General features: G+C 34.5%; 2 protein-coding genes and 1 long non-coding RNA gene across 6 annotated transcripts; 1 reads left to right on the top strand and 2 right to left on the bottom strand.

Annotated features, from left to right (window-relative positions):
• Positions 1–19,695: 19,695 nt before the first annotated feature.
• SAG101 (senescence-associated gene 101) lies at positions 19,696–22,981 on the bottom strand. Its single transcript, XM_022294379.2, has 4 exons — positions 22,737–22,981; positions 22,295–22,652; positions 20,745–21,293; positions 19,696–20,575 (listed from the first exon to the last, which is right to left on the bottom strand). The coding sequence occupies exons 1-4, from the start codon at positions 22,757–22,759 to the stop codon at positions 19,754–19,756; spliced, it is 1,752 nt and encodes a 583-aa protein (XP_022150071.1). The 5' UTR covers positions 22,760–22,981; the 3' UTR covers positions 19,696–19,753.
• An 11,250-nt stretch (positions 22,982–34,231) lies between these two features.
• Positions 34,232–44,104, top strand: LOC111018379 (uncharacterized). 3 transcript variants are annotated; one of them, XR_015792918.1, is made up of 4 exons: positions 34,232–34,571; positions 35,376–35,458; positions 36,196–36,320; positions 39,254–39,528. It is a non-coding gene; the product is annotated as an uncharacterized LOC111018379 (long non-coding RNA). The 3 variants fall into 3 exon arrangements; XR_002602395.2 differs by lacking the exon at positions 39,254–39,528 and adding an exon at positions 43,602–44,104 and having other exon boundaries at positions 34,233–34,571; XR_002602394.2 differs by lacking the exon at positions 39,254–39,528 and adding an exon at positions 36,922–37,148 and having other exon boundaries at positions 34,240–34,571.
• LOC111018378 (Gibberellin-regulated family protein) lies at positions 41,228–43,072 on the bottom strand. Of its 2 annotated transcripts, XM_088127839.1 has the most exons (5): positions 42,860–43,072; positions 42,712–42,765; positions 42,365–42,551; positions 42,095–42,334; positions 41,228–41,570 (listed from the first exon to the last, which is right to left on the bottom strand). In XM_088127839.1, exons 1-5 carry the CDS (start codon positions 42,950–42,952, stop codon positions 41,386–41,388), a joined length of 759 nt encoding a protein of 252 aa, XP_087983965.1. In that variant the 5' UTR covers positions 42,953–43,072; the 3' UTR covers positions 41,228–41,385. The 2 variants fall into 2 exon arrangements, with proteins under 2 accessions (XP_087983965.1, XP_022150124.1); XM_022294432.2 differs by having other exon boundaries at positions 42,095–42,551; positions 42,860–43,067.
• Positions 44,105–72,089: the final 27,985 nt, after the last annotated feature.

Below are 72,089 nucleotides of genomic sequence, written 5' to 3'. Positions count from 1 at the left end.
ATGACGGAAGTGCCCTCGAGAGGATGGGGAGGCGCGTAGAGGATAAAAATTGAGGAGTGGTTGAGTTGGAGATTTTAATGGGGGCACGAATATATGGAAATGAGTGAGTGAATTATTTAAAAAAGGGAGATATAAATTTATAGTATTGTTTTTAATTTAATTATTTGGGAAATATAAGCTGGCCTGGCGGGCCCGCGTTTTATGTGGAGAAAAGTTGTGAAAATTAAGCAATTTGTGTATTTAAATGAATTATTTCAGTTTTCTATAAGTTGTCTGCTCGATTTTAATTGGTTTTACTTACAGACAGGCAGTTGTTTTTAATCTTTCGATGTCAATTTCCTTTTCCATTTGACGTCGGTTTTGTAAAAGAGAGAAAAACTGCATTTAAAAGAGTTTTCTAATATATATTTAAATTTTATTGTGTCTAATAATAACTCAATAAAATATTAGATATTTTTTATATATATATATTTTTTAAATTTATGAATATGTTAAATTTAAATAGAGCTTATCAAAGTAGCAAAAAATTAATAGGAATTTGCAAAGTAGAAGGGAAATCCCGAGTAACGATCAAATCCACGGCAAAAAATGAGCATAAGTTTTATAATTTTTAAAAATTGCCAACATTTCCTTTGCAAAAATATGCCAGATATAATTTTCTATTTTTTACCCATCCACATCTGTCATCATTAGGTTTACTTGTCGACATCATTTAATAATTTTATCCAACTATGGAATAATTCTTTTATATTCACAGAGATAGGAGACATAATTCACATGTATATGGTAAGTCTTGATTGAGCGACTTTAATGGTAGTTTTTACATTTTCCCTTTCACTCGTAGTATGGGAAAGAAGTGGACTCTAGAAGTACTACTAATCCAAGAATCAAACTGTATCGATTGTTTTTGTTTTATTTTATAGATCGTTCTGTTTTTCTTTGATTTTTTTTTTGTTTTGAACAGTGAAAAATAATAAAAGCAATTCAAGAGATAGACATTCTATTTCAAACTCAAAACTAAATTCCTAAAATCTCTACCTAAAAAATAAAATTCAAACTAATTTAGATTATATTTCAAAATTAAATCAATCTCCTGCCTTATTTTGTGACATCCTCGTTGATGTAATAACTCATTATTGCAATTTCCATGGAAAATAAGATTGATGCACGAGATGTTATTAAGGGGACCCCAAAATTCAGGCTTTCGTGCCTAAGGTACCATGCAATAGAAGATTAGCGAGACAACGATGGTGATGAAGGGAGTGACACTGAGTAAGGTGGTTTGGCCTTCCCTTGAGTTACAAAATGCCTCATGAGAGTGAATATGATGGCGGTGAGTGAGAATGAGTATAGGAAGGATAATGTCGGGCGTGGATCAGTCCTTTCGACCACTACATATTACCGATAAATAACAGTGTTTGACACCATGTAGAAAACAAAGAGTGTACCAATGATCTTTAATTTCTAGGCTACACTCTGATGAAAAAGTAGTCCATTCTTTTTCAAAAGCAAGGGATTCTTCACAATTGAAAACTGTTACCTTCCATTCTTCAAGAATAACCTTTTTATAAGCCAAAATCACTTCCATAGCAACAAATATGGGTGGGAAGTATTGCAAAAGCAAAACTACCTCTAATCTTTTTCTTGATATACAAATGGTATACTAGATATATCTCTTTCTTTTATAACCTAAATGTTGTATTCTAATACTTGATAGAAAAATTGATATATTATAAATATACCTAATTTGTTATATTACTAAAATAATGAATAACACAGATAGACCAACAATATACCTGATATACCAATGCGGTATCTGATGTATATAGGTGATTTGATAGACCATTGATATATCTGAAATCTAGAAACATGAAATTAGAATAACAAAAAATAAAAAATAAAAAATTGGATTTCAAATATTTTACCATATTTACAAAACTCAAATGTTGTTGCTATATTTGCAAACATGACAAATATTTTAGCTACCCATTACAAATTCTTAAATTAAACTTCGTCTAAATAGATCCTTAGTGTTTCAATTTTGTGACCCAGTTAAATCCAAATTTGAAATTTCGAATACTTATTTGAAAATTTTCAAGTTCCATAATAGGTACGGTGTAGAAAGTTTATACATCTATTAAATATTTTTAAAAATTTTGGGATGTATTATATTCAACAAAATGTTTTGAAATGTAAGTACTTTTTCTATAAGCATTTATTTTTAACAAAAACATTAATTAGTACTTCTTCAAAGCTTGTAGAAATTCAATTTTACTTTTTATTATTTAACCAAATGTTATGAAAATTTGAAAAGTATATACTTTTACCTTTTCAAAAAGAATTTCAACTGACCCTTATATTCTTAAACTTCAAAGAAAATAAAAATTTTAGTTCAGTTTAAAATTTTTTTCCTAATTCATTTAAATGTACAAAATAAATAAACAACATAACATAAATATTATTTTAAATATAACATAAAATTTAAAATGTTATAAAAATAGCATAATTCAAATAAAATGTCTAACTTAAATGGGACTTAAAATATATCAAGAAAGGTAAAAAATTATGTATTTGAAAAGAAAAATGAAAAATTTTGACATTTTTAAAAATACATATTAGACGTTTTGTTTTAGTCTCTGGATTATTAATTTTGTAGATATTATATGGAAGAAAAAGGACCTCATCAGAAAACTTGAATTTCACGATCAACAATCAAAATTGTAACATAAGATCGGAGCGTAAAATCGCTCTAGATATTATACCTTTGAACTCGATCGTCATCGCCATGGTATTCATCTCCTCTCTATAAGTTTATAAATGGAATGAAAAAACATTGAGAAACTTAATATAAACCTAAAAAACTAAAAATGAATTTTCCAAAAAATTATTTTAATTTTCAAGAGTTTTAAGAAATTTTACATTCAATCATTACCATAAAATTTAGCTGGTCAAGCATGTGATATGGAGAGAACATGAGCAGTTTAAAGGAAAATATAATAATGAGGTTACTCAAATTCGAAATAGAAAATGGGGCCATATGACAACTAACAAAATTACTAGTAATAGTTTTCTTTTTTTTTCTTTTTTTTTTTTGGAAAAAAAAATTATTCTTCCTTCTATGAGAAGTACTAAAAACCCATGTGATCATACAGAAAAATTTCTTTGAAAAGTATTTTTAATTTTTTTATTCATTTTAATCTTTATATTTTTAAAACAAATATAGGCATATAAAAATATCTATACGATCAGATGAAATTTATCCACATCATTTTATCAATAAATTATACTTAAGAAATGAAAATGAAAATTTTAAAGGATTAGAAATGGGATTGAAAAATGTTTTCAACACTAGCATCTAAAATATATATTTAGACTTTTTTTTTTCCTTTTTACGGTTAAAGAAAGAAATATAAATAAATATTTTGTTGGCGGTGGAGGGCAGCCGTACCGTGTGGTTTCGTTTAGCGCGTTAAATCACGTGACGGATCGTGCGGTGATGCAAAAATTGTCAACATCTACTACACGGCTTACACGATTATTACGCCTCATTTTTTTTTTTTATAAAAATGAGAAAAAAAGTGGTGTCGGTTCCCTTAATTCCACGGTTCAAACCAAACCGGTCCGGTGTAGCGATCTAAAGAGAGTGCCTCAATGCTCGCATACAATGTCACGACACAATTAGAAGATTGTTGCCTAGTCAAGAATTGATGTTAACTTAGAGCTTGAAGCAAGACGATATTTTGCAAAGTTGGCGATTAGTAAATTTGTATGGATTCACTCTTAAAACTTAGTAGATGCAAAGTTGAAGATATGATGTGACGATTTAGAGACTTATTTTTAGGAGTGGTTAATTAAAAGAAGTAGTGGCAAGGTATTAATGATTGGAATTGAACAACGATAATAGTTTCATAATCGGCAAAGAGGAAGGCTTCGTGCCCAGGAGAGATAGGAGAGATTAATGTGGTCTCTTGGATGATATAATCCTTAATTTTTTGGTAATTTTTGCTTAGACAAAGAACCAAATCAATGATTTTTTTTTTTTTTTTTTTTTTGGAGTAAGAAGTAACCTAAAATATCGAAGAATAAAAAAATAAAAAGTGAGTGTCGGGTCGAGAGCCTCCCACTAAGTATGATTGGGCTTGAAAGAAGTAGCTCGTTGTCCTTCCATTGAAGGGAGAGTCAGTAAGTCTTCTTTCAAGACCCGACCAAGTAAGAAGGACCAATCTCCAACCACTTTCATGCCCCTACTTGGGTTATAAGCCTTCGTTACAAGGCTCGGCGATTACTTGCTCCCCTCGTGTGTGTATAAAAAAATATTTAGTTTTAGTGGGACAAAATGAAGTTAAAAATGGAAGTCTATTTGTTAACATTGACACATGAAGTTAGAAATAATTGAATAAATAGATATATAATACCATTGATTGAGGGCTGGATTTGCAAACTACATGCCCACAATTTCACACTTCCACCGCATTTAAATTGGCTAGAACTGATGTTTATGTATCTTGGTTTATGCTTGAATAATGGGTCATTTTTGGTTTTGTAAAATTGACTCACAAAATAAAAGATTTTCTAACCTATTGGTGTCGAGTACGTCTATGGCCCCCTAAATCTTGGTCTAAGACAAAAAATTTCTAGTTACAATTATAATATTCAAAACCAAGTTCCTTTGTTTAATGAATATTCCAATAGATTAGAATACAACATTTCAAATGATGTTGCATCTTGTTTATGCTGCTACTTGTTCAAACCAGAAATGGTGAACAATCGGAAGGTGATTATTTTGTTGATGAAAGATTTTGTAATTGAAAGAAAAAAAAGAAATTGCAAACTCATGTTAGTGGTTGCACATAATCAAACTTGGGTTAAACGTGAGACTTCTTTGAAACAAAAACAACATATTGAGACGCTTTTTAATAGGATGTCAAACAAAGCACCAGTTGAAATATGTAACTCGATTAGGAGCATCAATTGATTGTATTCGTTTTTATTACGACAAGCACTTCCATTTGGTGGACATGATGAGACAGATGATTCAAAAAACCAAGATAATTTTTTTGAACTTTTTATAATGACCCTGCGACCAAACAAATATATTGGAGTTGTAACTTAGAAAAATACTCTAGACAATTTAAAATTGGTTGCAGCAATCGAAGAATGAGCCAAAGAGCCTTCTTCTAACTAGTTGATGGAGTCTTATTTGAAGAGTTTTTTTTTCACATTGGGCACCGACACGATATTTATTAATCTTTAATGTCTCACATTCATTAATCCACATTTTAGAATTAATAAAACATGAATTAGTAATTATGGTGACCTAAATGACAAAAGAATGGAGCCATCGACTTGAGCATTGTACAAGTGCTTAAGGCTCCTTGGGGCCGTGGCCACAACTAGTTATTATAGTTGGCAAGGCTTGGAAGCAAGCTACCAGCGCCTATCGGCGAGAACTAGGCTTGGCTTGGTTAGTAGTGTCCGCCCCCTTGTCCTGGAGGCTCGCCGGCCCATTCATTCTTCAGAGCGAGCCGGCAGGCCGGGCGGACGGGGACCGTCGAAGAAGTGCCTTGACGCGCCGCAGCCACTACTTCTCCTCCTCCTTTTATGTAATTATGAACTCCACGGAACTTTATCAATTCCAACGCAACTTATCCTTTTGGAGCAAATGAAATGTATTATGGATTTCAAAATAATTTTCTTCACCTCAAAGAATATTAGAAAATCAAAATTTTAATATTCTAATCTCGCTCGAATTTTTGGGAGAAATTTCATGTATTGAAATTTAATAAATTCTGGGAGGAGAACACTTCTCAATCTCCTTTGTATTTTTGAAAATCTGTGAGTAGTTTTCCAAATTATTTTTAATTGTTTTATGAAAATTGTTTTGAATTATTGAAATTTATTTTAATTGGAAAGTTGATGTATTTATGAAATTTATAAGACTTTTTATGTATATGAATTTTTAAAAAATCCACAAAGAGAACACTACTCATTCTCAAATTTAGAAGGAGTGGTATAAAACAACAAAAAACCAAAATAGGTTTAGAAACACAAGATTGTTGAAGGCGAGCAAACCAACTTAGCGAGCCTAAGGCCAACAAAAGATTAACGGTTAAATCTAACCGTATAGTAGAGTCTAAGAGACTTTATTAAAAGCTAATTACGACAAAAGAATATGGAAACTGTTCTATGAAAATGGTTGGCCCATGAACAACAAACTCGCAATGGTTATTTCTACTCATCGTCGTCGTCATCCATGCCGTTAGTTGCGTTACATTTCGCCCTGAAACGCTCCATAAGGAATGAATAATCCATCCCAGTATATTCATTAGACAAAACGACGGATGGAAAGCATGTCTCTGATTCTATTTGACTTAGTGATCATCTTGTTTACTCTCGTATTATTGTTAGTTAACTTTAAACATTTAAATCACACAAACAAGATTTGTCTATGTAAGAAGAAGATGAACATTGAACTCTTCTTATTCTTTTTTCCTTTTTTTTTTTCCTAATGTCTTAATCATTTAGTGATTTTTTTTTCTTTGCTCAAAACCTAGAAGAATAAAGAAAAGAATAATCTAAAGAGACTTAAGCTCGTCGAGGAAGAAAATGAATATATTGCTCAACTCCAACGACTGATAACTTTAACGGGGTTTCCTTCCAATGAAACTCTTAATGAAAGATACGAAGAAGTGTTAGAATTTTCACCTGCCACGTTGTTAGTGTGGCAGAAAATGTAACGTCCCATAATTTTTTTAATATATTTTAGTAGTTTAAATTTAAATATTGATGGATTATAAACTTTGTTTTAAATAAAGGTGGTAAGCTTAAAATATTTTTTTTAGAAAAATTACCTAAAAAGAAATGGAAAAATATTAATAATTAAAAAAAATTAAAGAGAAATATATATATATATATATTAAATAATAATAAAAAGAAGAAGAAGAACACGTAGAGTTAAAGAAATAAAGAAAAAAAAATTAAACCAATTCAAGTCAAAATTGAGGGTTTTTTTTACAAGTTTGAAAAGTTGTTTTTTTCGTTCTTCTTCTTCCGCCTGTGCGCCACACTCCCATCTCATCTTAATTCTTACTCTTTCGTCGTTAATTCGATTATGTTTTCCTCTCAAGCACGAAGTCGATAATCGAATTTGCTCCTCGTCAATAAGCTACAACAAATTTCTGGTTTGATATTCTCTTCCAACTATTTGTCCTCTCAAATTAAAGTTCAAGATTCGAAAATTTTATTTATTTTGTTTGAATTTTCTTTTTTAGGAATTGATTTAGGTTGGGCCAAAAACTTTGGTAGATATCAGCCCATAATCATTTTTGGTTTCGCAGTTCTGCTTTCAGAATTCCTTGGGTTAGGTTGGAAACTTTATATGATGTTTGTGATGGTTGTTGTTTGTGAATGAAATTTTAAGTGAAATGGTTGTGCTACAATTACAGAATATTCAATTATAGGACCTCATGCATGATCATGAATGTGAAAATGTTTTGCAACTTACCCTATTGTAATGCATAGACTAGACTGAAATTAGAAGATCTAGGTGTGCGAGATTTGGCTCTGCTGACTTGGTGCCAACTATCGTCTTAATTGCTCACATTGGTCAAAAGGAAAGGAAAATGAAAAGAATTTGACTGATAAAGATTTAGGTCACACTTGTTCATGTTAGGTTATGTATGTGTATCCATATCTATCACGTTAGCTGGGTTATTTACGGGTATTTTTAATACTTGCCCCTTTCCCCTTATTTTTTTTAATGGATTAACAAAGATGTACAAGGGCGAGTGACGAGGATGTCTGTTGCTGGTTGTGCCATGAATTTTGTTTTCGCATTTTTGTTTTCTCGATTGTTTATTAAAAGTTAATTACTTCATTATTATGTTTTATGTAAATTTTCTATGGGATCCCAAATAAAGTTTTTTAAAAATTTTATTTTATAAAGTTATATTATGAAATTATATTTTGTTTTGTTTATTATTAGTTTTTTTTTTCTTTTTTGAAGGTTGTTTATGCAGGAATTTGCACAACGGTTCTTCACGAATCGAGCTCGAACCCGGTCTCCGGTTCCGACCTGAACACTAGGGTGGACCTGCACAAGAGGGTAAGCACTCCGACGCTCAAGTCAGTATAGATCGGATTCCGTATTCAGTTCGAGGTGAGATTCGATACCTGAGCGTGAAATGAAGTCCTCTATTTATAGGTGATGGATCCGACAGTAGACACGACCGGCGGTTATGTGTCTTTTCTCATATCAGGTCTGTCGGGTTCCGAGCAGGTCGGACCCCAGTCAGGTCGAACCTTGGTGCCCATACTTAGTCTTTTATAACGGGTGACCCGGTCTCCTCTGCGGGGCCGAGGTGGACCTAAGCAATCCTTTTTATTTGGTTTCTTCAAACACTAACAAGGGTCCTCCACGTGTCTCGGGTATGTTTACCCCCAAACATTGGCCCCCTCTCTGTCAGGTTCAATCTCGACCTGACAGAGAAGTTCATTCGAATCTATTTTGGACACGTGGCGACTTTTCATTTGTAGAGGGAATATGACCGTTGCAGAAGACGTTTCGACCTGCTAGGTTGTCGGAGCACTCAAGTGTTTCGCCGTTGCGTATCTCGAGAAGATCCTAGCCACTCGTCGATTAAACGTATACGGCGCAGCGGTTTTTCCGATCAGCTATAAATAGTCCCGAAACTTCAGGTCAAACCCTACGTTTCCTGAATTTCTGGAGTTTGATCTGAAACCAGCTCGAACCTTCTGTAGGTCAGTCATTTTCACTTTTACTTTTCGAATTATGGTGGTGTTCCTGTCTTCCCCCTCCAGTAGTGATAGCATAGGTAGTTCGGGTCGGACCATAAGTAGTTCGCCCCCCAAACCAAGTGATTCTGGGGAGGTCTTAGCTCGTAGGTTAGAGTCCGAGCTTGAAGAAATAGAGAACTTTAGGTTCTCAGATGATGGAGAGGATAGTGATACCTCCACCTCGAGCTAGGGTCTGGAGTACCCTTCTAGGATGCCCGAGCACTATCTTGGACCCTTTCGTAGGGGGTTTAAAATTCCAAACAACATCCTCCTTAGGATCCCGGAGGAAGGGGAAAGAGCTGACAATCCTCCAGAGGGATGGGTCACTCTTTACTTGAAGATATTTGAATACGGCCTCAGACTTCCCTTTCATCCCTTTGCTCAGGAGTTCTTAAACCGAACTGGACTGGCTCCTGCTCAAGTGGCCCCCAATGGGTGGGGTGTCATTTTTGCTTTAGCCATTCTTTTTTGGTTGCGAGCTCGGGACGAGGATGAGGCCGAGCTGCTAAGCGTTCACCAACTTCTTGGGTGTTTTGAGGCCAAGAGAATAGCCAAAAAACCAGGTCGGTACTATATGTGTGCGAGGAAGGGCGCGGGTGGTATAGTCAAGGGGCCGACCTTCATAAAAGGATGGGTAGGTAAGTGGTTCTTTGCCTCAGGTGAATGGCTGGCAAAGGACGAGTCAGGTCGTCCCTTGTTTGACGTGCCTGCTAGGTTTGGGAACCTAGGTATGGAGTCTTTCTTGTTTTCTTTTCTTTCTTTTGATTTCCTGACTCTCACATCTAACTCGAACTTTCGTTTGCTTTGTGCAGTATCAATTAAGCCGATTCCCGAGCTCACTCAAGCCACCTTCGACACCCTCAAATACTACAAGGACAACTTCCCAAGGGGCCGGAAGATCGGGACCTTAGTCACAGACACGCTGATGCTAGAATCAGGGCTATTGGACTACAATCCTTTAGTTCGTCCGAGTGAAGCTTCAAGGCCAAACTCCGAGCTCGGTAAGCCGTGTTTGATTTCGACTTAAATTTTAGCTTCAAGTTTTTACCTCGGACATTTCATCTTATTCGTATTGCAGCCATGGTGTGTGGATTCACGAGCAACGTGAAACGCAAGTCTAAGGGCAGTGCTCATGCCCTTAAGACAGTTCAGAGCTCTGATCCAGCTACCCCTGCTGTGGATCAGCATGCAGCTCAGGACCAGGCGGGTCCATCTTCTGAAGTTCCAACTCCAGTGATCGAGCTGGATTCTACTGGGAGCTCTCCAGGGAGAAGCGCTCGAGGAGCGAGTCCGAAGCACTGGACGTGTCACCGCTTCGTGAGGTGAGGGAGGGCTCTCCTCTGAAGAGGAGGAAGAAAAAGAATAAGACCACCTCCTCCTCGGAGGTTGGACCTCGTGGCCCCCTGCCCTCAAGCCACGCCGACCTGGTAGACGACCCTAAAGCTCGGATGGGGGGGACATTTGACGTGAAGATGCGGTTCAGAGTGGAACCGTCGAGCTCCGAGGTGAAGAACCAAGTGTCACGCATCTCGGCTGCGTGCTTGGATCGCTGTCTAAGGAGAGCGTCCAAGTTTGTAAGTGACCCGGGGTCCGTGCTGCAACGGACCATCGACCACGCTATTGAGGTAAGATCTACCCCTACGCTTTTATTTTCTCGTCTTATAGCTCGATCTGACCTGAATTTGCCTTTTGTGTATTGCAGGCGTTCACTGCCTCCATCCACTCAGCAATCATGATCAAGGCCGAGCTGGATGGAAGGGAGGCCTTGGCAGCGAAAGAGAGGGCGAACTCCTCTACTGCCTTGGAGGCTGCCACCACGCTCAAGGGCAAGCTGCTGAAGGCTCGGGGCGAGGTGGACGTACTGAGGGCCGAGGTAGAAGCCAATGCCGAACTGCTGAAAAGGGGAGATGAAAAGCATAAGGCCCACCTTCGAGCTGCCCACGCCATCACCAAAGGGCTGGAGAAGGAAAAGTTCCAACTCCTTAAGGAGAAGGACGACATGCTCCAGGCCTTCGAAGGGAATGACGCTACGATCGGGCGTCTCACTGCCGAGCTGAAGGCGGAGAAGGAGCGTCTTTCCAATGGAACTCTTCTGGAGGCAGCCTTCAGGCAACACCCAGATTTTGATGGGTTTGCCAAGGACTTCAGCGATGCAGGCTTCAAGTTTCTGATGAAGGGCATTGCTGCCGATATGCCGCACCTCCAGCTCGACCTCGGCAATCTGAAGAAGAGGTATGCTGAGAAATGGGCTTCTGGGCCTAACGGCACTCCTGGTCCCCAATCCCTGGTGGACAAGTACGTCAGGGAGCTTGACTCTGACTACTCTGATGTGGAGGAAGAGGATGCCCCAAGCCAAGAGCCTACCGAGGTCGGCACAACTCAAGAGGAGGCTCCATCACAGCAGGGTGGATCCCAGGAGGTCAACCTTCTAGGCTCCCAGGGCGAACTGTCCTCCCACCTCGGAAGTAGCTGAGGCTCTCTTTCCTTCTAACTTTATATTTCTTTTTGTAAGTCTTCGGGCAGAGATGCAAGGTATATAAGCCTTGCCTCTATCCTTATAATCAATGAAACTTCCATTTCTTCATTTCTGTCTGTTCTTTTACTGCTTTTCCCTTTAAGAATCTTTTTAAACTTGCTTGTATAAGTCGGAACTTATGAAGGAACAGATTCATCTCGCACTTCTAACTCATAACTTTTTGTAAGTTTAAAGGTTTGTGAGATAACTCTTCACATCGCACCTCTTTCCTAAGGTTTGAATTTGAGAGTTTCTTTTATTAATCTTTAATATTTCTCCTCGAACTCGGAAGTCCAAAAGATAATATCAAGCAATTTGAACTTTTTTACATCGCACCTTTAACTTGAACGTTCCAAGGTTTGATACATCGCACCTTTAACTTGAACGTTCCAAGGTTTGAATTTTGAGTTCATAATTAATACTCACATCGCACCTCGAACCCATGGGTTTAGAGGATTGAATTTCTTGAACCTTAAACATCGCACCTTTAACTTAATCGTTCCAAGGATTGAATTTCGGCTCGTAACTGATTTTGACATCGCACCTCGAACCCGTGGGTTTTGAGGTTGCCGATTTTAAGTCTTATGGGAGTCCGTGGCCCCCATTTAATTTCTAATCGAACTCGGAATTATGAAATTAAATAACCTCATTTATTGAAAGTTCCTCCCCTTGAAAATTTTTACAAGCCATTTTGGGACTATTTTGACAATTCAGGGGGAATAGCACTTCAAGTGCTCCATGTTCCATGGATGCGCAAGCATTCTTCCTTCCAGGTCGGCCAGCATATAAGTTCTAGGTCGGACTATGCCTTTGACTTCGAACGGTCCCTCCCAACTTGGGTCAAGGGTGCCGACATGACTCTGAATTTTCCTTAAGACCAAATGTCCAACTTGGAAGCTTCGAGGTCGAACTCGGGCATTGTAATGTCTGGTCATTCTGTTCTGATACTCTGTTAAGCGCAGCTAGGCCATTTCCCTTTTCCCTTTCAATAAGTCCAGGTTAAGGAGTAGCTCTTCCTCGTTCCTTGTTGGCTCGTACTGCTCTACCCTGTCTGTTGGTATGCCGATCTCGACTGGTACAACAGCTTCGAAGCCAAAGGCTAGCAAGAACGGAGTTTCGCCAGTTGACTCTCTTGGGGTGGTTCGATATGACCACAAAACTTCAGGTAGCTCCTCGGCCCACCTTCCCTTTCTGGCATCCAGTCTTAGCTTGAGGGCTCGTTTTATGATTTTGTTAATCGCTTCAACCTGCCCATTTGCTTATGGATGCGCATGGGACGAACTGAGGTGGCTCATGCTCAATTTTCTGCAAAAGTCCTTGAACTTTGCATTGTCAAACTGTTTTCCGTTGTCCGTCACTATAGCAGTGGGTATGCCAAAGCGGCACACGATGTCTGTCCATATGAACGTCGTGACCCTGGACTCTGTGATGTGGGATAGTGCCTCGGCTTCGGCCCACTTGGTGAAGTAGTCCACAGCGACAACGACGAACTTTGTTTGTCTTTTGCCCAGGGGAAAAGGACCTATGATGTCTACCCCCCATTGCGCAAATGACCATGGTGCCGAGATGGGGGTGAGCAGTTCGGGAGGTTGATGGATAATGTTTGCGAAACGCTGGCAGTTGTCACAAGCTTTCACAAACTGCTTTGCATCCTGCTCGACAGTGGGCCAATAGTACCCTTGTCGAACCACCTTGGCCGACAACGACCTGGTGCCAGAGTGGTTTCCACACATCTCTTCATGGACTTCCCTAAGAATGTAAAGGCCTTCTTCAGGAGTCACACACTTGAGCAGAGGCAAGGAGAAGTCACGCCGGTACAACATTCCTTCTTAGAGTATGAATCGAGCTGCTCTTCTAGCCATCTTCTTTTGCTCCTTCGGATTTTGCGGTGGACTTCCTTTTATGAACTCCACGATTGGGTCCATCCAAGTGGGTGATGGAGTATCAACCTCCATCACATCTGGCTCCAAGATTGAAGGAGTGTCCAAGATCTCGACCGGGACCGATCTAGCCAGGTCAGTCTCATACGCTGATGCCAATTTGGCTAAGGCATCTGCATTAGAGTTTTCAGATCTTGGAACTTGACTCACCTCGTAAGTCCCGAACTGAGCGAGGTGCGATCTGACCTTGCTTAGATATTTTTCCATTCGGGAGTCCTTCGTTTGGTACTCCTCTTTGATCTGATTTACAACTAGCTGGGAGTCACTAAAGACCTTAATGTGATTGGCCCCCAGTCCTTTGGCAACGCGTAGGCCTGCTAAGAGTGCTTCATACTCGGCCTCATTATTCGATGTCCGAAAGTTGAATCGCAGAGCATATTCGAATCGCTCACCTCCTGGTGCGAGCAAGAGGATTCTTGCCCCGCACCCCCTCTCGTTGGAAGATCCATCAACGTAGATCGTCCACGGGAGGTCGAACTTGGGCAACTGAGGTGGTGGAGTGAGCTCTGCGATAAAATCGGCCACTGCTTGCCCTTTCAACGCAATTCTGGGCTCGAACTGGATGTCGTACTCGCTCAATTCCAATGCCCATTTCGGGCTTAAGGAAGATATTTTTCAGGGGCAAGTTTGTAAGTACTACGACAGTGTGCGCTTGGAAGTACGACCTAAGTCTTCGGGCCGAAGTGACTAAAGCGAGGGCCAGCTTCTCCATTTGGGGATATCTGGTCTCGGCCTCGGTCATCGCCTTACTGGTGTAATAAACTAGACTTTGGCGTACGCCCTCCTGCCTGATTAGTGCCGAGCTGACGACACTACCAGACACTGCCAGGTACAAATTGAGCTTCTCTCCTGGCAATGGTTTTGCGAGTAGAGGTGCCGAGCAAAGATAGTTTTTTAACTGCTCTAACGCTTGCTCACACTCTTCCGTCCATTCGAACGACCCTTTCTTCCTAAGAACCTTGAAGAAAGGAAGGCACTTGTCCGTTGATCTTGACACGAACCTATTCAAGGCCGCAATCCTGTCATTGAGGCACTGAAGCTGCTTTAGAGTCTTGGGTGCCTCCATCTCGAGCACGGCCTTTATCTTCTCTGGGTTAGCCTCGATCCCACGGTTGTTTACCATGAAACCAAGGAATTTTCCCGAAGAGACTCCAAAGGCACACTTGGTCGGATTGAGCTTCATTTGGTATTTGCGAAGTACTCCAAAGGCTTCGGTCAGATCGGAAAGATGCGACTTTGACTGCTTGCTCTTGACAAGCATGTCGTCCACATACACTTCCATATTCCGACCGATCTGCTTGGCGAATATTTTGTTCACCATCCTTTGGTAGGTCGCACCCGCATTCTTTAGGCCAAAAGGCATCACCTTGTAGCAATACAGATCTTGGTCAGTTATGAACGCGGTGTGATCTTGGTCTGGCAAGTGCATCTTAATTTGGTTGTATCCGGAGTAGGCATCCATGAAAGTGAGCAGCTCGTGCCCGGCTGTTGCGTCCACGAGCTAGTCGATCCTTGGAAGGGGGAAGCAATCTTTTGGGCATGCCTTATTTAAATTTGTGAAGTCCACACACATCCTCCACTTCCCGTTGGACTTTTTAACTAATACTACATTAGAGAGCCACTCGGGATACAGAATTTCTCGTATATATTCAGCTTTTAAAAGTTTGTTTACTTCCTCAACAATTACATCACTCCTCTCCTTATTTACAGGTCTTCTTTTTTTCTTTACAAGTCGGAATGATGGGTTTATGTTGAGGCGATGCACCATGATCTTCGGGTCGATGCCAAGCATGTCCTCGTGAGACCATTCGAAGACGTCCAAGTTAGACCTGAGGAAGTTGATCAGTTCTTCCCTGTCAGTGGCCCCCAGCTTGGTTCCTATGCTTACTTGTTTTTCAGGGCTAAGTAAAGGAACAAGCTCGAGCTCCTCTGCTGGCAGAGAAAACTGGCTTTTGCTTTTCCTCGGGAGGTCGTCTTCACTGGTTTGCTCTTCCAGGGCACATACCGACGATCCTTTGAGCGAGGACGCGTAGCACTCCCTTGAAGTTTTTTGTTCACCTCGGACCGTGCCCACTCCATTAGGGGTTGAGTACTTCAAGACTTGATGCAATGTGGAGGGGACGGCCCGGAATGAATAGATGGTGGGTCTTCCGAAGATGGCGTTGTAGGCCGACCTGTCGTCGACCACCACAAACTCAGCCATCTACGTTACTTGGGTAGCATCTTGTCCAATCGTGACTGGTAGATCGATACACCCTTCAGGGGAGACCGATTCTCCAGAGAATCCAACCAAGGGCGTTGGACTTTTCTTCAACTGTGACCTGGTTCATACCAAGGCAAGATATGTTGGGAGAGACAAGATGTTGGCAGATGCGCCTCCATCAACCAGTACTCTTCGGACCAGGACGTGGTCGATGAGAGGAGCTATCACGAGCGCGTCATTATGGAGCAAATGGACCTCCTCTAGATCGGCATCGTCGAAAGTGATGGAGCAAGTGGGCTTCTGCTCCCTGATGATACATACCTCGCGTCTGGCCTCGTGAGCTAACTCTTTCCTTTTGTTTCTGGACTGGCCCCCACTCGGGCCCCCAAAAATAGTGTTGATGACCGCAGGTCGGTCATCCCGGCGAGGCGGCGTTCTTGAACGCTTCCTCTCTTCTTTCTTTTCAACCGAGTTAGACCTCGGTTCGCCCACAAATTTTTTGAAGTAGCCGTCTTGAATGAGGTCTTCAATCTGGCGCTTCAATTCCGAGCAACTTGACGTATTGTGGCCGTGATCGCGATGAAAACGGCAGTACTTGTCTTTGTTACGTTTTTCTTGGTCTCCCCGGAGCTTCTTGGGTCGCTTGAGGAGCTTTTCCATCCCAGTCTCCTCAATGTTTGTAAGTATTTCAGAGATTGGGATGGTGGTCGGGGTATAACGTTCGTAAGGTCGGCTTCGGTTGGGGCCACCGTCCAACCTACGATACTCAGTTCGGCTACTGGAGGCAGATGGTCCCTTATCCTTGGACTTGACATCTGTCCTCCTCTTCTCCTGGTTCAATTTCTTCTGGTCGATCTGCTTCTCAGGTCGGCCAGTTTTGGTTCGGAGGAGCTCATGTCCATCAACGACCTTCTTCGCCTTCTGCAGGACTTCAACGAAGGTTACTGGAGCCTCCTCTCCGAGCTTAACGGTGAGGGTCTCATCGGCCAGGCCGCTGAGGAAATAGCACATGGCCGAATCATCGGAGCAGTGCGCGACCTTCAACTGCTCCTCTTGGAACCTCGTGACATACTCTCTTAGCGTCTCTCCTTCCTTCTGTCTGATAGTGGCGAGATGAGTCGCTATCTTTCTGTCATAATGCCGAGAAGAGAACTGGCTGATAAATTCTTTTCTCAGCTGAGAGTAGGTCGAGATCGACCTAGCCGACAGCCTTCGATACCACAGGCGCGCGCTGCCGGTAAGCGCGATCTGGAAGGCAGGGCATTTAATTGCATCTGTTGCCGCTTGAAAGTCCATGAGGCCTTCGAAGACCTCAACGTAGTCTTTAGGGTCCTTAGACCCATCATAGGGCTTCATAGTGGGAGTCTTTAACTTTGGAGGGATTGGAGCCTCCATAATATCCGAAGTGAATGGCGATTCTCCCAAGTCGCCATCGTCAAACGAGCTCTCCTTCTTCTCGCACCTAGCTTTGAGTGTCTCGACCTGCTCATCGAACCTGTGCTTCATCAGGTCGAACTCTTCCCTGGTGATCACAGCTTCTGGTGTTAGGGGCTTATACTTTGACTGAGCCTTAAGGTCAGAGTTGGAGAACTCTCGGGAGTAGGACGGAGAGTCTTCCGGCTCCCGAGAGGCTTTCTTCTTCTTATCAGTGAGGTTCTTTCTAAGATCGTTGTCTCGCAAGCTGTAATCCACCCCTTCATTGTTAGGAATGGGCTCACGATTACCAGGTTGGATAGATGGAGCTCCCTTTTCACCGGGTGCGCCTAAGACCCTAGAGGGAGACGCAGTTTAGTTAGCACACGTTGCCTCGGTGTACATTTCTTCCATCGTGCGCAACCGATGTCGCATATCATCCAATTTGCGCTGGAGAGTAGACAAAGCCTTAGGGTCTACTGCCGGGTTGGCCCTTCGGGAGACCTTTCTGGAGGTCCCACCTCGACCTCGATTGGCTTTTGAGGGTTTCGGGTGGGCAGGTGGTAACTCCTAGTTCGCATGGCGGGCCGATCTCCGTGGAAGATCTCCCTCTTGCCCTACTCGAACCTGGTCCTCGACCATTACAGCGTCAAGGTCTTGCTGAGGACCATTATCAGCATTCACACCCCTCCGGGCTGTCGTATTAGCAGAGCTTGCTGGATGCACCATTTTTGCGTATATTTTCTAGATCGGGATGACTTAAGATGTCTTATCCCCACAGACGGCGCCAAATGTTTATGCAGGAATTTTCACAACGGTTCTTCACGAATCGAGCTCGAACCCGGTCTCCGGTTCCGACCTGAATACTAGGGTGGACCTGCACAAGAGGGTAAGCACTCCGACGCTCAAGTCAGTATAGATCGGATTCCGTATTCAGTTCGAGGTGAGATTTGATACCTGAGCGTGAAATGAAGTCCTCTATTTATAGGTGATGGATCCGACAGTACACACAACCGGCGGTTATATGTCTTTTCTCATATCGGGCCTGTCGGGTCCGAGCAGGTCAGACCCCAGTCAGGTCGAACCTTGGTGCTCATACTTAGTCTTTCATAACGGGCGAACCCGGTCTCCTCGGCGGGGCCGAGGTGGACCTAAGCAATCCTTTTTATTTGGTTTCTTCAAACACTAACAAGGGTCCTCCACGTGTCTCGGGTATGTTTACCCCCAAACAAAGGTTTTTAAAATATCGAGTCCCAAAAAGTCGGGTCGTTACAAAAGATGACAATGCTTCTATTAGTTCGTTTGAAGTAGTGATGAAGCTGGAAGATCTACCCACTTGATGTTTCTGATTAACATCCTAGCCTCTCAAGCAAACACATGTGCTTCATGTTGTTTGTTTATAGGCTTCACAAACAAAGACTATTGCTTGGGTCGAAGCTACATAACATACCATTATTTGTCTCGGGGTACGTTCGAGAACAAAAGGTTAGCCAAATTCTTATTGACGATGACTCAACTATCAATATAATATCCAAGTCAACCATGAAACAACTAGACATTTCGATAGAGGAGTTATCAGATAGTAAATTGGTGATTCAAGGCTTTAATCAAGTTGGACAACAAGCAATCGACATGATTCGTCTAGAACTCAACATTGAGGACTTAAAAGCTAACACTATATTTCACTTCATACATTCCAAGACCATCAATAAACTATTAGTAGGACGCCCTTGAATTCATGGAAATAGAACAACAACGTCTACATTAATGAAATAAAAGATAGAGAAAGATAATTTTTTTTTTAGCAAAAGATCTTTGGAGAAAAAGTTTTAGAGAGAGAAGGAATATGTTAAAAGAGAAAAAAAATGAGATTTGGAAAAATAACCTTTTTTATTTTTGATATTTACCAGGAGTTTCATATTCATTTGAAAAGAAAAAAAAAACTGAAATTGAAATAGTTACCAAACAAACAAGTATATTTTTCGCGCATTATCATTAATTTTTTTTTTAAATTAAGTTCCTAAGAGGTCCACATTGTCCAATGTTAAACTTTTAAATTTGATTATTCTAAATATATTACTTTCTTAAATTTCCTCTCATGCCTGCAGTGTGATTGGAACAATTATGACATCACTTGGATTTTGCTATGGAAAAAGCAAAGGAATCTGAAATCAAAGAGAGGAATGTAACTTTGGCGACTGAAGGCCCATATCCTACCATTCTTGTTATTGTTTCTAGTTTTTTTTAAGTATTTGATAATTATTTATATATTTTATTTTTCATTTTTCTCAACTACACTCCAAAACTGTATAGAAATTAGAAAAAATCTCATTCCTTATTCTTATTTTCAAAAAAATTAAATTTCTTTATTTTTTTCAATTAAATAAAATGAAACACATGAAATAGTTATGAAATACAATTATATTTTTCTTTATTAAAAAATAAGAAAAAAAAAAACGTTAACCTTAACATAGAGGCCTTATTTCTTGTTTTTATTTCAAGTTTTTCAAAACATGGAAAAAAGATATTATGTATCATTCTTTTTAAATTTTAAAATGCATAATGTACATAAAAATAAATATAACATGAACAAATTTTCAATATTTAATTTGAGAAATGAAATTTCAGGTAAAATTTTTCATTTTTTTTAACTTAAAATATGAGAGAACAAAAAATAAAAAATAGTTACTAAACATGTTTTCACGTTAAAACGTTAAAGTTAGTTGTTATTGAACCTAGTTTATTTTTCTTTATTGCAAAAAGGAAACTAGAAATAAAAAACGAAAATGAAAAATAAAAATATAAGAAACATAAACATTACCAAACGGTTTAAAAAAAAACCCGATAGAAGGAATAGATTTACAATTTAACATCAAAATTTGCATTTCAAGGGATCTCTAACCTCCCATTGGCATATTGTTCATAGTGATCTTCATTCCTCATCAACACTGAGAGGATTGAATCATGATCATCTCCCACAATCTCATCATATTGTTCCCACCATCTCATGAAACTACTCTGCGGCAAGAAAATTTCTGAAGATACAGCACTGTTTTTCATCATTCTCACCACATAATCCTCAAAATCTTTAAGCTTTCCCATTGCTTCTTCTTCCTCTTCTGCACTACAATCCACCATCTTCACCACTTGGCACGCCAGGATAGCCTCTTCCACATTAGCCCAAAAGCATGAATCTACAGTAAGGATCGAAGAAACCGATTCCTTCTGCCCTGTGCTCGGATCAGAACTCGATTCTTCGAACCACTCTTCCAACTTCTCGTAGTGCTTTGGCCTATGCGATTTGTAGTCGCGCAAGCCCTTTCTGTAGTGTTCGGCAATGTCGAGCGGTTCGACCATTCGTCGATAATTCGTCCCTCCGAACATCCACCGTATGTTGAATGGCGCCCCTTCCCTCTGCGGCCTCCGCTCCGCCTCCTCCACCATCTTCTCCCAGTAAACTCGTAGCTTTTTCTTGAACTCAGCTACACGAATGTCAGGTGGATGCCTTTGATTCTTGTAGCTATCATAGTAACCAATATCATCAGACTGGCACTTCTTCTTGTACCATTCAAGCTTTGCCATATTTATCTTTACCATATTCAAAGCCTCAGATGGATCAGAAGTTTTTGTTTCAAGTATCGTATCGTTCTCGCGCTCTATCATTTTCTTGACGAGTTTATTCACATCTACGTTCTGTTGCTGCTGTGCCTACAATGACGAATTTCAAATACACACTAATCTTAAATTAGGAAGTAAATTACATTACAGGAATTCGAACAGAACTTCCTTCTATACTCAAAAACTTAAATGGATGCACTACGACAAATTTAATCATTCGTTTAACAATCAAAAGCAGTTAAAGTCGAAAAATACATACTTGGATTTGAACAACTCCAATAGCTTCAAGTTGTGCTACGAAGCTTCCTCTCAATGACTCTGTATTTTCTGTGATCAACATTGACATAGCCTTGAGATTTGCCTGGTTTATCAAATGATCAACTGTTTCCTTATAATCAAACAACAGAGAGTGAGAGTTAGAAGTAACGTTAGGAACTGCGGTCGCCTCCAACAGTTTCGATACCGTCGCCGGGTCGCCGGAGCAAGCGCAGCCATCGGATTCGGAACAGAACAAGAAAGTACCAAAGGGATAGTAAGCTGTGTGATTGAGGAACATTCTAGGGAGAGGGTCATGGTTGGAGACAACGTGAAGGAAGCAAGAGGACCATGTGGAGAACTGTGAAATGGCGCTTTGAAGGGCCTCGTCGCCTAACAGAGGAGACCCAAAAGTAATACAGAGAGGGCGTTTGGCCTTGGTGAGATCTAGGAAGTCAAGGAGAAATAAAGTGAAGAGAGAAGCAACTGATCCTCCCAAAGCATCTCCTGTGATTATCAATTGGGTTTTTGGATTGGATTTCAGCCTCACAATCTGAACCAGACATAATCATTGTCTTAATAAATGACTCAACTCCAACTTAATCACAAATGCTAAATTAGTTTAAAATCTCAAGAAAAGAACAGGAAAAAAAAAGTTCAGAGCTGTATTAGTTTTCATCCTAAACTTTCAAGTTCAAACTCTAGATTTAGACAAGTGTGATAAAATCATTGCCTCATAAATGCCTAAACCCATCCACGAAAATTCTTGAACTTAATCAAAAATGTTAAATTAGTTACAGATCTTAAACAAAGAAAAAGGAAAAAAGAAATAAATACAAACTTTTACCACTAAATTTGATAGGATGTATTAGTTTTTATCCTAAACTTTTAAGTTCGTTGAATGAAACTATAGACTTAAATCAATGCTGCAGATTTTACGTTCGGTTTAATTTCCACTACATTGTTTTTAGAAGAAAAATTCACTACATTCAACTCATTAATTTTAGGATAAAACTTAGCACTTATCGGTAAGTGGATATCTATCATTAAAAATTTGACAATTAAGATAGACGAACGCATTAAGAAAAAGAGAAAAATAAAATAAAATAAATAATTTAAGGGTGATAAGTAGAAAGATACCGCAAAATTAAGTATGGTCAATACACAAAATCAACCATCGGAGAAAACTCTCAAAACTCACGAATTTTATTTTTTAAAAATAAAAAATAAAAAAATCTAGCATAAGCGTTGTATTTTTTTTTTTTAAAGTCTCGTGAATTTTATGCTAAGCCTATATTTTTTCCATTCATTAAATGCACATGAATATAATTATTTTTTTAATTATTGTTTAAATAAAAGTCAATCAAATGGTAAAATTGCATCACTTAAATTAATTACAACAGTAAATGAAAGCCAAGGTAATTTAATGAAACTAAATATTTAAAAACTAAAGTAAACTCATCAATATGGTTTCAGAACAAAATCTTCTATCCATGATCCATCAATGATTTTGTTTTGCCCAAAACTAAAAAAGAAAGCTCAAAAGAAGAGTACCTCTTGCTCATACACATCATAGAAATCCCAAAAGAGCTCAAGAGCAGCTCCATTAATGGCGAAATCCGAGCATTGTTTGGAGCAAAGAAACTCAAACGCAGGAAACACATCCTTGAAATCCGAAAACGAAACCAGATCTCCTCCTCTTTCTCCTTCCAGAGGATTCTCCCTGCAATTCGGCGCAGTAACAAACGCGATGATCTCACAGTTCGACCGCTCGTTGTAGCGTCCGAAAAATGCCGAAAATCTAGATCCATTTGCACTAATTTTACTCCGCTGCTTCGTAATCGCCCTCCATGAATGCTCCAGCAAATCCGAGGTCGCGATGAAACTCGCCAGTTCCAATCCGCTGCTGAATCTGCCATCGGAAGAATCAGGATCGGTCAAATTTCAGATTGAGGATTCAGATTCAGAAATCAGAAGAGAAGAACTATTTGTTTACCGGAGAGAGTTTTCGTCGTCCATTGCCTGAGAAATCGGCTCCGGTCGGCGATGGAGAAGCGTCAACGAGCAGAAATTGGAAAGAATCTGTGGTCTTCTCTGATTCGTTAGCCCTCTACGAATCGAATTTGTGCGAAGAAATTTCAGAACCGAGTTCCGATTGGCCCACCTGAGGTGAAGACCCACTACTTTTTTCTGGTTGCATTTTTAAATTAGAGGCCCTTCCGCACTATAACGAAAATATTTAGTAAAATAAGTAAAATAGCAACTAAATAAAGCATTTTTTTTAAAAAAAAAATGGAGGTCCAATTTTAAAATTGCAATTTTATCCTGCAATATATCGATATACATCTGTAAAATATGTGCAATATAATATATGTCTATGATATACCACTAATATAATAATGATATACAATCGATTTACTTCTGATATAACTATGATATTTACTGAACTTCTAATATGACTTACCACTGATATACGTATGATAACTATTGATTTACCATTTTGATACAACATTTATATATCTGTGATATATACTCGATATGTCTCTAATTACCATTGATTTTCAAATGATGTACCAATGATATAACTTCTTATATATGATTAAATGATTTACCACTGATATAACACTGATATATATTTGATATATACTTAATATGCTTCTAATTTACCATTGATATACCTCCTGATATAACAGTGATATCTACTAATATAATTATGATACTTGTGTATCAATATAATATACTATTATATTCGATATTTTTATCATGTGAAAATAATGGTGCAAAAAAAATTTAAAATATAAACTTATTGTATAAAAGGTTTATGTGGAACATGCACGTCTAAGAAAAACAAGTTAGAAATCTGATATATTTTATAAATTTAAATAGTTGGTATCCTTTATATTTAGTATCCAATTAATATTAATATAGAATAAATAGTCGTGATATAGTAATCAACATTATTGATAATATTAGTATATCAATCAACAAATTACAATGGTAAACTATAATTTAAACAGCTGTTATACCACTAAAAATTAAACATTTGAAATACCTTATATTTAGTATATTAATTGCAAATATATTTAGTATATAATAAATTTGAGGTACATTATTTATTTATTTATATATATATATATATATATATATATTTTAGAGCTATATACATTTGAAGAACAAAGTCTTTAGATAATCTAATAAAGGGGTGTTTGTTAGTGCACTTATAATAATCATTACAATTCAGGTTTGCAACCTTTCTTTATTTATTTAATTTAAATCTCAAATAATTGGATATATCATGGTCACCCAATTATTTTAATTAGGTTCACTGTCAAGATGATCTTGACTTAGCGGTAATTGATACGTGTCTGTTATAATCAAGAGGTTATGAGTTCAAAACTTCTCTCTCCCTCCCTCCCTCATTTGTTGTACATAGTCATTGGAATCTAGACTTAAATAAGTGTTACAATTTTTACCTTTCTTCGAATTTTTACTACTTCATCTATTACAAGTTCTACCTTTCTTCCAATTTTTAATACTTCATCCACTAATTTTAACCCAGTTCACTGATTTCTATTTTCATTAATATTAATCATAACCAAAGTTTTAAATGTCAATGTCGATAGAAATATCGAAATCTCAATTTCATAGAAATGTTGATGGATATTTATGAAAAATTATAAAAATAAGAAACTCAAACAAATATTTAAATTAACAAATAATTATTTCACAATTTCTAAATAAGTTTAAATTGATTAATATTAATATTATGTCTATATTTTTTTTAAGAAAAATATTATGTCTATATTTTTTTTAAGAAAAATATTATGTCTATATGAGTGAAATTTTGTTGATATTTTTCACATTTTATCGATTTTTTGTAATATTATGGAAATGTCGATTTACTTTTCATATCGATGTCTTACCTATGAATTTATGGACATTGTTTTTACTGAAAATGTTCGACAAAGAACAATAAATCTCCAAGAACACTTGGGGAGTAATCTTACAAAAATGAGTTAGCACTCGCCTGAATTAGCACAGGATCAAAGATAATTCAAGTATTTTTCAAATCACAGAGTTCGCGTACCTTTTACTTTTAACTTAAGGGTATTTTATAATATCAAGTGATAACCTTTAGTGTAAAGAATTTGAATTTATGGTTTCCTATGGATTCCAGTCAAATTGTATGCGTTAATGGAGGAAGGTAGTTGAACAGTTAATTATCCAAACGTGATAGTCAAGTTCGGATCCCATATAGCTAAGTTCGGTATTTCGTGGCTTGGTCATCCCAAACTAGTTGTCTGGCTTTCGCCTCGCGAGGTGCATACACGTAGCCTTCAGTCAAACTGCTGATGATATGTTCCTAAGGTAATTTTTTACTTTTATCAGACATATTGATGGACATGTCAATATTTTGACAGATATTTAATACCATGCATCTAACTAGTTTGATACTTGTCGCATCATTCTTCGTTTTTGCACACTGTTATTTAGAAAACAAAAATGTTGACTCTTTTTTTTTTTAAAGAAACGGTAAAGAAGTGGCTCACGTCAATATTCCTACAAACTATATATATATATATATATATATATATATATATATATATATATTGGATCGGTATGACAACCCTAGAGAAGGATGAATAGGGTTTAATGAAACTTTATAAAGTTTTTAACACGGTAGGCCCAATTTAAACAACCATCTAAATTTTTTACAAATAAATAATTTTAACACAAAATTAATCAATAAATTATAAATAACATTTCAACCACCCAAATTAATTTCAATGTAAATATTGCACATAAAACATGAATAACAAATTGTAGCAATTAAATTCAAGTCATTTATGATAATAAAAATTAATTGCAAAATTAAATAGGAGAGGGTTAGAAAAATGACACCGAAAGTTTATAGTTTTTTGGCAACACCAGCCTACTCCACTTTACAAGCTCCTCTTGGGTGTTCAATTGAAGAACTCGACTCTTTCCATGGCTTAGAGTCCAATCGGTACGATATTCTTTTTTCGAGAGCAAGAACAAACCTAATTCTTTCCGCGATTCAAGATCAAACAATTACAAACGCTCTTTTTTGGGCTCAAGAGCAACCCTTATAAAGAATTGAAAATTTGAACACAATCTTATAAACTCTTTCAAATAGTGGATATACAAAATTTCGCTCACAAATTTGTAAGAAAAGTTTTTACAAATAAAAAAATAAAACCTCTGAAATGGCTAAGAGAAAATAAAATTACAAGCTCAAGGATCTCTCAAAATGAAGAGTGTGTTTGGTTGCTAATCAGAAAACATAAATTTGAAACAAGGGATTCAATGAAAACCCGAGTTGTGTTATTTGTTTTTAGTGTTTTCAGATATGTGTTTGGTAGCAGATTTGGTAATTGAATCTCAATTTAAAAAATTATTCAATGTGTATTTCGTAATATATTTGTAAACTGGGATTAGTTACAAACTAAATATTTAATTTAATCCAAACTTATATTAATTAATTTTTTAACATTTTTTTAATCAATTTTGTATAATTATTATTTTACAATGTTATATAATTTAGAATACATTATATTTTACCTGTTTTAATTTTAACAAACATAAAATGAGTTTATAATATGAAGTAATATATTTATCAAAGTTTTATCGTTTTTGATGTAATTCTGCATCTTAAAAATTTCAAATTATGAATCTAGAAACACTAAAAACGTTAAGAAGTCATTTTCAGAATTTCCTGCCAAAAATACTGACAAACGTGTATTTCCTGAATCCATTTGATTCAGTGAATCTGAAAACAAAAAATAGAATACGAGTTTTTAACCAAATAAACCATAAATCTCTCATAGGAATTGAAACATAAATTGAAGCTTTAGAGGGATGGCTTACGGAGGAATTGGAGAGAAGATTGGGGATAAAGTTTGAAGAATTGATTGTAAATTTGAGATAAAAAAAATGTTTAAATAGGGGTTTTTGAGTTAAATAGTCATTTTTCCAAGGCAATATTGTTTTTTACCCACTTTTTGAAAATATATGTTTTCTAATCGTTTGCTGATGTCAGCAATATTGCCAAATGACCATCCATGCCCTTCCTTTCCATCTTTTTAGATTTTTTTCCCTCCCATACTGTCTCTACCTGTCTATTTTTAACTTTTCCCTCCCATCGTGTCTTTCTGCCCAAAATCTCCGTTTTAATCATCTTTTGCGAAAACCCAATCCCATCCACACTTAGTCGTGCCTGAAATTCGATACTTCTCATACCTCTCTGTTTACGATTAGATACGGGTTAGATATCTTGCTTCGGTTTCATCTGTCGTTCTTTGTTCGTTATATTGGATTTCATTATCTGTTGTCATCTGTTCATTATATGTGGTTGCTAAAGCAGGTTTGAATTCGTAACATAGCAGGTGCACAAGCAAGAAGAAGAGAAGTTGAGCAAGATCGAGATAATGGGAGCTCGAGATCGAGAAAAATTGCGATGGCAAGCGAGGGAGGGGCAAATGCACGCGGAAGTAAGGTACTAGTTCGTCCAAGAAGTTACCTGACACAATCGTTGTAGCATAGCTTTGATGTGACTTAGGTCGGATTTCATGGTCGGGATGTCTTCAACGTGTACGTTCATTTCCCTAACGTCCGATGCTAAACGTTCCAACATTGATTCAATATTCCCAAATCTATCGTTATATCCATGAGTGTCATCCCACCATTCAGTATCAACATCACGTGACGACATTTGAGGTGCTCGACTCGTGGTTCGTCGGGAACTATTGCGAATGGAAACAGTCGGATGTTGACCGGCTGCACGCTGGCCTAGTTCTGAAAGGGGTTCTGTACATGTCACGTCGACCGATTCAATGTCCACTACTGTGGTCGAGGTCAGTTCCACCGTGTGCGAATCGAGCATATTGTCGACTGGGGGATACTCTCCACCTCCAACATTCCTTGTGGTGGGTGAAGATGCATGTACATGTTCGGTGTCCGAAGTAGAACCTCTAACAGTTGTTATGTCCACAACATCTCTTCCTTCCAACAGAGACATCCGGTAAGCCCTCTCCAGTTCCGTCTCCATCAATGGATAAGAGATGTTTAGCTACACATAGATTGCAAGTGTGGATGTCAAAATCAATTCAATCAAGTTCTATAGCAATAAATATGTTATACATTAGGTGTATATGAGACTTAATTTAACTTTCCTTACCTCAACGGCATTCAGCACCTCGTCACCTAATCCTCTCGTACCACCAACTCTATTGTAAGAATATCCAAGTATCCGGAGAACGATTGTATCACTCAACTGCATAACACCAGGACTAATCAGAGATGGGATGACCTCATATATCCACATCTAACACACAATATGATACCACAGTTCAATTGCACTCATGTAGACGTTATAACAAACTAATAGACGATAGTGTGGTAGTAGTACAAACGTATTTATTACTTGGAATGCAAAAGGAAATTCGAGTAGGTTGTACTTCACTTGGTATTTCTTGTTCCCCCTAACATTCTTCTTGTACAAGTCAACTTTACCATTCATCGCACGCTTAAGTCCGTCTCGTGTCCTACTCCAAACATCGGAAGCCTAATCCATATGGTTGAAGTAGTCCAAGTCCTCAACTTTGTTGTACAACTAGATGTCAACTTTCGTCTTGCCCTTGTTCTTCCCCATCATTACAAGCTTAGTGTACAACATTAATGTTAACCTCACACCATCCTCATCGTCCTTAAAGACAATCTACTCGTAAACCACTGCAAATGTTTTCAGTGTGATGGAGATTTCATCATTGAAGTACTTCCTCTGCAGCCTATTCTTTTGAATCTTCTTCTACGTGACCTACCGAACATTCGCCACAAGCCCCTGATAAGTAGGAATTGGTCCCGTGAGAACGTCAACATATTACCAGTAATGTTGAAAGTCATGTTATCTTCACTATTGTCGACCACCTCCCTTAGCAAGAAGTTATGAACTATACCACTACAGAACATCATATCTAGGTCAACGAAACGATCAAAGATTGTTCTTCTGCAAAACATATCAAGCTGTGCTTCTGTGAGCTTATTCTTGATCAACTTGTTCACATTGCTCAAGTGAGATAAGCTGGTAGCTTGAGCAGGAAAATGGTCATGCTCACTTATCCTCATCTCATGACCCATTATAAACCTGCAAAAAATTCAAAAAAACACAAACGAAGCAGTTTAATAGAACTTAGCAAGATACAGTTATAACCCATTGAGATATATCTTGTTCTCGATTTCTCTCACTCTCGATATGTCTCGCCCCCATTTCTCTCTCCTTCCAGAATTCTCTCGCTCTCAATTTTCATCGCTCTTGATTTCTCTCGCTTTCTATATGTGTCGATACAGTTATAACCCACCGAAATACGTCTCGCTCTCGATTTCTCTCGCTCTCGATATGTCTCGCTCCCATTTCTCTCGCCTTCGATTTCTCTCATTCCAGAATTTTCTCCCTCTCGATTTTCATCGCTCTCGATTTCTCTCGCTTTCTATATGTGTCGATACAGTTATAACCCACTGAGATATGTCTCGCTCTAGATATGTCTCGCTTCACATTTCTCTCGCCCTCGATCTATCTTCTTCCAGATTTCTCTCGCTCTCGATTTTCATCACTCTCGATTTCTCTCGCTCTCTATATGTGTCGATACAGTTATAACCTACTAAGATATGTCTTGCTCTCGATATGTCTCATTCCCCATTTCTCTCGCCCTCGATCTATCTCCTTCCACATTTCTCTCGCTCTCGATTTCCATCCCTCTCGATTTCTCTCCTTCGCCATTTTTGTCGTCCTCTCACTCTAGATTTCTCTCGCTCTTGATTTCTCTCGTTATGGATATCTTTCACTCCCTATTTCTCTCATTCCCTATATCTCTTGCTCTCGTTGTTTCTCCATCTATGAATTAATGCATCACTCTGGTGTAGATCATGCAATGGACAGACATCAATTTCTTTCTTCAAGTTGCATGGTACAGATCCATTAACAAAAAAAAAAAAATTGCGCCGTAATGGCGTTTCCGAAAGTCCTTGATATCTATAAATCAATTTGGACTAGACAATGGAAAAACATCAATTTCGTGCGCAGAAAAGTGTAATAATGGGAATGACCTTGAAATGAACTCTGATTGAATTGAAAACAGTGGTTGACATTCACTAACCCGAAACAAATCGAGGAAAATGGCCTCCAATCGAACAACCCGCTGTACTGAGTCTTGCGAAACGGAAATGGAACTCGTTCACTGAGAATAAACGTCCGAAAACTCTACCCAATTTTGGGTAAAATTGATGTTGTACACTGAAGACGGACGAGAAGAATTGAAGTTCCATGATTGTGAGCAATGAGAGAATATGGAAAGATGGAAAAGAAGGAGGGAAGTTTGAAATTTAGAGAATTTAATCTATTCGTATTACCCAAGGAAGGAAGGGCATGGACGGTTATTTGGCAATATTCCTGACATCAACAAACGATTAGAAAACATAAATTTTGAAAAAAGTGAGTAAAAAATAATAATGCCTTGAAAAAAGGGCTGGAGGAAGAAAAAGTTTGAAATCAAAATTTAATTTGGACCGAAATAGATGAATGGTTGAGATTAATTGAAAATTTTAATGATAATTATAATAAAATATAACTCTCTACACCAACGCTAACTTCAGTTTTTTTTTAAATAGTCATGTCATAGCATTAAAGAGATTTCACTTTTCTTTTTCTTTTTATTATTATTTTATTTTTTCTAAGTTACCTCTATAACCTTTTTTTAAGTTACATCTATAACCTTTTTTTTATATTTTTTTCCCTCTTTATTTTAATTCTTTTCCTTTTCTATAGTTTCTTTTCTTTCTTTTCTTTTCATTTCTTTTTTTGTCAATAAACTTTTTACCCCATGATAGTATTTAATTAATCCACAGTGGCCACGTCATCCACCACATTTTTTAATTCTTTTCCTCGTAATTTCTTTGTTTGAGTTCCAATTTAAGTAATTCAAAAATGTTGGAATCGTTATATTGAACTCTATGCTGTAGACACATCAAACTACTAAAATTGTCAATAAATAAAATTAGATTTGTTATCATCAAAACATTAATTAATTAATTAATTAATTATAATTAATTAATCTGAGATTAAGGACAAAAAAAGCAAAATATATATATATATAGATACCCTTTATTTTAAAATATTGCTATCTTTATTTAAATTTCAATATTATTCTTTCATAAACATCTTAAAAAGTATCCTTTCAAAAACATGCATTGATATTTTGAATGGGAAGTTAACATAGCAAAATCTAAAACTTAACAAGTGATATCAGAGTCATAGTCTAAACTAACTGTGTCAGTGAATCCTCGAGTGCTGAACATAGAAGTGGTGAGTCTTAGAAGATCTAGTTATGGTGTAATTCGTGGGTGTGTTCTATTAGTCACGGCAGCCCTGGATAAGAGCAAAACTCTCGTTCATGTTCGAGAGTAGACGAATGAGTAACTACTCGAGGGGAGGCTTGATGGTACTTTGCTCGAGGGAATGATTGTTGGATTTCTAAGGTGAATGCAAACAAAGTCTCACATTGGCTAGGAAAGAGCATGATCTATGGAATATATTTATTGGAAGCTTGCTACGAACAATTAGTTAGTACTACAACAAATTTTACCTTTACATATTGTTTGTTTTTTTGGAAATGTAAATGTCTGACATCTTTAGATGGTTGCGATTTCAGATGGACGAATTTTAAATGTTTGGTATCTTTGATAATCACGTTTGTTTCGTATAAAAATTTATAAAGGTATTCAGGAATATTTAGATAGCTACGTTTGTTTGCAAGATTTATTATTTGTAATGTTTTAAGTTTATGTAACGTTCTAAAAATGTCTTTACGGTTATTCATATAATTTATACATTAATTTATTATAATTTACATTTATATAATAGATTTATTTTTATTAATTTAACATTTTATTTTTTATAATAATTATTTATATATTAATCTTTATATTTTTTTTAGAAAAATTATTTCATATTAATATGAGATTTTTATTTTTAAAAAAATAATCTTTAATCTTTTTTAAACAGGTAACTATATAATTGGTGTTATCTTTGGTGTTATCTTGAGTGAAATTTATTCATCATATTGTCAAATTATTTTTTTAAGAGAAAAATATCAAATGTACGTTCGTCATTATAAAAATGTTGCTTTAAAATTATATATTTATGATAATAAATAATAATAATAATAATTTCTTCGAAATATTAAAAATAAATAAAGATATTGTATATCTTATCTTATTTCTATTTTATATTAAATGTAATATATAAATATAATTAATTGTCATAAAGTTGTTGTCAATTTAGTACATTAATTTATTTAAATTAAAAAATTAAAAATAAAATAAAGCAATTTATGAGAATAAATATATGAAAAGAGAATGAATGAAAAAATATAAAACGGTAATGCCCACAACATGAGAATCTTGAAAACCATATTTCAAAATGGCATCTAACGTATGGGCATCCTAGGATACCAACATCTTGACATGTTCGAGTATCTTACATTTTTGCAAAACAAACCTGAGAATCAAGATACCGGTTTAGTGGGCATCATGGATTCTCAGGAAGGAAACAACCACTTAACGACAATAAAAAAAACTCACATGTAGAATAACGACAGACCCACAATTAATCATGTTAAAGGTTAACTTTATTGTAGTGCTAGTCAATTATGCTCTAAGTAAACTTCAATTAATTGTTATGTCATTTCAGATTCTGTCACATCAACTTTTAGTAAAAAATATAAACAAATGTTTGTTCAAAGAGCTTGTTTTAGGAGTATAATAAAATGTCAAAAAGTAGTATTAAAACTTTTGAAACATTATAGATATTTTTAAAACAGATGGCAAATTTCAAGATTTTTTATTTTTATTTTTTGGTAACTTATCCTTAATATTTTCTTATTTAGATTGAACATATTTTATCATTGCACTTTAAAATCGATATTGTTTTGAGAAGATATTTATTTATTTTAAAAATCAAAGGACTAAGGCATTTAATTTTAAAATATCATTTTCGGCAATTGGTTCAGCTTATAATTATTAGAGCATTCGCATAATTATATAAAGTAATATAGTCTCGAAGAATTTACCTGAATAGCATAAAATAAAATGTGTATTTTTAGCATCAAATTGAACATAACTCAGTGGTAATTATCTCTATGATTGTGAGTTTGATCCTCCATCCCCACATGTTGTACTAAAAAAAAGTGTATTTTTAGCAAATGTTTGAAGTTTTAAAAAATATCAAAATCACTAACCTTAACCTAATTCAACTGATTAAAGCACCAATTTTTGACCAAAAATTTATGAATTCGAATTATAGAGTCCAAAATAGATAAAAATAAAAGTATAGAGACCTAAACAGAATTTAAATCAAGAAGGTCTCATAACCCATGGCTAAATGTGTTGATAGTTATGTTACACAACAAGTTTTTTTTTTTTTTTTTTTTTTTTTTTTTTTTTTTTTTTACATCAACCCATAGACTTAGAAGAAAAAAGAAAGTTGTCACAAGCCCTTAAAAACAAGAAAAAAACATTTCACCTAAGAAAATTATTAACATCGTATTGGAAGATTTAATAAAATAATAGGAACCCACTTGAAACTTTTGAAATCAAAAGGATTAAAATGGTAATTATTTTTTTTTATTAAGGTTGGATTATAAGTTCGGTCCTTAAATTTTCAAAATTGTATAGGTTAAAGTCTCTACACGTTGAAAAGTTTCTTATGGACTACTCAAGCTTCAAAATTGTGTCTACCTAACCTTGTATTTTAAAAAGATTCTAATAAGTCTTTTGTAATTTTAATTTTGTGTCTCATAAGTATCTTAATCAACCTTAATTTAGGTAACGATGTCTATATTACTTACGGGTTATATGGTAAATTGATTTCAAGTAGGTCCAGATATTTGGTAGCATAAACATTATACTCACAAAGTTAACTTAGAGATTTATTATATACAAAATTAAAAGTTCCGAAGTTATTAAAAAAAAGTTAAAATACATGAATTAGATAGACACAACTTTAAAGTTTGACGTATTATAAACTTTTCAAATACATGAATTCAATAGACACAACTGACATATTTTAGAAACTCTTTGAAGTATATGGACTTAATAGACACGAGTTGAAAATTCAAATGCGAACTTATAATTTAGTATTTTATGTAAAAAAAATTTCTGTTTAAACTATAAAATGTGCTTCGAATGGTTTGTGCATGTTTTCAATTTGGTACCTATAGTGTAAAAGTTTCAATTTGATCCCTGTAATTTGAACTTAATTTCAATTTGGTCCTTAATAATTTTAAAAGTTTCAATTTTATCTTTATAATTTAATTAAACTTCACACGTCATTCATATAAATTATCTTTTATCCACCTCAAAAGTCCAGTTATTTCCTTCTGCTTCTTAGTGCCAAACTCTAATACAATCGCACAATTACCCGTCATTTGGGGAAGAGATATCGGGCTAGGTCCGACATAGTAAAACTGCGTTTAATGTCAGGCCCAGCTCGCCATTAAAATTGACCCAACTTTTTTAACCCTAACTTTAATTTTCACCACGAAAATTTGTCACTTTACAAAATTTTTGCCTCCCTCCGTCGCGCGAACAAGCTCCGTGTGAAAACCCAGCCCCATTGCATGTGATGGGGACGATTTGGCGGCCCTTGCGTGCGATGGGGACGATCTGGCGGCCGGAGCGACGAAGAACTCTGAAAGCAACCTCCATCTCTTCCAGCGACGGGGGATTGAAGCCCTAGATTCGTCCTCCTTCTTCGCTGGTACGTCTTGAATATTTCTCTTTGTTTTCATCGTTTCTTGCAAATGATTTCCTTGGTTCTTTTGGGTTGTTCTATATTACTGAATCGATAATTTCAATGGTTTGTCGATCAAGTTTGGGAAAATCACAAGCTACATTTAGGAGTGGAAAATGTTAAGCAAAGAGATGGAGTCTTGGAGATTTTCCTCATGTACACGCATAAAGAAATAGGCTATCGGCTAATTTTTCTTTTTTTCTGTACTTTTTGAAGATTAGCTTCCATAATTTCTTTGTTTTAATAAACATCTTGACATCGATTTCATGCTCTCAACGCCCATACACAAGGACAACCAAATAGGAAATTTTTTATATCTCTTGCTTTAACTTTCTTCATCCTTGGTATAGTTAGAAACTGGTTAATTAATATCTCTATCTCTAATGGCTTATTTCGATTCCACAGGGGAGCTTCCACAACTTGCAGAGGAAGCTCATTAGATTTTTGATAATTTTAAGTATTATTAACAACAATAAGCTTAAGTACTGAGTTGGGAAAGAATCCATTGTAGTTGGATTGTAGAATGAATACAGAAGAAATGATCAAAAGAAACATAGAATCTGGATTACACTTGAACTGTAAATGTTGATTTTGACCCAACTAAATCTTTTCGCCGAACAAAATTAGGGAATTGGTTTTGAATATTCTTAAAAACATTGGTTTTAACCCAAGAATTTCGAATAACATGTTTTTAATTATGGTCAAAACCATAATTAAAAACGTGTTTTTCAAAATTCATTTCAAACTGAGCGTTCATTTTTTTGTCTGCAGATAGACATTGGTTCAAGGTTGACAGTTATGTAAGTTGGGGTGGACCGAACTTTTCATTGAGTGATCTCAAGTAACTAGCTTTGGTAAGTTTTTTTCTTTTTTTTTAATCTTTCACCTTGTTTCACTAAATGTAATTTTATTTATTTAACTATATAGATTTAGTAGTTGATAGCTTCTTTAGTTTTGGATGAGAAATACATTCCTCCATTTATTATCCTAGTTCATACTGGCTATTTTTGTTAATGTGGAGAGGGCAACCAGATTGATGTAAGGGAGCACGATGACATTTTTTTAAAACGTTATTGTTTGTTGAAATCCCAATATCATGAGACTAGTTTGGTTTTGGTACAATTAAGATGGCACATGTCGCATATTTTTCTCCCACTCCATTTGATCTTGAGTATTGTAGCTTCTTTTAGTTTTGTGTCATATTATTTTGAAGTTGAATAGAATGGTCAACTTTAAAAACATTACTGTTTATTGAACGAACTACAAGGACGAAGTCCTAAAAATCAAAATGCATAATATATGATTGAAGTTGGGGGAGAGAATCAAAATGATCAACTTGGTCTTGGTACCATTGAAGACTCTCTTCTGTAGCAGAAAATCCAAGCATTTCAGGTAGCATTGTTGTTATTGATATTCCAAATGGATACTCCTGTGATGCTTCATGCTTGCTTGTGCTTTTAAATTTTTAACTTTCCAATTGAATGCATTTCAACCTTGGATAGACTAGATAAATTTTGATAATTCTTTTGTGTGGCTTGATTCTGAACTAATCTACTGGCACATATACTTTTTTTTTTATATTTTTTTCTAGTTCAAGATACTTAATTAGCTCGAAAAATATCAGCCCATAATTCATGGGAGATGCCATCCTTCAAGGCCATATCTGCAAATTTCATGAGTCAACAAAGCTCAGGAACATGCCCATCTTCTGGATAGGTATGAATCACCTCCCTCTATAGTAATTTGAACATGCATATAATTTTGATGATAAGAGACGTAGTTGTGTGGCTATCATACAGTTATGGTTGCCAGTTAATATTTCATACTTATCATATGAAGTAATTGTCTGGCTATCCTGCAGTTATAGTAACCAATTTGAGGGTAGTTTTGATTCGATAAGATTGTAGCAAAAAGTTATGATGGAAGTTTTAGAATTATGCATGAGTTTGTGTCTTATGATATAGGCATCATTGAGTTATTGACTAATGTGTTAGAATTTGCATTTTACCTTGATCGTTGGTTAGGTTATTTATGATCTTTGTTTCTTGTTGAGACTTGGAATTATGCTCATGAGGTAACTTTAGGGAGTGAGTTATGTTTAAAGTTGTTATTTTGATATATGAGTTAGATCTTGCATAGTTCTTATGTTTAATTCAAACATTGATTTTGCATGGTTAGCTTGGGGTTGGGTTAGGTTTCATGTGATTGTACTTGACCTTGTATTTTGATACATGATCTCTACTCTTTCTAATGTAAGCTTGCTGCATTTTGATTTTAGGTGTCTTTTGATTTTTAAAAACTATGCTTCATTTTTCAGGTTCTTCTAATTTGGCTACTCTAAAACTCTTCTAAGTAGAGTAGATTTCATAAAGCAAATGACATGAAGCTTTTAGCTAGTTTTATTTTGTAACTTTTGTAACATATTGTACGAAGATTATTTTGTTTAATATAAATATCATATTACATGTATACAAGTGTTGGATATGTTGTTGAATGTAGTTTGACGAGAGATGGGTGGTCCAATATATATATTATGTTTGAATATGTGTTATATGTCATCTCGTATTTCAGGCGTGGTTTTAGAATATTTTAGCAGGGGTCATGTTGAAAATTTGACATTTTTTGTTTCACTTATGCTTGAAGATAATTTAATCTTTATTGCCTATTGAGTTATGTAAATGAAGGTTGTTGTTTATAAGTACACATGTGTTGAGTAAATTCTTGTATTTTTTTTTTAACTCTTGTGATTTTTGCATGTTGAGAAAGGCGGAAATGTTTTTGGTTATTTATAAATAAGGTCTATACATATTATGTTTAAATATATGTTATATGTTATCATATCTCACTGTGGTTTATGATATTGTAGTAGAGGTCATGCTGAAATTCTAATTTTTTTTAGTTAAGTTTGATGAACGAGTATTAATCCTTATTGTTTATTGTCTTTATGTATAAAGAACAAGGTTGTTGTTTACAACTATGCATGTATAAAAAATATTATTGAGATTTGTGCTTAGATTGAGAAATTGGGAAATATGGTTGGTTAGCCTAGTGAAGCAACCAACAATTTTTTGTATTAAATTATTACCCAAACAATGACGGACATTGCCTGACATTGAAAATGAACATTCAATGACAGACATATAATGACGGACATTTAATGACGGAAATTTGATGACTGACATTGTAGGCTACAATAACACCCGAATTGATGTCGAGCCATAACCGACATCATAAGTGACCGTCATTGTAGGAAACAATGGCGGTCACCTACAATGACGGGCTACCTGTCATTGATATCCGTCCGACATCAAAAGTTACAATAACACTCGAAACGATGTCGGACGCGTGTTCGACATCGTTCCCCTCCAATGACGGCCAATGCCCGTCATTAAATCCCGATTTTGTTCTAGTGGATTGTTGGATGCCACGTCAGCATAAGTAATATGTCATCTTGATGCCACATGTTAACTTCTGAGTGGTCCACTTGTCCATGTCACCCACCATGTAGGATTTGTCCACTTGTCCACGTCACCTGCCACGTAGGATTTTTCTCTTGACTTGTTTTGACCATAACTTCTTCGTTTAAACTCCGATTTGAATGATTTAACGGGCATTGGTTTTGTCTTTTCGAGCTCTACACTGTGGATACTTTGATTACAATTCTTAAAACCACGACAATGTTTACTTATCAGAAATCGGAATAAAAATCAATCGGAATAAAAATCAATCAGAATAGAAATGTTATTCCTTTGATGTTGTTTACTAAAACTGACTAGAATCAGAATCAGAGTATATCTCGTTCTTGTTCTTGTTCTTCTTGTTCTTTTTTTTTGTACACTTCTTTCTTATTTCTAGTTAATTATAAATACATTATTGTACTATTTTTTAGTTACAATAACAATAACAATAAATTTTAATTTATTTTATTACTATACGATTGATAGTAAATATTTTTTGTTGTAACAATTTATTTAATATTTATAAAATGAATAATTAAAATAAAATTACATAAACTAAAATATTTTTATTATAATTTAATATAAAATATTATTACATTTTATTATTCTAATAATCAATAACAATAAATTCTATTTTAAAAAATCTATTAATATTAATTAATAATAACAAAGTAAAAAAAAACTAATTTTAAATTAAGTATAAATTTATAATATTTTATAATAAAATCATATCAACCAATAAAAATTGTATAAATTTTTATTAGAAGAAAAAATATTAGTAGTAGAAATTAAAAAGAAATAAATTAAAAAGTCATGAGTCTCATTAAATTAATAAATAAAAAAAAGGGTAAAAGTAGTAAAGTAATCCTAATAATATGTGGGGCTCATATGGTAAGGAATGAGAATTGAGAATGAAATTGATTAGGGTGTAGCACAGAAATGAGATTGCCCTTTTACGGAACGAGATTCCCAAATTTGAGGTGGGTCTCACAATTTGATTTCATTCCTAGCACCATCAAAATAATGGAAAAATTCATTCTCATTCTTTGATTCTGATTTCCAATAAATTTAAAATTTTACCAATACTTTTTATATACATTTTAGTTCTAAAAAATTATTTTATAAAGATATTTGTCGACATTGATATTTTATAGACATTTACATCATTATTCTAAAACAAAACAAAACTAGGTCGATATCGAAGTTTTAATTCATTGGGTAGATGAAGAGGAGGAAAATGGTCCCTCACAGCTGCAGAGTGATGGGCGTTTGGAAGCAACCTCACTTTGTTCTATATATTTGTTTCTCTTTATGAGGCCACAAAGATCTTCTTGATGTGTACACCTCACCATATCTCTTCCCCAAATTAATTGAAATGTAATATCATGATTTTAATGTCATTGAACTGACTTCTACAAATATATATATATATATATATAGCCAAAAAGGTTAGGATTGGAAATTCTTCTATAATGTTTATAATTAGAGTCCCTAATCATGAAACTTTATAATCCATACTTTTTGTATTATTTTTCTTAAAACATTTTAAATATTTTGTTGTAGTATTATGCATAAAGAATTATTTTAGTTCTTTGTTCTTGGTTCTTTTATAAATTATTTAATAAAGGTTTCACGTAGGTATCCATTCCATTCATTTTTTTGATTCATGATATATTGATGCTTATGGTAGACAAGTGAGTTTTTTTTTTTTTTTTTAAATCATGTGCGTGAAGAGATCTGAACTTTGACTTTTAGGAAATTAAGTAATGTATTAACTAGTTTTTATGATAGGTCAAATATTGTTAGAGTTTGAAATTGTTACATGATTAATGAAAAATTTAATGTCAACCATTAAAATGGAACGTTTGGAAGTTGAGGGACTAAAATAAAATATATAAAAATTAGCAACCAAAATGAAATTTACACAGATCAAGGCTTTTATTGTTATTATTATTATCTTTTACAATATCAAAATAGGATTTAAACTAACCTTGTTATATTTATTCTCTACTTTAGCTATGTTGCTTGAATCTTACATAAAATAAATTTGTTTTTGTGTCAAATTTCTAGATTGTATTAACTTGAAATTTTAAGTGATATCACATGGATTATATTAATATTTTAAACTATATTTAAGGTTTTCATTAAATATGATACAAAAATTTAACATCAAAGATAGAAAAATAAACTTCTATAAGAAAAAGAAATAAATAAATAAATAAAGCATTCAAAAATTATAAGAAACAAAACAAAAATTGGTTCAAAATTCGGAGGACAAAATAACAGTCAACCCATTACAATATGTATTTATCTCGAGTCCATTATGGTAGCTTTCATTATTATTCATTTCATAGTAAAATATATATCATTAACTTGTCATAAATTTTTTTAACTTAACAGAGAGATCATTAAAAAATTTTAATATTTAAAAAGCATAAAGTGGTTGCCATTAATCTAAATGCTTTTTTTATTATTACTTTATAAATTTCTTGAATTTTGTAATTTTCCATAAATATTCATGTTGTTCGACGAGATAAAGAGTGACACTTGGTTGGGGACCACAAACTAAATGGAATGTACGATTGAGTGAGATAGAACCTAGGCACTGGCACTACATAATAAGGGAGATGCACCTCACTCTACAGACGAAAGTCTATATGAGATCGAGTGGCAAGTCACACAATACTACCACCGCGTCTCAAGGATGTCCCCTAATCGCTCATCATAATCTCGTACAACGATAAACTCTACCTTCACTAACAGGACGTCCTACCTAGTCATTCTCTACCTATAAAAGGGAAAGAACCACAATGACCACTGGATAAGTGAAAAATCTAACACTAGAAACCTAAGGTGCTCTCTGCTATATTTCTCGACGATTACTAACTTGTCCGTTGAAGATCATTAAACAGGACATTGCACCGATATCGAAGATTGTTATTTTGCAGACTCATTCATCCGACAACAACCCATCTTATAAGACACGTAGACCTCCTCTCCAAAACTCAGCATCAACAACTCCAACTAAAATTGAGATTCCCCACTTTTCCACAAGTTGAAAGTTAATTCCTTGCCTCGGGAAAATGGGATTGCACATAACTTTCAAGTTTCTTCTACGTGGCCAGCCATGAGTAAAAACAGAAAAAGAAAGAAAAATGACACAAGTTGCAAAAGCAAGAGTAGATAGATAAACTAATACCACCACTATCATACATCAAAATCCAAACAGATTCAAAACAGAGAGCATGTAAATTAACCCTTGGAAGAACATAAAACCATATAAAAGAGAAGAAAAAGAAAAAGGCTTTGGTTTTGTTTGTTTATTATGGGCACTTGATTCTGTTGCCGTGAGTGGTCATATCGGTGTAGCACTTTCCACAGAGCTCTCTGTTGCCGTATGTCCCCGGCGGCACGCACTTGCACCTGTAGCAGCACGTCACGCACGCCCTTATGCACACCCTCTTCCTTGAATGCAGCTCACATCTCCTTCCACATTGTGGGTAGCATTCTGTGTTCAACAACAAACAAACCCCTCCGTTGCAAATTTAGTTTCTAAACTTTTCATTTTTTAACTTTCGGGTTTAATAGGTTCAACTTTGAAGTGCATCTATTTGGTCCATGTACTTGTAAGAGTTGTAAATTAAATTACATGTCAGGAAGGTGCTAGAAAAAAGGCTCCACTCGAAGATCTTGAAAATCTATGTTTTAAAAGAAAATTCAAAACTCAGAAAGATATCTTCTGTTGACATCCTACAATATTCAAAGGAATATAGTATTTTATATTCCTGCACAACAAAGGTGAGAATCTAAATGTCCGTTCAATAAAAATCTTGTATCAACAATCGTCCATAAGTTTCAATTTGGTGTCTAATGGATTATCCTTTAAAATGCTTTTAATAGGTATGCCCATTTCATTAATGTGGAAGTTTAAAATAATTTGAAAGTCTAGGAAGCTATTCAAAACTATTTAAGTTAAAATTAGGAGTTTCTTTGCATTTCAAAACTATTTGAGATGTAGAGAAGATTCTTTACCCTGGCCGGAGACTGGCGGTGGCTTGGGAGCTGCCGGAGACGGCGGATTCACCGGCGGAGCAGGGGTGTAAGGTGCCTTCACCGGAGGAGATGGGGTGTATGGTGGTTTCACCGGCGGAGCAGGAGAAGACGGCGGCTTCACCGGCGGAGAAGGAACGTAAGGTGCCTTCGCCGGCGGAGTAGGAGAAGACGGCGGCTTCACTGGCGGAGCAGGAGATGACGGCGGCTTCACCGGCGGAGCAGGAGATGACGGCGGCTTCACCGGCGGAGTTGGAGGTGGGGGAAGCTTGACTGGTGGAGCAGGGGTATATGGTGCCTTAACCGGCGGAGCTGCCGGTGGTTTGATTAGCGGAGCCGGCGGCGGCAGTGGCTTGACAGGCGGCGCCGGCGCCGGCTCTTTGTAAGCCGGAGGAGAAGGAACAGGGGCTGGAACTGGAACCTTGGGGTACACAACATCCTGTAAACCAAATAGCAAAAATTTACTTCTTCAGTTCTCAGTTACCATTTTTCACTCTAATGCTAAACGACATAACAAAAATGTGGTCAAATCTCAATTTTATATTATCAAAAAGACTCAACATAACAACAAAAGCAACATTTTCAGATCCCAAACTAACCATCAAAGTCACCTCCTCCTTCTCCCCAGACAGTCCATTGGCATTGGCTGAAACCTGCAAAAAGACAACAACTCAATCTCAAAACTCAGGGAACCAGAAGTCATAATCCCTCACCACCCAACAAGTTTCGAGAGAAAACAAGCAATACCCATGAGGCAAAAAGAAGAACAACGCAAAAAAGATACAGATTGGCCATTGAGGCCATTCGTCGAACAGGTGGTGGGCAAAACCCAGAAAACATAAGAAGCAGAGGCTTATTGAACTGATCTGATCACACCTAGAAAGAAGCCACACAGAGGTTTAAATAGAGGGCAGAGATTAAAAATGGGGGTAGAGGGGGTTCAAATTTCAAGAAGATGTGATTTTTGGTAAATGGAAAAAAAATAAAAATGTGGATGGATGCCAGTTCAGAGTTTAAGAATGGTGTGTGTGTTTTGATTTTAATTTGTTTTTAATATTTGGAGGCCCACATGCCCAATGGCAGTGTCTGCAGGTATGCTAACTTGGAAATTTTGATGCCCAAAAGCGATCTCCGTAGGGGTGGGTGTCCTCTTTCTCCATGATTATTTACTGCCTTTTCCCACCACTTCTTGTCTTCTCTTCTCTGCCCTTCTTGGATTGGATTCAATTTCTAAGATTTGAGTTTTGGGTTTGTTTTCAGATTTTTACCATTATTAGTTTGTGTTATCGTCAGGCTTTAGCTCGTTCGGGTGAATAGATTTTTGACTCACGATTTTAATAAGCTTGAAATTGGAATATTTGAACTCTCCGAGTTTTGATTGTGTAGAATGATGGACTATGGAAATTTGGAGGATGTTTTATTTGTGATTTTAATATGTCTATGTTTATGGATCTTCTAGGTTTGTGTAATTTGTGTTTGATTGTGTTAGGGGTAAAGCTAGGGCACCACGTGGCCGAACGCATGTCCAAGGCCTCGACTCAGACATCTCGAGGACGTGAGTGTGAGATCAACTCGAGCCTGACCTTAGAATGCGGATAATGGTTGTAGATGATCCTTTGATCTCTAACAGGAGATTCACTAATTGACAATTACAAAATACCGAAATGGCAAAGCAATGCTTCCCAAAGCTACCCTATAAAAGTTGGAGTTCATTCCCTTACAAAGTTCTGTTTGCATAGGTCGTCAATTTGCCAGATCAATGATTTATCTTGGCTCACGTGTTAGCGTGGACCTCGCCAGAACCGTGCATGAACAATTGCATGAAGAAATAGGTTACATAGAAACTTTGATTTGTATAATATGTGTTTAGTTTGTGGGGCTGTAATTGGTATAATGGGGGTGTTTTATAAGTTTGAGCTTATGTAAGATGGGTTTATGTAATTTGTGGGATTGACAAATTCATAATTTAGAATAAACAAACATACTTATCCAATTCATGGAATCATCTAAGAAATGTGCTTTCATTTTTTTATATTTACAAAATCTGCTTTCATTTATTTAATATGTGTATTAAAAAAATTTTGAAACGAGACTCTAAAGTTAAATGTATAATAAAAATGAACATTCTATGCATTTTAGCTACTATATAAAAGGAAAATGAAACTTTTAAATGGGTTGGTAAATTGAAATGAAATTGAAAGTAGACCCACAAAAATCAAAGTACAAATTATCAAATTTTTTAATACTCTTGAAGTCAACTACTACAATAGTGAAGTGTAGATGCAGTAATCAAATTGCTGGGAAAAGGATTGAGGCTTGATATTTTACACACTGTAAAAAATTTTGTCCATGCTGTGTATGAGTTGGCAAGCTGGCAAATTTTTTTTTAACCTTTCTACTTTGTCAGAGTATTAAGTACTTTCTATAATTGCTCTATTAATGGCAAAAGTTGTTCCCAGCCAATAATTTCTTTTTTATTTTAAAAATATGTTTATATGCTATTTTGGTTTTTATTTTATTTGGGTTTTTTTTACTTTTTGATATTTTATTTTTGAATTTTATTTATTCTAATCAACGTCAATTTCGATTCATGTACTTTTAAAAAATGATCATTTTAGTTAATTAATTGTTCTTATACCTTTTTTTTTCCTACCATAATTTCAACGCAGCTTTATACTTAATAAACTTTTGAAATACACCAATAACTTTGTATTAAATGGTTTCAATGGTGTATGAAAATAGTTTTAAAATTTTGCAAATAGAGATTAAAATGGTCATTTCTTAAAAATACAGATAATAAAATAGACATTTTAAAATTATAGGGACTAAAATGAATAACAGTTGAAAGTATACGAATCAAAATAAATATTTTAAATTTACAATTATTGAAAGGAATTACCGATGAATCAAATAGTATTTAAACCTTAAAAATACTGCATCACAAGTGTATATGATGAAACATACTAGCAAATATACCTTGAATGCCAACAAAAGCCTCGTTACTTTGGGAATAAATATTAATAGTAAGTATTTTATAAGAATATATTCTGGATATTGTTATTTTTATTGCCATATTTTGGGACATTTTTTTTTCCTTTAATGGGACAATTGTTTAACTCTATTACAACGTTTGATGGTTGGAGATCTTGAAATTTTAATAACTAAATAAATAGTGCCATTGTGATATTTGAAATTCATTTATGTCTCTTTTACTTTGTTTTCTTACCCAAATAACTCAACCTAAATAATTGGACATCTCTATTTCATTATTTAGGGCTAATATTTCTGTCCTCATTTTGTAATATGATACAAAAAAAAAAAGAAATGAATTGAAATCTTAAGCAATTTATTTAAAAGTTTAACAACTTCATACATGCAATTAAAATTTAAATTCACATTGTGTAACAAGAAAATTTTGTAAATACAATGATTACTTATTCATTGAGAAAGACCCAAATATTCTTTTAGACGACGTTACAAATTAAAATAGAACAATTAAAAGTTATAAGTGAAAGTGGATCATTTCATTCCAAAAAATTAATTAAATTAAAATAGAAAAGAAAAAAATAGGGGTGATGTTGCTTCTAAGGGATGAAACCCTTAAAAAGAGAGAATAATCAGAATTTCGGCTCACTTAGTTAAAATCAAATAAATTTTAAATTTATCAATTGTTCGGCATTTTTTTAATTCAACATGAAAAATCGAGTCTACTCGTTGGGGAGCTATGTTTTGGACAAATCTATTAATAATATATCAATAAAATATAAGTCTCATAGTTCACTGACAATTGGTATGTATTCCTTTCTTTGAAGTTGGAGGTTAGAATGTTCGTATCTCCGATTTGTTATATCCATAAAAAAAAAAAAAAAATCCTAACACAATTTTTTTTTTTAACAATGAATACCCTTCAAAATAAAGAAATGTCAATATTTCAAGTAAGTAGCGTTGTACTAAAATAATAAAATAATTAATTATAACTTTTAAAATTTTGGATTAAAATAGATTTTTTGAAAATACAATAAAAAATAACATAAGTTGAAACCACCTGAGCTGAAAATACAAATGCCAAAAATAGAATTTAGATGTCCTTTATCAATGAAATTATAAGACTTCGAAATAATTAAACTACTCTAGACATTAATAATATTGTTTAAATACAGTAAGCTTTTTTTCTAAAAAAAAAAAAAGAAGTTGTTGGTTGAAATCTCTCTTTTAATTCTCAATAGCTCAAGTCCTTAATACATTAAGTGGTTAAAATATCATAAACTTTTCACTAAGGTATCTGGGATCACATTCATTATTTCTTTGTTTATCGTTTTCAATTTTTAAAAAGTATAATTATTTTATAACTATTCATACTTCCTACGTTTTATTTTTAAAAAACGTTGGAAATTTTGAAAATAATAAAATCAAATTTCTTGTTTTACTGTTTCTAGATTTTTCAATATATAAATAAAAGTATTATTCTATCATTTTAACTTACAAAATGTATAATAAACATTAAAAAATAAATACAAGAAAAAATTTGAATACTTAATCTAAAAATTATTTTTCATATAAAAGGTTATTTTATTTTATTTAAAATTTTAGAGAAGGAGAAACAGATACCGAACATGTTTATGTGTCTAGAAATAGAAATTTTAGAGACTGTTTGGAACACTCTTATTTCTTGTTTTTTATTTTATAATTTTAATAAATAGTAGTAGAATTGTGTCAAATAATTATTTATTTATTTTTTCCTTTTTTTATTGAAAAAATAAATAAAAACTTATTTAGTAACCATTTTTTGTTTCTCGTTATCAAAAATTTTAAATTAAAAATGTAAAATTTTACAAGAAGATAAATTTTAAAAATAAAATATTCAAAATTTTTATCTTATATTATTTTTTATATTTATTATGCATTTTACAAGTCAAGAATGATAAAATAATATTTTTATTTATATGTTGGAGAAAAAAAATTAGAAACATGAACAAGAAACTGAATCTTATTATTTAAAATTTCTACCAAATTTAAAAAATATTTCTTAAAAAATGAAAAATAAGAAACGTGAATAATTACCCAACACTCATATTTTTTAATTGAAAGATAGAATAAAAAATACAAAAGGTCATAAATATCTGCCCTCCTCAAATCTATAACTTAAAATAATTGAACTAAAAGAATCAATTAAAAAACTCAAAATCAATTACAATATACACTAGATTAAAATACTATTTTAGTTTCTGTACTTTTAAATTTGGTTCTTACACTTTAAAGATATTTATTTTGATTACCATAGTTTCAATTTTAGTTCATTTTACTTTCTGGACTTTCAAAATGTTCGTCATATTCAATGTACTTTTAAACGATAATCATTTTTATCCCTTAATTTTATTTTTAATCTCATTTTTTCAATCATAATTTCAACCTAGTACTACATTCAATAAATATATTGAATGGTAATTTTTCGGTTATGATAGAATTTTCGTTAAAATTTTAAAAATAAAGTTCAAAATATAAGAATAAAACCAACATTTTAAAAGGACAGAGGTTAAAATAAATCAAAGTAAAAAAAAAAGGAGTAAAGAATCGTATTTTTTAACCTGTACATTATTTTAACCAAAGGAAAAAAAAAGGAAAAAAGAGAACTTTACAACTGGCGAAACCAAAGTGGACCCCATGTCGTATGATTAGAGGAGAGCTGGAGCCAGCTCAGCCAAGGCCGTGCTATTATATTATTATTATAATATGATCTTTATATATATAGATCCACGTGACGACACGTGACATGACATCAGTCAAACCTGTCGGCTACACCTAATCCTATACTTTTGTTATCTCAAAGAAAAAGAAACTTAAAAATTAATGAGATCAGATGTTCCCACCGATTTCATCCATTTCCAAAGTCAACTTACCCTAAATATATTTTAATTAAATTACAAATTTAGTTCACACAACTGTATTTAATATGTTAATTAAACTTTCAATTCTATCTAAGTTCAATTGATATTTGAATGCTAAAAGCATCCTTGAAGTTTTAGTTTTGTATCTAGTCAAGTCATTAATATATTCAATACTTTTAATTATTGTGTTTAGTAGGACTTTAAATTTTTAATTTTTAAGTGTTGAGTAAATCAAGATGTATTATTATACATTTTAAAATTCAAAATTAAAAGTATACGAACTTACAAGACACCTTTTAAAATTTAATGACGTGGAAAATCTATACATTGAACTTGTAATTTTAATCATATATTTTTCACGTTTTGGTGTTTTTTTTCAATTTAGTCCCTATATTTAAAAGTTTTAAATAAATCTCTTATGTTTTAGTACTTTTTAATTATAGCAAACAAATTTTATTTTCTATGTCATGTTAACATCTGACGAGCAAATTTTAATATTTACCAACAGAAAACATATACTTAAAAAATGTTAAAATACGTGGAACTAAACTCAAACTTTTTAAACAATAGAGATTAAAATGAATTTATCTAATAAATTAATAAATATACCCAATCAGCTGATCACTTTTGATTAGTATAACCTTTAATACACCCATCATTTAGTTCTTCTCAAAAGTAATCGAAGTATAAGAAAAACAAAAAGGATAATTCATAACAACTTAAAGAAAACTAAAAAAGAAAAAGAGTCTCTAATGTTTCCTAAAAAAAAATAAGTCACTAATGAATATCACAAGAAATTAGTAGCAAAAAAGTAAAAATAATATGATCTACCACCAAGCATGAGAAACAGGACTGAGGATGAGTTATTGGGATACCTCCCAAAAAAGTGTTTTTTAAGTGACACATTTATTTTATAAATATTTTTAGAAGAAAATTAATTAAATTTAAAATTCTTTTAAGTTGTTTTTTAAATCTATTTTTAAACTTTCTCAAATTTCTTTTGATAATAAAAATCATTTCTAAAAAAGTTAGAGAATCAAAATATGAGTAACATAAATTCCAATATTTGAAAAAAAGATGGAACATTTTTTCCAAGTTGAATGACAATGCCAAGAAACTTGTGAGATGTGAGTAGATACTTATATAAATTTTGTTTTAATTATGTTGTTATTGTTTCAAAAGTTTCAACTTAATTCTTGAATTTGGTTGGTGTTGAAATCCAATAAGCTAACTTGGTGTTATGATGCTCTATCTATGTCTAAGTTAAAACTAAGTTTACGTGCAAGAATGCTTGTGTACCTTTAAGAAGAGTTTGACTTCTCATTTTGTAGGAGAGCATTTAGGAGGGAGTGTCGCAGAAGATCTAGACCATACTGTCGAGCTATAGGGACGTTTTGTGGCAAGTAGACTTTTCCCCTTTGAACCACCGAGTTGGAAATTGTGTTAGAGGGGATTTTCCTACGTGTAGTATCTTATTTGAGCCCATAACAAGTTTCTTTTTTAAGTCCAACAATTGCGCGGCAAAACGTTGAACTATATTGATCTTTTGGATTGTAATAAGTGTCTTATTCACTGAGTTTTGCTTAGATTGGCAACCCTAGAGACCATATTAAAACTTTTAAAACTATAGAAATCGAATTGAAACTATGTCTAAATCATTGAGGACCAAATGTGTATATTAACGATATAATATCATATTTAATTCAAACTTTTAATGCAAAATCACATATTTGAATTACAAGTTTATAGTTTACCAAATAGATGTATTTATCACATAAAAGTATATATTTTTAAATCAATGATAGATTTAATATAAATACATTTTAAATAGTGCCCACAATGAAGTTACACAACTAATCAAGACATTATTTCTCGTTTTTTAAGTGTTCAAAGGTTCCACCCTACACACCTTGTTGTACTGAAAAAAATATCATTGAAATAGTGGAGAAATAACATTTTTAACAAAATAATATTCTCATACCTAAATCTTTATATTAATATCTAAAATTCAAGAAAAAAGAAACTGTAAATATTTAATTATAATTAACATATAACCATGATAAAATCATACAAAATATTCTTGCCTAAGACCATGTGTCAATGTCATATATTTGTTCTCAAAAAAAAAAAAAAGATTTCATATATTTGGAATCTACTATAAAATATTTTGAAATTTTGGGTCCGATGAATTGAATTACAATTATTCTCCACCAAAATTGGATTTGATTGTTTATTTTATTATATTAAGACTTATTTTATCAATATTTACAATTATGACTCAAGTTGAATAATCAAATCAATGTCCGAATAATATATTGAATTTATGAAAAATTCTTTGCTATTTGCAATTAGAGCACCATAAAATATGAATATTATTTAGGTGCTTGTGTTGAAATATGAGAAAAATTATCTAAAATAATTTGTAATTTCGAATAATGTATCAACATATACATTCTAGCTGTTTTATTTGTAAGTGAAAGTAAGTGTCTCCAGGTTCAACTATATAAATATTATTAAACATTGCAATTATAAAAAATGGGACATTACTATTTTTAAAGGGGCGTTGTTTTTTTTTTCTCTTAATAAAGGGGCATTGTTTGGTTCATAATTTAAAAGGATGTCTGATTTGGATAAAAAAAATCAAAATTAAAATTGTGTAGTAAAATTATTTAGGTTGTATTTGAAAGTAATTTTAACCAAAACCACTTTTATCCTTACCAAAATTATTTTCCTTAAAAGTATTTGTGAGTTAATATAATAAAAAATAATAAACAATAAAATGCCTTTATTGATTCATTCTACCATTTCAAAGTATTTTTTGTAATAATTAACATATATTTAATAAATGTTTTTAGATCACAAATCACTAGAATAACCACAATTAAAATTACAAAAAAATTGAATCACATCAGAAAAAAGTTCAGGAAAGAAAGATCAACCAGAGAAATTGTGTTAATAGAGACTAAAAAAATAAAGTTTGTGAAGAAGTAGCACGAGAAATTGGTGGGAGAGTGTTGGTGTGAAGAAAAGAGGGAAATGAGAGAATGAGTACATGGCGGGAGAAGTTAATAAAAGAAAGCATGCGTAAACAGGGGTGAGTAAAAGTAATACTACCCTCGTATCTTAGTAGCAACAATTTTCTACTGCTGAGGCATATAGCCCAACGACCATCTGATACATGAGACATGAGTGAAGTATTGTTCGATAGAGCTTAACCCTTCCCTTTATCCGTGAGTTTAAAAGTTAGTAAAAGACTCAACAATGGATCATGAATATTAAATGACGAGAAAATGATATTACGTGATTCATAGGACCTTATGTTAAGATACCACATTAGAAAAAGAAAATGTAAATTTGTGTCAGATAAATTAAAGATGGAGTGTTTAGTTATAACTAAAAATAACTCACTTATTTGAACAAATTTATCTTCGGTATTTTAAGAACCATTTAAATATTTGATTACTTTAAATCATTTAAAAATATTTTTGTCTGACGCATCTGTACAATCTTCAAAATTAATATTTATAGACTTAAACTTTGAAAAATATCTAACAACTCAGTTATAAGGTTTTTTTTTTTTCTTTTTTCTTTTATAATATATAAATAGATTAAAGAAAAAAGAAAAGAAATAGTGTAGTTTGTTGAGTGGGACGGAAGGAACAGAGAAAAGAATTGGAAGCTGAGAAGGCTGTCTTGAACAACAAAGTCAGAAGCTGACCTCTTTTATTCATAGGGTACCCTAATAATTAAGGGCAGCAGACTCACAATTATTAGGCCCCCTACCCTAGGGACACTACACACCTGTAAAAGTTTTTATTTTAAACAAAAGCTCACTTCTTCGGGGAAAATAATTAGTTAGAATAAACATTTAATTTAGTATATAATTATTTAGTCAATATAGTTTAAAGTTTGTAATGATATAGTCCTTGTCGTAAAGTTATTAAGATTTAATAAGATTTTTTTATACAAATAGATCATCAATAAATTGGTGAGAACCATTTTATTTTAATACACGTGAGGGTGAAGATTTAAACTCACGATCTGATCAGATATATGTGTCTTAATAAGTTGAGCTATTCTCAAATTGACAAAGACCAGTGTGTTTATAAGTTACCAAAGATGAATTGTTATATGATAAAAAATTGATACTTAATTTTGATAAAATTTTCTAAATTGTTACATATTTAAAATTATATATGGACTACATTATTACATGCTAAAGTTTAGGGGTTAAAAACTTACTAACTTAAAATTACATAGACTGTTACAAATTAAAGTTAAGGGACTAAATTGTTACTTCAACGAAAGTATAGAGACCAAAATGTATTTGTTTCAACTGAAAAAATTTGATCATAAACAATATGGTCTCCAAGAACACTCGAAGATAAAACCCTACAAATAAGAAGTTAGCACTCTGAAGGTTTTGTCCGTACAAGATATCAATGATCTTTAGTAAAATTCTAATATTAAAGTTCACGTACCTTTCCCTTTTAAGTTAATGGTACTTATAGAGAGTTCAGATAACCGTTGATGATCTAAGAATTCAAATTCAAATTCAAACTCAAACTCACAGTTATATCTCCGAAATTTTAGACGTGAAATACGCGTTAATGTTGAGATGAAGTTGCACGGTTAACCACTCGAACGTTGGAAACTAGTTCGGGAATAATTTATGCAATGCAAACAATAGAGTCCGGCAACTCCATCACGTTAATTCGTTTCGTGAGGTTCGTATACGTGGTCCTCGTCGAACTTGCCGATGACGTGTCATTTAAGGGAAAATTTCGCCTTTATCAGTATTTTTTAATTAAAAAAATCCACTTCCTTAAAAAAATATTATCATGGTAATGGTAAGGTCTGAAATATAATGTCAATCATATGTCAAGAAATTGGGCTTCAAAAGAAATATGTACATCATTAAAGAAAAGAGAAGTTATATTAAAGGAAATAAATGGATTCACAACATATTATTGTTTGGAATAGAACGAAATTGAGAAAACAACAATACGAAGAAATTTAGTAATATTGACTTTGCTGCCTGTGATTGAGCAAGACTTTGGTATTTATAAACTATTATACAAAGGGTGTAGAATCCTATGGAAATTTCCATTAGAAAAGGAAAGGATAAAAGCCGTTAATGAGAAACATACAGTTTGTCTTTGGATGGAATACTCCTGCAATTTAGGAGGATTTACAGCAGAATATGTCATGCATTTAGGCATCTATTCTTCATCCTCAATATTTCCCCTCAAACGTTTGAGGCGGAGAGGTCGAACTCCGAGTTTGCTGCGGAGGTGGAGGTGGAGGAAGCTTGAAGTACTGACTGCTTTTGTATGGGCGTCAGCCATTTGATCTTCAAAGTGTACGTGTCTGATATCAATTTCTAGTGATTTTCCTTGTTTATATAAGGATAAAAAGAGGTTCGATTGTGTCCTTTTCATCTTTGTTTTACTTATAAATCATGTTAAAAAGTTTAGTTTTGTGTCCAACTCATGCATGTCGCTTTATCATAGTCTAAACATACATATATTATGTTTTGGTAACCATTGGAGTTGGAAACTGAATGAAAATTATGTTTTTTACAGAAAATTCAAATTAGGAGCCAGACGTCTCCCTCTTCCTTCGAAATTGCCTTTATTAAAAGAAACGTTTTAAAGTTTTCCTCTACATCCATGCAAGGAAGGGTGGTTTGTTAGCCGAATAAGTCAATCAAAGGATTTGGGAAGTAATGGTTGGCCTTAATTTTCTCAACCGATTAACAACCTCCATAGTGCCTGCTTCTCCACTAAAAAATCATCATCTTTTCATCACAATTTTATGCTTTTTTTTTTTTTTTTTCTCCTCCTCCTTAACGTAGTTTAGTTCTACATTTAGTTTTAAACTTGCTATTCTTTTAAAAATGAGTTCCTTTTAAGTTATGTTGAGTTTTTCATTCCGTTTCCAATCTTACGTTTATTTATTTGTAAACCGCAGCTTTATTTATAACCAGAGAATCTTGTGATCACACATCTTTGTGGAATAAAACAAGTTTTGGCTCCCCTAAGTTCAAAAGAGATGGGTGAAGTTCATTTGTGTTGCAACTTTCTTAATTTTACGGTTTATCTCTCATTTTCTTCTTCTTTAACTATGTTTTTAATTTATAATTTCATTAAATTCTATTTTTTATCTATAAATATGAGATAATTCTGTTTTCTTAGCCCAGTTATGGAGAATTAGCTAATCTTTTAAAAAGGGACAGTAAGGACAAAATTTTTTTAGTAATTTCTTTATCAATTAAGTTGTTTTAAAAAACTAATGAATTAATTTGGCCAATTAATGAGTTAGTATATTCAATACTGAAAAGGTTGAATTTATCTCATTGCAACTTAGTTGATTTAACCAAGGAGAAGAAAGACTTTAGACATAAAGGTTCCATTCAAGTAGTTTAGATATGAGACCTTGACTCGCGGTTGCTATTGGTTTTTAATAAACCAAGTCTTCTTTTATTAGACATATTAGATTGGAACTTAGTACTTCGAGATCGCTTAGACATAAGTAGGTTAAGAAGCATAGTCATGCATTTTAAAGTGGGAGGCGACTGGTGCCTAGCTATGCTCCTTTATCATGTTTTTAGTTAATTTGGAGTAAAATGACTGAGCTTGATTATTCTAGTAAACAAAACCAAACCCACGTATTTTATCCGCATCAAACTCAATTACTCAATCAACATTTCACATACTTAAAGAAAAACACATAGTCCACATGGAGAGGAACTTGGAAGTATTTACTAACTACTTATTTGTTGGGTAATTCCAACTTACATTAACAACACCAACAATTTCAGAAAATATAAAATATCAACAAGCTAAGTAGCAACAATAATGAATTTAACAAAGTAAATGAGGTAAAGAGAGAAGAAATGATACACTGATTTATAGTGGTTCGATCAATGTGATCTACATCCACTGTGATGATCCATCCATTCTATTCATATCATCAAGAGCAACAACAAAATATATGAAGTCTTCAAGGAACAAAGAGCAGAAGAATTACAGTTGAAAAACCTCAAAATAACTCACTAAAACTATCAATCCACCTTCACCAAGATGAATACCATTAGTGAGAAATATACCTAAAAGTTTCTACCATTCACAAACTCACCGGCGACTCATTCTCTCACCAACGATCCTCTCTGTTTTTTTTTCCTTCAGCTTACCAGCATCAGGAGAAGTCTTTTGGGCTCCTCACGAAAAAGAAGAAGGTGCCCTAGGCACGTGTTGCCTTCAATAAGAAAAACCCCACATGTACAATAGCTCAATCAAGTCAAACTTTTTTTTTTCAGCACAACATGATAATTGGGCCCAAGGCTGACCATGACCCAACAAATCTCCACCTTGTTGGGAAAAAAAAACCTCCACATTGGTTAAAGAACGAATGAATGAAACACCACTTATTTTCTGATCTTGAAAGTCGCTGTTTAGCTTGCTTCTAATTGAAGCAGATTCATGCCTTTCTCAAATTTCCTAGATGACAAAGTCTTTGTAAATGCATCAACAATGTTATCTTCAGTAGAAATCTTTTCAAGAACCACAGTTTCTCAGCAAATACCTCCCTTACAAAGTGTAAACAAACATTTATATGCTTCGTTCTCTCATGATAAACATGATCTTTGACAAATGAATTGCACTTTGAGAGTCACACCACAAGATAATAGGATCATCTACTTAAATCAATTCACCAACTAAGCCCCTAAGCCATAATGCTTCTTTAACACTGTTAGCTAAAGCTTTAACACTGTAAGGATGTTTTCCAACTAATTGTGTTACCAAATAAAGTGAAAACATACCCCGATGTGCTTCGTCGTTTGTCTGGATCTGCAGCATAGTCTACATCAACATATCCCACCAGGGGATAAACACCTCTGTAATATCCAGTATAAGCTAAGCCATGACTGTTAGTTCCCTTTAGGTACCGAAGAAGCCATTTCACTACTGTCCAATGAACCTTCCCTAGATTTGCCATAAATATGCTCACAACACTCATACCATGAGCCAAATCTGGACGAATGCAAACCATCATGTACATCAAGCTGCCCACGACACTATTATATGGAATATCCTCCATATCTTTCTTTTCTTGCTCAAAACTTGAACACTGCATCATAGATAATTTGAAGTGGGGTGCCAAAGGAGTTTTTACTACCTTTGAATCTGTCATATTAAACCTGCTCAGTAGCTTTGAAATGTACCCCTTCTGAGATAAAAACAAAGATTTAGGATTTCGATCTCTGAAATTTCAATGTCCAATATCTTCTTTGTTGTCCCAAAATCTTTCATTTCAAATTCTGAGCTCAACTCCACCTCAACGTAATTATCTCTACTTTGTCCCTATAAGCTATAAACATACCATCAACATAAAGTAACAAATATAGTTTGGTTACATGCCCTACCTCTTTAAAGTACACACAATGATCAAACATACTTCTTCTAAATCTCTTAGAGAATACAAAGCCATCAAATCTCGTATCACTGTCTAGGAGATTATTTAAGTCCATAAAGGGACTTATTCAACAAACATACTTCGTCTTCTTCACCTTTTATCTCAAAACCTTGTGGTTGCTTCATATATATTTCTTCTTCAACTTCATCATGAAGAAACACAGTTTTGACATCCATTTGCTCAAGGTAAAGATCAAAGTGGGTAGTCAAAGCTAATATCACCCTTATCGATGTATGTCTGACAACTGGTGAGAATATTTCATTATAATCTTCTCCTTCTTTCTGTGTGTAAATCCCCTTGCTACTAGTCTGGCCTTAAACCTCATCTCATCATCATCTGTTAGTCCAGGTTTAAGTTTGTAGATCCATTTACAAGATACAATTCTTTTATCTATTGACTTGCTAGCAAGTTCTTAAGTCTTGTTCTTGTTCAATGAATCAATTTCTTCCTTCATAGCTTGCTCCCATTTCTCTTGCATTTTATAGCTTCAGTGTAGATGGATGACTCAAGTTTTGCAAATTCATCAGTAACTGTCAGTGCATAGGCAACAAGGTATGCTTCACGACGGCAGTCTAATGGTCATTCTCACCCTATCTTTGGCAAGGTTATAATAACTCAAATCAGTCTGCTCATTCCCTCGTGTTTCTGATTCTTGATCGCTGTCATCATCCTCATCAATCTGCTCAGTACTAACTTCTAGTTCAGTACTTGTTGATGTGCTTGGTATGTTGTTAGAAGTGACTTGCCTTTGGATTGAAGTGGGCTCTACCTCAATCTCAAATGTATCTAAGCCTTGAGATGTTTCCTCTATTGATGTTTTCGATTTTGAGTATGCCATACTTCATTCATCAAACTTAACTTCTTTGGTTATTATACATTTGCTTCTATTTGATTCCAAATATCACAATTTGTAGCCCTTTACTCCATCTGAATAGTCCATAAAGACACACTTTAAGGCTCTAGGTTCAAGTTTGCCTTGATTTATGTGAGCATATGCAGTACATCCAAAAGCTCTCAAGTGAGAAATGTCTGGTTTAACTTCACCCCACATCTCCTCAGGTGTTTTGAATTCAACAGCTGATGAATGTGTTCTATTTATCAAATAACACGTTACGGCTATTGCTTGCCCCCTAAACGACTTAGATAAGTTTGATTGAGATAACAAACACCTCACCCTTTCTAAAATGGTTCTATTCATACGTTCAGCAAGACTATTTTGTTGCGGAGTGTAACCAACTGTTAAGTGTCTAGCAATATCATGCTTTGAGCAAAGTTCATTAAACTCTCGATTCACAAACTCAAGCTCTCTATCAGTTCTGATTTTCTTCACCTTTTTCCCCGTCTGATTCTGAACTAAAGTAAGCCAATCCTTGAACTTTGACACTGTCCCACCTTTATGCTTCAAGAAAGAAAGTCACACTTTTCTGCTATAGTCATCCTCAATGGATAGGATGTACTTGGCTCTTCCATGAGTATTCACATTTGTTGGTCTCCATAAGTATGCATGAATATAATCAAGCTTTTCTTTTGTGCAATGTGTTCATTTTATGAATTTTACCCTTGTCGACTTGCCAAAAATGCAATGTTCACAAATAGGAAAGTCACCCACTTGTTTCAAGTTCAGAATCTCTCGATTGTTCAGTTCCTTCATGCCTTTCTCACTAACATGCCCCAAACGTGTATGCCAGAGTTTTGTAGCTCTAACATTTCTATCCACATCATCAGAGACAAGTGAGAGATTTCCTGATACCATCTCACTTTTGTAGACACCGTATTTGGTCCGACTTTCTTTTGTTAAAAAAAATATTTAATTATTTATTTTATTAAGTTTATTTAATTGTTAATATAAGTATACTTTATTATAAGTTTTAATGTAAAATTTTAATTAAATTACTTTTTTTAAAATAGATTTTGTTAAAAAAAAGGTTTATTATTATTATTATTTTATTATTATTATCATTATTATTATTACTATTATTTTAGTATTATTTATTTAATCGTTGTTATAAAAAAAGAAAATAACATAAAAAAACCACTTAAGTATTTTTAGGGTTTTATTTTTATTTTTATTCTTTTATTTATTATTATTATTATTATTTTAACGAGTCAAGTGAGATGAGTAAGTTTCGTTCTTCTCCCCCCTTTTGTTTTTCTCAAAATCAATTTAACTTCCTAATTTGGCTCACATGTTATCCTAAGGACAGTTTCTTTGGTTTGGAGGAAGCGAGAAGAACAAACTGGGTGAAAAGTGATGATTTTGATTTTTCTTTTTCTTTTTGTCTTTCTCTACTACTAAATATATATATATATATATATATATATATATATATATTCTCTCTCATTTTCTTTCATTTTTTTCTCCATTTCCACACTTAATGCAAGACCTCACTTTGTGGAAGTGAGGTCTTGCATTGACTGTACCCGGGGGATCAATTACAAGAAGCAAAGCAAAGAAGATTCAAGAGGTTTTCATAATACATCTTCAAAGGCTAGCTAATGCACACGAGGAGACAAAGATTTCTGAGGCAAAAATTCTTTACAATGTTAATTTAATGAGTCAAGAAGAGAATGGAGCAAAGATGGCACGAGAAAAGTTGTCTATTTTGAGAGATGGCACGGAGGACAAAAAAAGTGTGCAGATTGGTGAACAGGTGCCTTTGCAGATTGCACCTCTTGGGAGTTTGTGATGTCAAAGCTTGTCAAATCTCATCCAAACGTAAAGCGCCTCCTACATGTGATTTCCAAGACAATTTAAAGCAATTTTACGTTTTTGGATTCACATTTAGTTGTCTAGTTTGATGTGCAATCATGTTTTAATTTGCATGTCTTATTTTCTACAATTTGCATTAAATAGGATTTGAAAGACTTTTGGTGTTCCTCATGTTGAACGACCCTTTGGCCTATTTAAAGGCTTGTAATCACCTTGTTTTAGAAGATTAAAAAAAAACATATTGAAATTCAAGAACTTTTGTTCCTTAACACTTTTGGTGTTGCTTCTTTCAAATCTTGCTTTAGGTTTGATGTTAAACCGATTCATTGGATTAGTCTCGATCAAGCTAATTCTGGAGTGAGTCGTCTTAGGATCTAGGAGTGACCATCGTAGATTCTAAGTCCGATCTAAGAGTGATTCATCTTCTAACCTTACTCTTGGTTGGAATCATTCGGTAAGTTAGTCGTTTTTGTGAATGTTTGCAAGGATCCTAGAAGGACCTCTAGCTTTGTAAACCCGAGCAACCTTGGCGCTTATCATTTGGTATCAGAGCATTGGTCGACATCCTTTGGCTGGCTCTAGAGGTGAAATATCTTTACTTTGTCTAATTTTATATTCTGTCATTTTTTCTTTTTTTCGAAAGTAGTTCTTACAAAGTGTAACAAGACATACTACAACTAGCATTGAAATTCTTGTATTTTTGCTCTCGGATTATTAGCAAAGAAAAAAAAATAGAAGCAAAAGAGAAAAAAAAAACAGAAGCAAAAGAAACAAAAATCAGTAGCAAAAGAAAGATAACAGTAGCACAAAAAAAAAGCATTCGAAGATCCGAGACACATGAAAAGTTCTTTTCATTATGTTGTGTTTTGTTTAAATTATCAAGTTTTTTATCCTAAGATTGAGTTGCTGTAGTCTTTGTTTGTGAGAGTTGATCATTGAATTAGTTATATCAAGCTTTAAGCAAGATTGCACCAAAATTTAAGCCAACCCTTACATCTTTGACCTAGTACCAAAAGCCTACCCTCGAGTGATAAACACGAGTGTCCTTGAGTGAAATCCTAGTGAGAGGAGTGGAAAGGTCCTTATTTTGTTATTTTATTTTTCTAACAAAATGTCACAGGGAGTACCGCAAGATCCTACTATGGCCATTCTTCAATCAATTCAAGGTATGGTGGAAATGATGAGGGAAGATAGGCAGGAAAGAAGGGTGCAACAACGAAGAGAACAACGAGTCTTACAGGAAGATGAAGGTATGTTTGACTTCGATGTACAAAAAGAACAAGTTGGGAGTAGAGGAAGGAATAACTTTTCCAGCATTATGCAACCGAGGAGATGAGAAAGAGTAAATGAAAAGAGAGATGGTGGAGCTAAACTCAAAATTCCACCATTTAGTGGAACGACGGACCCCGATGCTTACTTGCGATGGGAAAGGAAGATAGAACGTGTATTTCATTGCTCTACATATAGTGAAAATAAGAAGATGAGACTTGTCATTGCCGAATTCATTAATCATGCTAATGAATGGTATCAACATCTCAAATCCGAGAAAAGAAGGAAAGATGAGGATCAAATAGAAACTTGGGAAAAACTCAAAGAAGCCATGAGAATGAGGTATGCTCCCAAACATTATAAAAATGATTTGAAAACTAAACTGCAAGCTTTGAGGCAGGGAACAAAAAGTGTTGATGAGTATTATCAAGAGATGGTGATTTTAATGGAAAAAGCACACATTCGAGAAGAAGAGGAAGAAACCATGTCTAGATTCCTTGGAGGTTTGAATTTGGAAATTGTTCATCATATTGATAGAAATCCACCACCTTACTTGGAAGATATGTATCACCATACTATCAAAATTGAAGATCAATTGAGGAAAGAAGAGGAGCATTCCAAATGGAATGAATTCATGCAACCAAAAGGGAAGTTTGGTGCTGTCAAAAGAGTGAAGGCCGAGAGCTCCAATGCCAAAAACAATGAAGTTCCAAAGGAGGTAAGGGAGAAGACTAATTCTCTTACATGTTGGAAGTGCAAAGGATTTGGACACATGAGCAAAGAATGTGTCAATAAAGAAGTCATGGTGATAAGAAATGGTGTTGTTGATTCAAATGATGCTTGTGAGAAATATGATGCAAAATTTGAGGAAGATTCTAAAGCACATGTTGATGAATTTATTGAACAAGATCGCAAAGATTCTGATTTTGATAAAAGTGAGTTCAAAGAAAAGAGAGAAAGAGAAGAGTTAAGAGAAAGGAATTCAAAGGAGAAAGAAGAGGAAAATAGCAAGATCCAATCCATTTGTCAATATAAGTCAAATCTTATAGCATTGTTGCATAAGGACCCTTACTATCAAGCTCTTATTCCTTTTACATTGGGAAGATACAAAGATGAAGTCCTTTGTGATGTTGTCCCTATGAATGCGGGGGATATACTATTGGGCCGACCATGGCAATATGATAGAGAGGTCACATATGATGGGCTGTTGAACAAGTATAGTTTTACTTTGAAAGGAAATAAATTTACTTTACTTCCGTTGTCTCTATTTGAAGTACATTGTGACCACTTGAAATTAGAGAAGAAAAGAAAAGAATTTGAAGAAAAAGAGAGGAGAGAAGAGAGCAAAAGTGAGACTAGTGAAAAAAAAGAGAAGAGTGAAAGGCAAAATGAGAGTAAAAATCAAGAAGAAAAAAAAGATGAGTTGAAAAGAAAGAATGTGAGTTTGATTGTAAGAAAGAGTGAATTGAGAAATGTGTTGTTAACCCAAGAGCCACATTTTTGTGCTTATGTGCAAAGGTATGTGTTTAGCAATTGAAACAAAATCTCATGATGTTTTGCCAAGTGCATTTAAGTCTCTTTTGCAGGAATTTAATGACATGTTTCCCCATGAAGATGCACCTATGGGTTTACCTCCTCTTAGAGGGATTGAACATCAAATTGACTTTATATCAGGTGCAACTCTCCCAAACATGGCTGCCTATAGGACCAATCCCACCGAAACCAAGGAGATTCAAAGGCAAGTGGAAGAACTCATGGAGAAAGGTTATGTTAGAGAAAGTATGAGTCCTTGCTCGGTTCCGGTAATTTTGGTACCCAAGAAAGATGGCACATGGAGGATGTGTGTTGATTGTCGAGCCATCAACAAAATCACGGTAAAGTATCGACATCCTATTCCTAGATTGGATGACATGTTAGATGAATTACATGGTGCTAATCTGTTTTCAAAAATAGATCTTAAAAGTGGTTACCATCAAATTCGAATGCATGTGGGAGATGAGTGGAAAACAGCTTTCAAAACAAAGTTTGGATTGTATGAATGGATTGTTATGCCATTTGGCCTTACTAATGTACCAAGTACTTTTATGAGGCTAATGAATCATGTTTTGAGAGAATACATTGGAAAATTTGTTGTTGTATACTTTGATGATATTCTTGTTTACTCAAAAAGCTTGAATGATCATATTTTGCATGTCAAGACAATTTTACTAAAACTTAGAGAAGAAAAGCTTTATGCCAACTTCAAAAAGTGTAGTTTTTGTCAAGACCAAGTCAACTTCTTAGGGTTCATTGTTGGAAAGGATGGGGTGAAAGTTGATGAGGAAAAGGTAAAGGCTATTCGAGAGTGGCCAACACCCACCAATGCAACCGAGGTAAGGTCTTTTCATGGGTTGGCTAGTTTTTATAGGAGGTTTATTAAAGATTTCAGTAGCATAGCCTCACCATTAAATGAACTTGTTAAGAAGCATGCTAAATTTGAGTGGAAAGAAAAGCAAGAAAATGCATTCAATGAATTGAAAGATAAATTGAGCAATGCACCTTGTCTTGTTTTGCCTGACTTTGACAAATCTTTTGAGATTGAATGTGATGCAAGTGGGATAGGTATAGGAGCTGTTTTGATGCAAGAAAAAAGGCCGATCATGTTCTTTAGTGAGAAGCTAAATGGAGCACAGCTTAACTACCCAACTTATGACAAGGAACTCCATGCACTTGTGAGGGCTTTACAAGTTTGGCAACACTACTTATGGCCAAAAGAGTTTGTTATCCATACCGATCATGAAAGTTTGAAGCACCTCAAAAGCCAAACAAAGTTAAATCGGAGGCATGCTAAATGGGTGGAGTTCATCGAGACATTTCCTTATGTCATTCATTACAAAAAAGGTAAGGACAATGTAGTGGCCGATGCATTATCAAGGAGGTATGCTCTATTTTCTTCACTTAGTGCAAAAATTCTTGGTTTTAAGCATATGATTGAGTTGTACAAAGTTGAGAAATCGGAATTTTATGATGTGTATGAGCAATGTTTGGAAGGGAAAAATATACATGATTATCTTGTGTTTGACGGTATGCTTTTTAGGAAAGGTAAGCTTTGTATTCCCAAGTGTTCCATTCGGGAGTTGCTTGTAAAGGAGGCTCATGGGGGAGGACTTATGGGACATTTTGGAGAATTTAAAACATATAGCATGTTGTGTGAACACTTTTATTGGTTACAAATGAGGAAAGATGTGAACAAAGTGTGCAAGCAATGTTTCAAATGTAAGGAGGCTAAGTCTAAGACTCAACCACATGGTCTTTACACACCTTTAGAAGTTTCTAGTGAACCGTGGGTTGACATTAGCATGGATTTCGTTTTGGGGTTACCAAAAACTAGAAGACATCATGATAGCATTTTTGTGGTGGTTGATAGGTTTAGTAAAATGGCACATTTCATTCCATGTAACAAAACAGATGATGCTACTAATATAGCTAATCTTTTCTTTAGGGAAGTGGTTAGACTACATGGCGTTCCTAAAACCATTGTTAGTGATCGAGATGCTAAGTTTTTAAGTCATTTTTGGAAAGTTTTATGGGGCAAATTGGGTACCAAGCTTTTGTTTTCTACAACTTGTCACCCACAAACCGATGGTCAAACTGAGGTGGTTAATAGAACATTAGGGGCCTTGCTTAGGTCACTCATTTCTAAAAATCTTAAGTCTTGGGAAGAGACTCTACCTTTTGTGGAGTTTGCATATAATAGAGCTGTACATAGCACCACCCATTGTTCACCATTTGAGGTTGTTTATGGCTTTAATCCTCTAACTCCTTTAGATTTAACACCTTTGCCACCTAATATGTTTACAAGTGATGCAGCTTTGTCTAAAGCCGAATACATCAAAACGTTACACAAAGAGATCAAGGAACGGATTGAGAACAAGAATCGAAAGCTAGTAAGTCGCAAGAACCAAGGGAGAAAGAAAGTTATTTTTAACCCAGGTGATTGGGTTTGGGTTCATCTACGAAAGGAACGGTTTCCAGATCAGAGGAAGTCAAAACTCCACAAAGCTAGAGGTCTATATATTCCCTCGCAAGAACCAAGCTAGTAAGTCGCAAGAACCAAGGGAGAAAGAAAGTTATTTTTAACCCAGGTTGCTCGGGTTTACAAAGCTAGAGGTCCTTCTAGGATCCTTGCAAACATTCACAAAAACGACTAACTTACCGAATGATTCCAACCAAGAGTAAGGTTAGAAGATGAATCACTTTTAGATCGGACTTAGAATCTACGATGGTCACTCCTAGATCCTAAGACGACTCACTCCAGAATTAGCTTGATCGAGACTAATCCAATGAATCGGTTTAACATCAAACCTAAAGCAAGATTTGAAAGAAGCAACACCAAAAGTGTTAAGGAACAAAAGTTCTTGAATTTCAATATGTTTTTTTCTTAAGTTATCCATAACAAGAGCATTACAAGCCTTTAAATAGGCCAAATGGTCGTTCAACATAAGAACACCAAAAGTTTTTCAAAATACTACTTAATGCAAATTGTAGAAAATAAGACATGCAAATTAAAACTTGATTGCACATCATTCTAGACACTTAAATGCGGATCAGAAAACGTAGTCATGCTTCAAATGGTCTTATCTATGTGCTGTAGGAGGCGCTTCACATTTGAAAATGGTTTGACAACGTTTGACTTCACAAACTCCAAAGAGGTGCAATCTGCAAAGGCACCTGTTCACGAATCTGCACACTTTTTTTGTCCTCCGTGCCATCTCTCAAAATAGACAACTTTTCCCGTGCCATCTTTAATCATTTCTCTTCTTGACTCATTGAAGTAACATTATGAATAAATTCGGGCTCAAAACTCTTTGTTGGTTCTTGTGCATTAACAAGCTTTTGAAGGTGCAATGTGAAAGCCTCTTGAATCTTCCTTGCCTTTCTTGTAATAATTGCTTCTTTGATATATGTAATTGGTCACAAATGGATTCGTATCAACACTTCCTAAACATACCCATCTCATAAAAACACTCCATTCCCTCCCTTTCATTCTTCCTATTCGGTTTCAGCCTTGAAGAAACCAAAAAAACAAATCCCCAAACCTCCCTCTGCTCCAATCTCTTGGTGGCGTTGGGTTTCCTTCTGGCCATGAACCTCCAACTAACTCACAGCAACTGACACAATGGGACTTCCAACGACGACATAGTTGAACTTGGCAGTAAGAACACAAACTCTAGCGACCCATTCTGATGTGGTGACGACCAGAACTTCTGCGACCTCCATTCTGGTGATTAAGGCAACTTAAGTGAGTAAAAGTAGTGTTTTTTTAAGAGAAACCTTTTTGTTAATAAACAAAAATGATTTTGGAAAAGAAAAGAAAATATTTGTTTTTTTTTTTACCAGTAAACGAAACCAAAATTTTCATAAAAGATTTTGAAAGAAAAGAAACATTGTGAAAGGAACATACAAAATTTTTTTATATTTAAAAATTGTTTTGAAATAAAAAGTTTTATTTTTATGAATATAAAATGAGTTTTTTCAGAGGATTATGTTTTATCTGAGCACCCAACAAATGTTTTTAAAAATTTTTGTTTTATGTTTTGACAAAAAAGAAAGCTTTTAAAATGCAATTTTTTTTAAATAATTCTCTTTTAAAAATGAATAAAAGATTTTCTTTCCAATTTTATTTGATTTTCTTTGATTTAGTAAAAACTAAGTTGGAAAAATTTTTCTTTTAAAGTACAGTTTTTAGGAAAGTAAATAAAATATTTAAAACAAAACAAATTTTATTTTTAAATGAATCTCAAATTACAAAGTAGGTAAAACTTTGATTTTAAAATAAGGATTTGTTAAATAAGATTTTGAAACGATTGAGCAAGAGCTTTTTTAAATTGGTTATATACATAAGAATTTTTTTTAAACAGTTTTAAACGACTTTCAAATCCAAAATAAAAATAAAAAGTTTTTTCTTTTAAATATTCGTTTATAATTTTTTTCTTTTTTTTAACAAATTTCAAAAATAGAAAGTTTATACTTTAAAAAGAAAATCAAGTTAGGTGTTGGCATAGTGGCAATAGGCTTGGTTGTTGAGTTTCACAATCCAAGTTAAAGTCCTTATATGCTCTTTTTTTTATGTATCGTTTTCGAACGGGCGTCGTAAGGTGCTAACATCTTCCTTATTCTCAGTCGTCTTCCAAACCAACAATCTGTTTTTCGTAGATCAAGTTTTTTTAAATAGGTCACCAATCACACCTCGTAGATGATTGGTGGCGACTCCAAACCTTTTTATCAAAAGAAACCCTTCAGGGGATGACGTCAGCCGCTCCGCGTCGCGATGACGTTGCGACACCCTTTAGCTTCAATAGTGAGCCTTTATATATCTTCATCTCACCATTTGCTATCTTGCTGGTATAGCCAAGCTTATCTAAAGTTCCAAGAGAGATAAGGTTTCTTTTCAAGTAAGGGACATACCTCTCAGTCAAAATTTTCACCAAATTATCATGAAGTCTCAGTCTCACCGTGCCAATCCCTTTGATCTCACAGATATGATTGTTACCAAGGTAAACTTTTCCAGCTTGCAGTAGTTTAAAGTCCCTGAAGTATTTCCTTGAAGGTGTCATATGAAAAATACAACCTGAGTCCAAAACCCAATCGTCTGACCATTCATTCCCTGAAACCAACAAAACCTCAGCTGATTCATGACCATCCAATATATTTGCTGAACTCTTCCCCTCGACCTTTTTTTGGTTACATTGTTTGTTCTTTGCCAACGAAGGACAATTTCTCTTAAAATGTAACACTTCTTACCTTTGGCTCTCGATTTTGACTATAATTTTCTCTCTCTGCTTGCTGTAATTTTTCTTTTCTGTTCTACCCCGAATATACAGTGCTTCACTATCTTTCTTCTCCAGCTTGATCTCAAGTTCTTTTGACTTCAAAGCATTCAGAACTATCGCCATATCTAAGTTGTCTCTTCCATACTTAATTGTTGTCTTGACTTCTCTATATGAATCAGATAGTGAATTTAACAAAATTACCCCTTAATTTTCATCAGACATTTTCTCTTCAATGTTGGATAAATCAAGGACAATTTTATTAAACTCATCTACAGTTGCATCTAATGATTTTGAAGGATCCATCCGAAAACCAAAGAATTTCTCCTTAAGATATATCTTATACGTTGACAAGATATAACTTATCCAATTTTTCTCATATCTCTAAGGCTGTGGTAGCATCGTCGACCTGTAGTAAAACATTATCTGATAAATACAAAATCAGTGTACTAAAAGCCAATCAAGCATTTCTTCCTTCTTTTGTTTTGTCATTTCAGCTGGGTACTTCTTTGGATCATCAAGAGCTTTTGCAACCTTTTGTTGCACTAAAAGCACTGTCATATTCTTTTTCCGTAATTAAAAATCACCTTTACCGTCAAATTTCTCTAGTTGAAACTTAGTAGTCATTTTCAAGATTCACCAATAAAAATCTTTCCAAATTTTTTGATAAATGCTTGCCGTGAAAATGCTCAAACGAGGCTCTAATACCACTTGTTGGGTAATTTCAACTTACGCTAATAGCACCAACGATTTCAGAAAATATAAAATATCTACAAGCTAAGTTGCAACAATGAATTTAACAAAGTAAATGAGGTAAAGAGAGAATAAATGACACACTGATTTATAATGGTTCAATCAATGTGATCTACAACCACTGTGACGATTCATCCATTCCATTCATATCACCCAGAGCAACAACAAAATATATGAAGTCTGCAAGGAACAAAGAGCAAAAAAATCACAGCAGAAAAACCTCAAAATAACTCACTAAAACTATCAATCCACCTTCACCAAGATGAATACCATTAGTGGAAATATACTCAAAAGTTTCTACTATTCACAAACTCATTGGCGACTTGTTCTCTCACCAACGACCTTCTCGGTTTTTTTTTTCCTTCAGCTTGTCGGCATTAGGAGAGGAGCCCAGCCCCCAATTTCTTTTATGCTCCTACACGTAAAGGAAGAAGGTGCCCTAGGCACGTGTTGCCTTAAAAAAAAAAATCTCACATGTACAATAGCCCAATCAAAGTCAAATTATTTTTTTCAGCACAAGATGATAATTGGGCCCAAGGCTGACCACGACCCAACACTACTACTTGTGACGGGTGCGCACATTCACTCGAATCTTTCTTGCTATTAAGTGGAATCGATTTACCACCGAACTTTTTGTAATCTTATCACCAATGGTATGCACATCTAACTCGATGTGCTTTGTTCATGCATGAAACACAGGATTAGAATCTAAATAAATTACACTCATATTATCACATCAAACGATCATAATTGAGCTTGGGAGTTGATGCATGGGCAAGAGAATGATACTTGGCCTTCATACTAGATCGGCAATTACATGTTGTTTCTTAGAGGACTAAGATACCAGTGAATCTCCCAGGTAGATGTAGTAAGCTCGTGTAGATTTTCCGTCTCTAGGCAAGACGCCCAATATGAATTTGAGTATGCTGTAATAGATAAGCTTTTAGAGGGAACAATATGAAGTATATAGTTTACTGTATCTTCGAGATATCTTAACGCACGTTTGATCATTTGTCCATGAGTGGTTGTCGGATGCTGCATAAATTGACTTAAGCTATTGGCAATGAATGAAATGTTGGGTCGAGTATGTGTCAAATATTCTAAACTTGGATGGCACTTATGTATAGAGTTAGGTTTTCCATGATTGACCATCATAGGCGAATAAATATTTATCATGGACAGCTGGCATATGTGTAGACTTAGGTTATCAAATTCCAACTTCTTTAAAAGACTAAGAATGTACTTTTGTTGAATTAAGTATAATCCATTGTTGTCCATGTGAACTTCAATTTCTAAAAAAAAATAAAAAATCAAGGGTCCCAAATCCTCTAAAGCAAAGTCACTGTCAAGTTAACTAATAAATTGTTGAATTAAAATACTATTGAAGGACAAGAACAACCTAATTGCCACTAATATCAAAGAATAATGAATAATCATCCTTGGAGTTTTTGAAATTCTAGGAGAGAAAAGTTTCTAAAATTCCAAGAGAGAAGAGTAGATCTTAACTTATTATACCATAGGAAGTTACTTTAGACCATATAATGACTCATATAGTTTGCATACAAAGTTAGGTTTCATCAACAAAACCTTTAGGCTAAAGCATATAAACAGCTTCTTACAAGTCTCCATTTAAGAATTGCATTGTTTATATCTATTTGCCGATCCCAATTGTTGGAGACAACTAGACTTAAGATAACTCAAACTGTAGATGCCTTGATAACGGGACTAAAAGTCTTAGTAAAGTCAACTCCAAGTCTTTGATGAAAACTCTTAGCAACAAGTCTTGCTTTGCATTTGGCTATGGATCCATTTGGATTTGTCTTAACCCGAAAGACCCATTTGTTTCCAACCAAGCTGTAATTGAGTGGGGAAGGGCAAAAAAACCATGTTCCATTTTTCTGTAAAGCATTAAATTCCTCTATCATAGCCGCTTTCCATTCCTTTGATTCAAAGACTTCTTTTACATTTTATGGTTCAATGGGAGGGTAGATTGCAGGAAGGGCAAAATGTGTGGGGAAGTAGGTTTTTGATTTACAAATTCCATATTTCCCTATGGTTTGCATTGGAAGGGTATTGGTAGTAGGGTTTATGGAGGGCTATGTGAGTACTGGTGTAGAGGAGGATGAAGCAAAAGATGGTTGAGGCTCAATAGCAAGTGGTAATTCTAGAGAGGATGATAAAATTAAGGAGTTATAATGTGTACCTTAAGTAGCTGTCGAAAAGGATCTTTTTGTTGGAGCGTCTGAAGTATGAGCCATATCATTTTGAAGAAAGGATAAGGTAGGAATCTGTTGGTTAGGTGGTAAAATATTATTTGAGTGATTTGTTGGCCAACAAGAATAGTGGGACGAGCATTTTTAATGTCTTATTCTGATTGATTTTTATTTGCATGTTGTGTGGTAGGGAACCCGAATGCAAAAGGATTCTCTCGTTCGTTGAACACAACATGGTGAGAAATGTATATACGCTCATTATACTCGAGAAAAACACATTTTTAGATGAGTGGAAGCTGAATTTATGATTTTGGTACGGTTGTAAGTAAGGAAAAGAAGCCCAACCAAATATTTATAGTTGAGAATAATCACGTTTTTGTTTGAAAACTTTTTACCAAGGTGAGATATTATGAAGGACTGGTGTGGGAAGTCTATTAATAAGACAAAAAAACATTTCAAAGGCATCCCACACTAGAATTTTAAGGGCACGGAAACTTGAGCTAGAAGAATCAAGCTCATTTTAATAATATGTAGATGTTTTCTTTTCATATTGCCATTTTGTTCACCAGTGTGCGGACATGCATGCCTAAAAATAATGCCAAAGTTTATGTAGGATAGGAACAATTGACCCAAATTCTCCACCTCCAATCTGCTTAGAGCATTTTTATTTTGTATAGTTTTCGGTTTAATTTTTTAACATAATAAAGGCTTAAAGAGCCTCAATTTGTGTTAAAGAGGGTAAATGTAGATAAATCGTGTGAAATCATCTACGAAACTAATGTAAAATCTATAGCGAGAAGATGAAATGACGGGTGTGCTCCCCACAAATCAGTAAACACAAGCTCAATTAGTGTGTGTTTGAGAGATTAAAGGGAAGTTTATGAGATTTGCCCAGTTAACATGTATTAGAGATTAGATTCTCTGTATCTAGTAGCTGCAATTCTATAATTTAGTTACTTTTATTAGTTATTTTTATGTTTTCATTATGTTTTGATTTTGTTTCATTCTTATAATAGTTTTATGAGTTACTCGGTATTTAAGAGAAGAGATATATTTCTTTTTAGTCAATGAGAAATTATCAGATTTTCATCTATTTTCTATTCCTAGTATGGTATCAGAAGATTTCGTGGCATTGCCTCTTTAATTTCTCATTCCATACGTCACTTCTCTTTTTTCACACGTCTCTTCCTTATTGACGCCATTTTTGTTTGACCTCATGACTTGTGTTCCTCCAGCCGTAACGGATTCGATTTCCAATCTAATTTCAAAATCTCTTATTTTGTCTTCTTCATCTCCAAAGCTTTGTAATGAATCTACAAATAATCCTTACCATCTTCATCATACGGACAACACTAGTTTAGTCCTTGTTACCCAACTTTTGACTAAAATTACAATTAGTGGAACCGCTTCATGCTATCAGTCAAGAATAAACTCAGTTTTGTGGATGGTACCTGGGTTCACCAAACTGGTGATCTTTTGCCCACTTGGATTCGAAATAATCATGTAGTTATAATATGGATCCTCAATTTGGTGTCAAAAGATATTTCCGACAGCATCTTGTTCTCTGAATCTGTCTGTGATATTTGACTAAACCTCAAGGAACGATTTTATAAGAGCAATGGTCCTCGGATCTTCCAACTCAAACGAGATCTTGCCACCTTAAGCCAATATCAACAATCTACAAGTCTTTATTTTGCGAAACTCAAGACTACTTGGATGAACTACATCAGTATCGTCCTACCTGTACCTGTCATTGTTCTTGTGGAGGAGCAAAATCTGCTGCTGCCTTTCTTCAATTTGAGTATATGATGAACTTCCTAATGGGTTTAAATGAGTCCTATGCTTCCACTAGGGTCAAAT

This window comes from Momordica charantia (assembly GCF_013281855.1).
Source record: "Momordica charantia cultivar OHB3-1 chromosome 8 unlocalized genomic scaffold, Mcharantia_2.0 BLBB01000008.1, whole genome shotgun sequence".
NCBI classification, from domain to species: Eukaryota; Viridiplantae; Streptophyta; class Magnoliopsida; order Cucurbitales; family Cucurbitaceae; genus Momordica; species Momordica charantia.
Note: the sequence above shows the minus strand (reverse complement) of the source record. Positions and strands in the feature narration are given on the sequence as shown.

Bases quoted from the DNA above. Each gene is read 5' to 3' on its own strand.
- SAG101 (XM_022294379.2), bottom strand. From the start codon at position 22,759: ATGGACGACGAAAACTCTCTCCG. The intron at 21,294-22,294 runs GTACTCTTCTTT...TGTCTGGTTCAG, and splicing joins ATGATGTGTATGAGCAAGAG to ATTGTGAGGCTGAAATCCAA. The intron at 20,576-20,744 runs GTATGTATTTTT...TCGTCATTGTAG, and splicing joins TTGGAGTTGTTCAAATCCAA to GCACAGCAGCAACAGAACGT.
- LOC111018378 (XM_022294432.2), bottom strand. From the start codon at position 42,952: ATGTTTTCTGGGTTTTGCCCACCACCTGTTCGACGAATGGCCTCAATG. The intron at 42,552-42,711 runs GTTAGTTTGGGA...TTTGGTTTACAG, and splicing joins AGGAGGAGGTGACTTTGATG to GATGTTGTGTACCCCAAGGT. The intron at 41,571-42,094 runs GTAAAGAATCTT...TGTTGAACACAG, and splicing joins ACCGCCAGTCTCCGGCCAGG to AATGCTACCCACAATGTGGA.